Source organism: Callionymus lyra, chromosome 2 (genome assembly GCF_982586985.1).
Source record: "Callionymus lyra chromosome 2, fCalLyr1.hap1.1, whole genome shotgun sequence".
Lineage (NCBI taxonomy): Eukaryota > Metazoa > Chordata > Actinopteri > Syngnathiformes > Callionymidae > Callionymus > Callionymus lyra.
This window is the reverse complement of record NC_141819.1, coordinates 43,330,402-43,389,284: the sequence shown is the minus strand read 5'-3', so window position 1 is coordinate 43,389,284 and position 58,883 is coordinate 43,330,402. Positions and strand designations below refer to the sequence as shown.

The window sequence follows — 58,883 nt, the reverse complement described above, 5'->3', positions numbered from 1 at the left end:
GACTGTGACGTCTGTCACTTAGGCAGGGAGCAGAGTTGGTCTATAGTGGGGGACCCCAGTGGGCAGATTTGAGCCCCCTGAAACAGCGGGAGCGACTAAGACGCCGGCAGGGAACAAAGCAGAGACGATGGCTTAATTCTGCCTCCAGATTTACTGCCCCTCCTGCTCTGCACCTGCTCGGATCGTCTCCCGGGACTTTAGAGCGCTCCAGAAACCACAATAAAAAATGTGGATGTGTAGAGCGACCCCTACTCACAACTCTATTTAGATCTTTTAAACGTGAGATCAAAAGACACTGTGACAAACTTGTGCAGACCAGGGTGAAAGGAGTGATGGTCGTCTGTTGAGAAACAAAAAATTAATGTAAAAAATGTGGCCTCTATGAAAGCATGTGACAAGCTTGATGTATGCTGTGAAGTAACATGGTTGTTTTCAGATACGTGTGATCAGTTATTAGTCGTTTTGTGTGTCAGGCTCTTGTCCTTCAATGAGGTGACACTTCACAGACGTTGTCGCTCCAGATGTCAAACTGTCACTCGAGGCATCCGTCTTTTGTCACCTCTGGAAACATTCTAACTGACTTTGAAGGAGGAGGCGGTCGGACATGTGTAGGTTCTCTGCTGCTCCTCGCTCTCCTCGCTCTCCCCTGCTCTCTCATCGAGGCAGCGGTCAGGAACAGGCGGGTCTGTCAGCGGCGTGTCAGGAGATCTGCCCGGGGCCTCAGAAGAGCTGCCAAGTACAGTGGCTGGACGGCGGGGAACAAAAGGGCCTCAAAAAACACATCAGAAAGGTTTGGAACCTGGTAAAATGTGTTTAATAGCCCTGCCACTGAAGGACACTGCTGGTATGGAATGTGCGCGGAGGGTCGGCTGCCGGGGTTCTCAGCAATTACTCCGACTTGTTTTTGAGCTGCTACGAGGAGCTTCGGACTCTCATGAAAATAAGCAAGTAATACAAGCAAGACGCAAAGTCATGAAGCTTTAGAGGAACAAGAAGGATGTTTGTTCTCCGTTACCAAGTTCTTACTTTTCTCAATTGTTGTCTGGGCGACACACTGAGGCTTCTCTTGATGGAAAACAAGAGGGCAACAGTAAGTATATTTCATCATGACCTTTCATTATAAACATCAAGTTCAAACAGAAAAGCCTGACATTATTATACTTTTAATATGACAGGGTCTCAGCTGAGACAAAGAATGGAAGATCTGTCTCGCAAGTTCCAGGTCCATTCTGGGGCCTACCTTGAGTCTCTCCTTGATGGCGGATTTTCTATATCTAAAAGCAGAGTTGGAAACTCGTTTACATTAATGGTTCCTTAAAAAAAAAAAAAAAAAAAAAAGTATGAAGGGGAAATTATCATAAATTAGGCATTTAAAGAAAAATAATATCATGAAATGAATTAAAAATAAATCTCTAATGGAAGTCCAAAGGTCTGTCCAAGAGAGGGTCCAGACTCACAGAAGATGTTTTGTTGCATCTGAGAGCCACTAATCCTGATTTGTAGACTTTGTCTCTCATCGTCTTAATCATTCAATCTTTTTTTCATGTTCTTAGAACTCATTAAATCCTCTTGTAAAAATAGAATGTGTGTGTGAGTGAGAGGTCCGACAGTAGTAGAAAGGAAGAAGCTCTTGTTTCTCTCGTTGTCTTCTTCTCTCTCTCTTTGTAAAGAATTAAAAATATCATTGTGGACTCAACCCTGGTTCTTCCAAAAAACACGCCTGCATACAGAGGTGGAGACATAAAAGACACGTGACGGAAGCTACGGTAATGATTTTCAATGTGTCATAACTCATGGCTTCTCCTCATAAATTCCAGGTTTTATAGCAGCAGGTGAGTCTGTGTTCAGGTGTGAGGCGCCTGTGTTACCTGAAACCTTCTTGCTGCTCATGATAAGGATGAAGCTGCCAGAATACTTACAACTTGAGTCACAGGAAGTCACGCAGGTGTGTGGGTGTCTTATGAGTCCCACTTAGGCCACCAATGACGATAACTTTCTGTTTGCTGAGAGGGTCAAGGGTCAAGGGTAATTAGGTTGTTTGATTTAGTCCACTTTTATTTCCATCCATTCAAGTCACAAAGACTCACCTGTAGTCCATATAGTCCAACAGTGACTCAAGAGTATGGAGGAAGACTTTGGGTCGATGAGGTTGGGATCGTGCTAGACTAGTGTTAAAGTCAGATTTAGAGGGTAGAGATCAGAGAAGTTTCAAGGTCACGCTGGGTCAGAAAATGATTTTGTGTCCATTGTATCTATTTTTAACATGACTTGTTGTTAATCATTTATTTTTAAACTACCCTGGCTAGCTGGGACAAGGATCTGAGAGTGGATGAATGATGGGTATTTTTAGAGCACTGGTCTTTGTCAACAATGCTTGTTTACTAACGGTTCCTTCAGTTCCGGTCGCTCCTGCTGAAGCTCGCTCGTATATACTTAGGAAGTGTCGCCGGTGGCTTTTGGGAGTCGCGGTTCAGAAAGCAGAGTTTTACTGGACTTCTAAATGCAGCTGCATGAACTGCCTTCGGTGCAGTGGTGGGAATGTCCCGGACCAGATTCCAGCTTCAGGGACATTCCCACCACTGCACCGAAGGCAATTCCCGAAAGTGATTTATCCGTCTTACAAGATCTGACAGCCAAGAGACTGAAATGAAAGTTATTATCTTCTCTCAAATTATAAAGTGTTTATAATCATCAGTTGAACACCATGAACTGACTGACGAGGGACAGGTTTTGTTTGACGCAAGATGATGTAAAGTATGTAGCACAATAACAGCAACATATAATAATATACTTTATTATGACCATACATTTCTCGGGATCAATACAAAGCATTTTTCTGGTTCAGTTATGAAGCTTCACGTGGTTTGGTTCTCTCCAGAGGACGTAAGCAACCCCGGAGGTTACAAATATTTACATAAATAGAGATGAAGTGTAGGCGTAACGATTTCAGTTTTTATTTGATTTTTTTTTTACTCTAGTTTGTAAAGTTATATCCAACTTTATCTACTAAAAGGAAAGTCAAACAACAAACACCATTTTATTTACAGTTATTTACCCATTTTTCATGTAGCCACATATAGTCGCCGTTTTTTTTTCTTTTTTTATATCAAGAATCTGTATACAATTGCAATATTTAAAAAAATGGTTGTAGTATATATATACAATGATGTGAATGATGTAGTTATTTAGCTGTTAATGTTTATTTTAGGTTAAACATAATTAATTATCGTAAAATGAATGACTTTTTATAGATTATTGAACTAAGGAACAATATTTAAATTAATCATAGGTTATACTCTATAAATGGCACAGAGATACTAATTTAAAAAAAATGCATAAATGTTTTTTTTTTTAATAATTACCAATACAAAAGTAGCATCATGTACTAATTATGGAAACCACATTTTATTTATTTTTACAATTATGTAGCTTTTGGGTTTTAGTATACCGGTAGCTTCTAAGTTGTTATTACCTGTTACAAATACAAATAAGCGTCACCTGCTGACATTACATTAAAAAAATAATAATTTTGCTCCCAACAAAGTAACGTTTGGCTCTTAAATAATTTAAACATTTAAAAAATGAGACTATATGACTTTTGTTGTAAAGGAATAAGCCTCAAAAATATTGAATCATAAAGTGTAAATGGGAAACCATGAAGTCCTCTGGAGAGAAACCGAAGCAAAGCAGCCGCCGGTTTTGTGTACAAATGTTGTGACAAAGTAGATCCACAATAAAAAATTGTCTTTTTACACATAAATACTGAAAACAAAAGCCGGTGAGAGGTACCGCCTCATTTGGACCTCAGTAAAGCTCTTGACCATGCAACGTTCAGTACCTTTGAAACAACAAGTAATAAAAAAACACAGCTCAGTCCACCAGAGACAAGAACGGGCTCAAATATTTACAACAATTTTTGTCTGATTGGATCATATCTCGATCAAGTACCGATATTAGTCCAGCACAGTGTGATGCAACTCAACGGGACGAGAAAATAAAGTTTTTAAATATGCAAGAGAAACACACTCACACACATACATTTATATAATTGAATATATACGAGTGTATGCCATTGAAAATAATATACTCCCAGTACATTAAGTTATATACACTATTCATAAGAGATTAAATACTGATCTTTTTGAATCCCTGGAGAATATTAAGGTCACACTTAAGAGTGTTAGCTGTGGCTTTGCTTCAACAGCAGCAACTTATTTTTTCATTTAGTCAAAGTTATTATAAAGGTTTTTCCTTTCATCCAAGTAGTCAACATATCCCCGGCCTAGCTGTCCGTATTGAAGCTAAGCTAATGCCAAGCAGATGCTACGAAACGTTGAAGAAAGCACTTTAATATGACTTCTCAAAATGACTTGCTTGTATGTATTGTGTATCATTTTCAAACAGCATTTGGAAATAAACCTTTTTTTTTATCATAAGCATTCGATATGTTGCATGTTTAGCTAACATTACGTTTTTTTCTTCTCAATAAATACATTGCTTTTTTGCTAATATACAATAGGAATGCTAATAGTAAAGTACAAAAGTATTCACTTATTCCACTAAATAAACATTAACTTTTTAAATGTTGCATTAGGTACAACATCTGGATCATGAAATATGTTCATTGTTGTGTACTTTTTAAATAACATTATTTATATAACATCTCTTTAGAAATGTTAGGCAGTGTCGTAGCACCTTAGCTAACACAATGTTTGACTAATCCTTGAGTTAACTTAACTTTGATTAACTTAATATAAATACAAAACTATTCAGCGATTTACATGTAGCTAATGATGCTAGACTGTTTCCTTTATACCGAGGGTTGTTCTGGAGTTGTGTAGCATCAGTTCGGCACAGCTCGCACAAATCCTGCAGTCCCGCCACCTTCCATTATGATGCTAGCTAGAAGATGGCTGAAAGTCATCCTAACATTTGACACCCGGCTAATAAGTGCATTGACGTGGTTTGTTGAATCTCTGCTGCCTTTACCAGGAGTTACTTGTTGATTAAAAAACTTGTGGAGGAAAAAGGGCTAAAGTGAACAATTTGGTCGATTAATGGTTCACCTTGTTTTGTAGAAAAGTGCATGCTTATGTTTTGGAACTATTTAACTTAATAAATAGCAAAAAAAGGAGTAAAAAATAAAAAGGCTTATCAATGTGGCGACGTAATGGTGATTGAAAGATCTTCAATTCTCTTCATGATTAACGGATTTGGACTGAGGTGGTTCTGGTGGTTTTACAAGATTCAGAAGTTTCCGCGAGGACCTTCCACGCACCACCTTCACACAATTAAGGCACTGTTTTTAAACCCCTGGAGGGTTGATGGTTCTTCTCACAAGAAGAAGATAGACAGAACATGGATCAACATCGAGGGGAATGTCTGTGAGGAAAAGTTCTGATTCCACTGGTTCTACAGCAGCCGTCGGGTCAGTACCCGACATTGAGCTTGTTCTTGTTCAGTTCTCGCTCCAGGTTCCCGATGAGCGTGTCGATGCTCTCCTGCAGGTCCCGCAGGTTGACCCGGTTGCTCAACACCGGGCTGATGTCCTGGATCTTCACATAGGCCTGGTACGTGTGCTCTCTGGAGAGGGAGGGCGGTAGGATGTGCTCACAGACTGGCTCCTCGTCCTCCTCAATGGTGGGCCTGTCGCCCGAACTGTCGCTCTCCTCCTGCTTCTCCTCCTCTTGCACTTCTTCGTTCTGGTTCTGCTCCTCATCCGGGTCCTCCTCACCAGGCCTGAGCTCCGTCTGCGCGTCCTCCGAGGCGACGTCGTCGTAGTCCGCCTCCCCCGTCCTGGGCGGCAGCAGCATCTCACACGGGAAGTAGTTCTCGCCGCAGCCGCTCCAGTCGCCGGCGTACCGGTTGCTCGGACTGTCCAGACGACCCGGTTTGGGGCGCAGAACGCCCGCCATCTCTGCGTCTGTCAGGTTCAGCACCTGGGGGCGCTCTTTCCTGCGCCGGAGGGGGGGAGCGGAGAGAAGGTCCGAAGGCGGAAGAAGCGATGAGGCCACAGAAGTCCGAGCGTGAGGGTCCACCACTGGAGAGAGACCAGACGGGTCAGAACCCACTTACAGGGACAGAACATCACACGAGCAAATCATCCCTCCATCTATTTATTGTCCCCTATTTTCCTGAGCCTTCCATGTTCCTTTCATCTGATACACTCATAGTATATACCAGACCTGGGCAAAGTGCGGCCCGTGGGTAACATGCGGCCCTTTGAATGTATTTATGCGGCCCCCGTAATGTCAAAGTATGATCATGTAGGTTTATCATTCATTATTCATTTACATTTTAACACTTACTTTTTCCCTCCTTTCTTGTGTGTAATTTCTCGAGTATATGATAATCCCTCAAAACATTTTTTTAAATTAGATGAAGAAATGTTTTGAAAAAAACTCGCATTAACAAGAATAAAATTGCAGTTTATTAAGCTTAATAAATGTCACGGCCTAATGACAAATGTCCTTTTTTGAGAGATTTTCTCACCTTTCTTTTTGCTTGACGGCCCCTAACAACATTCACAGAATCTAATGTGGCCCTTGAAGAATTATAATTGCCCACCCCTGGTCTATACAGCAGCAGAGTAATCTAATTTGATTTATGTCTAAAAATTACCTCCAGAGATGAGGTCCTAAAACAGTTTGATTTCAGACGTGACTCACTCAGACGAGACAGGTGCTGAGGAGAGGACAGACGGGTGTGTGCGAGTCTGTGTGCGGTTACAAACTTTCATTCATATTTTCGCACTCCCGACAGCGGCAGATGTGTTGTTGCGTGTCTTAGGTGTCTGGAAACATCCCATAATCACCACGCCGTGTGAAGCAGCGAAGGTTAAAAACAGGAATGTCGCTAATGATAGTTTCTTGCGTCGACGAGCGAGCGACAAACAAAGCAGTGCAGAGAGACCGCAGAACTTTTTTAAATGAAAACGACGACGATTGGAAAGAAGATGTTGATGAAGATGTTACAACTATGAACAATTTTTATGAATCCAAAACATTTCCACAGTTTGAATTAAATTAAAAATAGTCAAAATACAATTACTTTATTCGGTACTTTTGGGTTTCCTAACGCTTTTAAATGTTTAACTAAAATTATTAATGTGTTTAAAAAAAATTAGTCAGTATTATAAACGTTTTTATTGGTTGGATTATAATTATGTTATATTAATATAATATAAAATGTAAAGCATTTCACAGCACAGCTATTTCCGGGCGACACTGATTTATTTATCTTAGAGGAGGACGACGTTGGGAATTTAGGAGAGTTCCCTCAACATCTGGACGTGGAACTTGTGTGTTTTTTGGAGGGTGATCTGCTCTGTGACAGGCTGAGGTGAGGAACTAGAAAGACGTGTCTTGTGTGTTTTAACATTCAACAGTGCTTAGACAATGGCACAGATGATTAAAATGTTAACAGTTTGTCATATCTATATAAATATATAAATAGTTTTTTTCAAGGGTTTCTCTGAGCCTCCAGATAATGTGCACTGTTGAGAGGTGAAAGGTCAGAGGTTACCTGGCCAGAGCTGCAGCAGGTAGTGCAGGACCTCTATGTGCTTCTTGAAGTGCAGCGCGCTGGCCAGCTCCTCTGAGTCGATGAAGACCCGGTTGGAGTGGCACGACGCCTCCTGGCGCTGACTGAGCAGCACCGGCCCGAAACACACCGCCAGGTTCTGACACGTCATCTTGTTCGCGTCCTGGTGTGACGCCACCAACTTCAGGTGGTCCAGCAGCATCCGTAGGGTCACCTGAGAAAACAAGCGAGACGGTGAGCCTGTTTGCCTTCTCAGTAAGACCAGGAAGAAGGGAGAGAACTCACCCGCTCCACCTCGGGCAGGTGGTCCAGCAGGCTGACGGTGTGTTCGGAGTCTGCCTGGTCGTTCTCGCAGCCCGCCGCGCCGATCCGCAGAGGCCTGGAGGCCATGGAGTCCAGCACTGCCTCGTACAGATGCTTAGTGATCAGAGGGTAGGGCAGCTCTCGTAGGTAGTCTTTGAGTACGCCTGTGGGGGAGGAGGAGACCAGTCACAATCTAGTCCACGACCTTGAGACGACGATGAAGACGACTCTCGCTATCGACTAACACTGTCGGCACAGCAGTGTTTCATCAGGAAACTTCCAGTCGACACCAGATTGGAGTCGACCAAGACTTGGCTGACTCTGAGTTCACACCTGTGACTCCGACCCCCCCTCGCCCAAAACCCCCTCACCGCCCGTCCCCGCTAAGTCCCTGAAATATTGCTGGCATGTCTTCTCATCAAAGGCTGAGTGGGAGAGGAGGGGGTGGAGGCTAAGGGGTGAAACCAGGAATAATGTTTTAAAAAGGCTTCTGGCGGTGAGCTGCTTCTTTGTTGCGTCTGAGTGTTGCTGGATCGGTTTACGGTGACGTCTGGAGGCGTCAGCCGTGTCGGTTCATACACACTCGCACGCAAAAGTTGTGTACCAGAATTCATCTGATACGTGGCGAGCGTCGGCGGAACAGTAAAGTGACGATGAAGGAGCATCAAAGCTCCTGATATCGTCTCCAGTTCCTATTTTTAAACGGCAGATCATAGCCAGCGTGAAACTGACACGACATAACACATCAGCTCGGCAGTGACATGCTTGCTGTTGCCATGGAAACTCAAGTTCTGCTGTCACTAGTTAGATCTGCAGTCTTTTATTTCAGTCTGATAATCTAATTATAGAATATAATGTCAAATGAGGCACATTTCTTTCAGGATCAACTTTAAAATTCTGGTTCTTACTTTCAGAGCTATTCATGGTCAGGCTCCTCCTTACATCACTGATCTGATCCAGCCTTACACCCCAGCTCGGTCTCTGAGGTCTGTGGATCAGAATCTACTTATGGTTCCACGCACACGGCTCAGGACCAGAGGAGAGAAATCTTTTCAGGCTGTTGCTCCTAAGCTTTGGAACAATCTTCCTCTCTCTTTGCGCTTGATGGAGTCTACTGACTCCTTTAAGAAACATCTTAAGACGTTTCTATTTGTTCAGGCTTTTCCTTGAATTTCTCGAACTCCTGTGTTGTTCTCGGTGTTGTCTTGATCTTTGAAGTATGTACTGTTTTGAGTATTGTTTTGATTGTTAAAGCGCTTTGTGACCCTGGTCTCGAAAAGCGCTATATAAATAAATATTACTTACTTACTTACTTACATTATAAATAGAAAATATTACATGAGCAATTACAAAAATGTACTTGACAGGACATTAAAAGAGACATAGAAGGCAAAAAATAAAATACATTTTTAGGAAAACGACATGCCCATGTGACTTTATATGCATTCACTACCAATAACTGTGTAATAATACAATTTATATATTTTTTTTAATCAAGTAAATGTAGATAAATGCAGATTTATATACTGTATATATAGTTACATTTTTACATATTTTAATACATAAATAAAGTATGTATAAAGGATGTAATATCTTAATAATAATAACAACATATACAATTATTCATGACCAGAAAATATTAAACGTAGTTCCATTTATTTCCTGAATTGATGAGACGTCACCGTCATGGAACCAGGCCATGTCGATGGTTCTGTTGCCGAAGTCAGATTAGGATTCTGAAAATAGAGCTCATGAGCCCCTCCGTCACAGCCTCCCACTGATATGTCTTCTATTTACAGTCAAGCATGATACCAGCTAATCCAGCGACTCGTCCTGGAGCACAAGTTAACACGCTCGCTCTGTAATCCCAGTAAGACCGCTCGGCTGCTTCACCAAGCCCGAGGGAGAGTGTTCTGCAAACCAGTATTGTCTCCATCAGCCGGTAAACTGGAGCAACTGAAGTGGGCTGTTTGTCAATGACGCCTCAATTCAGGCGATGACAGGACGTGAAATCCTTGCAGACGCAAGATGCAGGATTAGGAGGAGAGAAAGGATTCAGGATTGAGACTCAGATTAACTCTTAGTTAAGTCAACAGTATCAATTGCTCGAGTACAGTAGAAGGTTCTGCAGCAATGTGACCACAAACGACTTTGATATCAGGGCAGAAGTGATGAAAATCAAGACAGTTGCAGTAACAGGAGGGTCAGTTTAGCTTAGTCACAATAGCATCGGAAGTAACAATGAGACAGCGGGTACAGAAAGGTTCCTTCGAACACGAATAGTAGTTACAGTTGTGGCAGTACACAGTAACAACTGTAGAAGTTATAGTTGCACTAGTATCAGTCTACAAGTGACGTCCATTGTAATAGCTGCATAGTCTCCTAGCTCCTAATAAAATAGTAGTTAAACTAGTAACTATTGTTACAATAGAAGTAAAATAGTAGTAACACTAGTAACTGCTTTTACAATAGAAGTGACACTAGTATTAACACTAGTAACAGTTGTTGGATAAGAAGTAAAAGTCATAGTAACACAAGTAGAAGTTGTTAAAATAGAAGCAACAGCAGTAGTTCACCAGTAACAGCCGCTACAATGTAAGTAACAGTTGTAGTAACACCTGTAACAGTTGCAATAGAATATAACTTCTTAGTGACACTAATTACAATAAACGTAAGCAACTCCAGTAACGGTAAATTAAACAATAGAAAAACATTTTTCCTGGTGAGACACACACACAAAGTAATCAGTGTACCACACACGTTGAGCTGTTTTTTAACTTGATAACTGAGATCTTTGTTGTCGACGTCGACCCTGAGAGACGTGACGAAACAGACACAAACACACATTCCACCGATGGATCACAGCGTGTTCCAAAACAAGCCCAGTGTGTGTGCATCAGGTGAACGTGCACAGTGACAGCTCCAAGAGTGTACAGTTGAATTTAAACGACCCCACCGCTGACGCTCCTTCTGACCCACAACACCTCTCAACATGACCACAAACTTCCACACAACATTGTGTTGTCGATGATACATTCATAACACAACTTCCTTCCTGTTTACAGTCACATGCTGCCATAACTGGGAAGTGAACAACGACCAGTAATAGACACACACTGGTGGTGATGGATTCAAAGCGCTAACGTTATATTGTATTGTATATTGAATTATATTGTAGTAATGAACTCTAGTTTGTTTTGGCTCCAGAGCGCCTGTGAGGTGAAGAGGAGCGAGCCATTCTGGTAAATCATTAGCTGCTGAGAGTCACAGCTCATGTTGACTTGAGTGTGTGAGCCTCACACAGACACACACGAGGTCATGGCGTCTCCGGTGAACAGGTGTGCTTCCTCTGCAGGTGGCGGACTTGTTTTCCACACACACCGAGTGTCTGCTATGTTGCATCTCTGGCCACAATCCAGAAAGGATATTTATTTTTTCCTCCCCACACTGAGCAATAACACCCCGCAATCTGACCCGAATAAATCTTTACGACAGCCGTTTATGGAAGGCTGAGGAGATTCAAATCTTCAATAAACACAACTTGGGAGCTTCGTCTGCTGAGCTGGACAGTTTATTTTAGTAATCTTTCAGCCAATTTTAAGATTTGACGTCGCTAAGAATGATGAAGGTAATAACACTAACATAGCACTTAGAAGGCTAAGCTAGTTTCAAGCAATGTAAGGGTAATTTTAACAATTAAACCCTATGTAGTTTGAAAAAGAAAAAATGTTTCTAATAAGAACAGGGATTTTTAATCTAACTATCCGTGACTCTACGTTTGTTTAGCAAAAGAGCATCAAAGTCTAAGTTTTAGCATCAACAAATGTTTTCTAAACGGGGTTGTGTGAAATGTAGAAATGTAGGTTGAGTAGCTGTATTTCAAAGCTTAATCTCTTCTACTGCCCAAAAAACAACTATTTACAAAAGCTTGCTAAGGCTACCAGAGGTTTAAATCCCAATGTAGCTTAAAATTGACCTCAAATAATTCAGATGAGAAGTTCAAGTAACTCAAAGATAAAGTTAGTTATTTATGCGGAAATAATGGCCGACATAGAAGCAAAATGGCTGTAACACTTTGTAATGTGGCTAAAGTGTTCATGCTTTTACTTTGAAGGCTTCAGCAGGTTAGTGGTTGTCAACATTAAGAAAATGTTTATTCAACAAAGGTCCCAATACTTGATTGGAATTAGAAAAACTTGAACGTGATGTCATTGTAGTCAACAATGACTGAGTGACATCATCTTCTAATTGTTCATCGACTGGTAAAGGCTTTTGATTTCCTCCCAGCAAACACTACACGGCACACAATGCACTGGGGCACAACTTTACCTTTGACCTCTTGTTTAAACAAAGCAAGTGGTTGCTCCTCCTGTCAGCACTGCAGTCGACGCCTCGTCTGGAGAACAAACATGGGTTTGTTCTCACCCCCCTGCCCCCACCCACTGGCCTGCACGCCCCCACAGTACCAGGGGGGCCGGCCCAGATCAGTTTGTGAGTCGCTGACTTGTCCAGTGACACGGTAGAACTCACTCTGTGGTTCCCTGGTATTCAGCTCAAACCCTGGATGAGAACCATTTTCTTCTCCGTCATTCATCATCCTTGAGATCCCAAACTTTCCCCCAAATATTCCAACACCTTCTCAGGGAAAGTGGTTCCCCGGGCCGGAGCAGGGTTAAGCTAATCCACCACGCTTGAACCAAATACCATCTGTGTTTGTTCGGCAACAAAGGGTCCACTTGTTAATGACTTTCCATGTCTTCACTGGAGTACTGTGGAACGTTTGGGAAGGGGTTGCCAGAGATGGAAAAGACTGGTCAGATGAATGAAAGAGTACAAACTCGGATCAATACCGAGCAAAGAGCCCGGCCAGGAAATCTAGGCAGAAATTTTGTTCCACAGATCACGTTGGGAAGTTGTACCCAATGAAAACACGTACAGAACGCTTTTAGATTCCCATGTTTCGCTCACAGACTTGGTTATTTATGTGACTTGTTAAACTGAGTTGAGTTATTAAACACTCTAATTGTACCAGTATTCATCATAGAAACTAGCCTGTTAGCATAAATCATTTAAATTCCAAACATGCCAAGGTGCCAATGTCCCCACCGAGGCCAATGGAATCACTGAAGTCGCAACCCCCGCTTATTTCATGGCAGAAGTCATCCAGGGTCTTGAGAAACAGTCCCGAACAACCTTATCTCGGGGTACAACCCTTGAGCAAGAACAATCCACTGTACATCATCTTACAAAATCTCTATAGTAACAAGACATACTGTATAGTGTCAGAAATGTTGGTCCCGTCATGTCTAAAGGAGGCAATTGATGCTACAATAGTATTATTCATGAGGCAGGGGTCAGGTAGGGTTACAGTGGTAGACTAAAGGTGGTCTAGAATTCTAAAAGCCACCAACTCAGAACGAACCTTAATAAGAGGATCCAACCTCATGGCAGGTCCATGGTCCAAGTCCACAAATTAATTTTTGTTCCTCCACAAATCATATATTTTTGTTGCATTATTATTGCGTTATCATTGCAGGTCTATCCAACACCTTACCAGACTGGTCGTGTGAAGAGAGAAGGGAAGTTGTCACATGACTTGTAAAATCCGTTTTGCTAGTTGGGTACCACTGCGAGGACCAGAGCTAGAACTTCCTACACATTTGGGCCCCTTAACTGTGATATAATGAGCGTACCAGGACCTGTCAGCAGCCATTGTCTAGACCTGCACTAATATCATGACCGCCACCATCCATTAAATCAGCACTGACAGCCTATTTAATATTGACTTGAGTGGAAGAAACACCCCCCAAAAAAGAGGAAGACCGTGGAAACCCCAGTTCATTCAGGAGCCGCTGTTGGTTTTGGGGAGAGGCCCCACATAGGCGTCGTCCTATCATGTTGGCTTTGATCGCATGCGTTTGCACGGCAGGGCAAAGAACACAGTTAACAGTTGAGCGGGTTTGAAAAAAACGGGACAGAACCAGCGCGGGGTTGTTGGTTTTTGCTCTCTGCCTAAATTTGCTCTGCCTAGCGAGTTTGTGCGGCACATGGAGAGCCGGGGTGCGGGGGGGTTGTATAATCTGCAAATAACATCCAAGGGACATAATCACTGGTTTATTCTTTAAACATTTGGGGAAACGTTTGATTGACCCAGTTTGAGAAATATAATCCTGCCTTGTAATTAGGATTTACAATTAAACCCAGGACTGCGACTCGGGCTAATCTGTTGCCGCGAGGGGATTGACTGTCACACTGCTAATTTCAAAAAGGTAGTGAGAGGGATTACGCTCAGGTCAGAGGTCGATCCCAAGCTTGCAAAACATGCTCAGTGAGCGGCCGCACATTGTTTCACATAGACATAGACCCAAGATGAGGTGTCACACACAAAACTCATCAGCAGTGTTCACAACTGCATCGGCTGCAGACCATGATGAGCCTCCTCATCATTACAACCCCTGGTTATGAGAATAAATGCTTTTAAAAATATTCTTTTTCAGTAAAAATCTTTTTTTTCCCCTAATAAACAGATTTTTTAAATCAACATTTTGTCATTTATAACCTCGCAAATAAAATCCAAAATGTTGAATCCTCAATTATTTGTTAATCTCTTTCCTAATATTTGTAAAACACAGAGTGGATGTGCTACACAAAAAAGGGCGATAGAGTGGAATTGTGCGACAAGAGTAATTGTGCGAAAAGAGTGCGTGTGCGAAACAGAGCAAATATGCCACACAAGATTAAATGTGTGACACAAGAGTAAATGTGCGACACCAGAGTAAATGTGTGACAAGAGTAAATGTGCGAAACAAGAGTAAATTTGCGACAAAAGAGTAAATGTGCGACACAAGAGTAAATGTGCGTCAAAAGAGTAAATATGCGACAAAAGAGTAAATGTGAGACACTAGAGTAAATGTGCGAAACAAGAGTGAATGTGCGACACAAGAGTAAATGTGCGACATAAGAGTAAATGTGCGACACAAGAGTCAATGTGCGACAAAAGAGTAAATGTGCGACATAAGAGTAAATGTGCGACACAAGAGTACATTTGTGACACAAGATTAAATGTGAGACACCAGAGTAAATGTGTGACAAGAGTAAATGTGCGAAACAAGAGTAAATTTGCGACAAAAGAGTAAATGTGCGACACAAGAGTAAATGTGCGACAAAAGAGTAAATGTGCGACAAAAGAGTAAATGTGAGACACTAGAGTAAATGTGCGAAACAAGAGTGAATGTGCGACACAAGAGTAAATGTGCGACATAAGAGTAAATGTGCGACACAAGAGTCAATGTGTGACAAAAGAGTAAATGTGCGACATAAGAGTAAATGTGCGACACAAGAGTAAATGTGCGACACAAGAGTAAATGTGCGACAAAAGAGTAAATGTGCGACAAAAGAGTAAATGTGCGACACAAGAGTAAATGTGCGACAAAAGAGTAAATGTGCGACAAAAGAGTAAATGTGAGACACCAGAGTAAATGTGCGACACAAGAGTACATTTGTGACACAAGATTAAATGTGAGACACCAGAGTAAATGTGTGACAAGAGTAAATGTGCGAAACAAGAGTAAATTTGCGACAAAAGAGTAAATGTGCGACACAAGAGTAAATGTGCGACAAAAGAGTAAATGTGCGACACTAGAGTAAATGTGCGAAACAAGAGTGAATGTGCGACACAAGAGTAAATGTGCGACATAAGAGTAAATGTGCGACACAAGAGTCAATGTGCGACAAAAGAGTAAATGTGCGACATAAGAGTAAATGTGCGACACAAGAGTAAATGTGCGACACAAGAGTAAATGTGCGACAAAAGAGTAAATGTGCGACACAAGAGTAAATGTGCGACAAAAGAGTAAATGTGCGACAAAAGAGTAAATGTGAGACACCAGAGTAAATGTGTGACATAAGAGTAAATTTGCGACAAAAGAGTGAATGTGCGACAAAAGAGTAAATGTGAGACACCAGAGTAAATGTGTGACATAAGAGTAAATGTGAGACACCAGAGTAAATGTGTGACATAAGAGTAAATTTGCGACAAAAGAGTGAATGTGCGACACAAGAGTAAATGTGCGACATAAGAGTAAATGTGCGACACAAGAGTAAATGTGCGACACAAGAGTAAATGTGCGACAAAAGAGTAAATGTGCGACAAAAGAGTAAATGTGAGACACCAGAGTAAATGTGTGACACAAGAGTAAATGTGCGACACAAGAGTAAATTTGCGACAAAAGAGTAAATGTGAGACACCAGAGTCAATGTGCGACACAAGAGTAAATGTGCGACAAGAGTAAATGTGCGACAAGAGTAAATGTGCGAAACAAGAGTGAATGTGTGACACAAGATTAAATGTGCGACACAAGATTAAATGTGCGACACAAGAGTAAATGTGCGACACAAGAGTAAATGTGCAAAACATGCACATGTGTGAAACAGAAACGTGCAGACGCAGACAGCAGCAGAGTTTGACTGCACTGTGACCTGGAAGGGATGACAGAGAACAAGTATCAACCTGGATGCTAACGGAGAAAGAATGACCTGAATGTACAGTCGTGCATGTTGGTGTGTGTAAGCGCGCGTGTGTGTGGGCCCTTCCCTCGGGCAATGGCCTGTATTGGTATGGTGACTGCTGGAATGCTTTTACTACATACACACTTGCACACACACACTAGTTGGGGCTTGTTTATATGGTCACAGAAGTGTTTTCTCTCCTGCTGGATCAATAATGAACCACGTGAAGTGATCTGTCTAGCTCTTTAAATTCATCATCTATTACATGAGCTGTAAATGTGTTTCATCAGAGTGAACAGACTCGTCCTCTTGCTTTTATTCATCAGGGACATTTTCAACCAGTACAGTGGAAACACTTGAGTATAACTGTCCTGTTAAGAAGCAGGTGTGAATTCAGTCATGTTATTAGCACACAAATGTATGTTGACTGGTAACACAAAATCACTGTTTTAAGCTTCTTTTCTATAACAAGTGGCACTTACTTTGAGTATCAACAGTTTACACTGCACGCCTGCATCACTGTGGAACTAACATTGTCCTGATATATAGTTTTTTATTCGAGGTGTTTTCTTAAATGAATCGTTGAAATCTAAAAAAATTGAATTGAATTAAAATTGATTGGAATTAAATCAACTAAATCGTTTTTCACAAATTGACCTTTTAACCAAAAAAAATTAAAACTCATGTGTCTATAATTGTTTAAATGTGTGACACAACATATGTGCAACAAAAGCAGCAGAGTTTTGTCTCCTTCAGGAAACCCTAGAAGGTCAACCACTCTCAATTTCTAGACACGAATGAACCTCTGAAAGTGTTTTAGACTGTGAGAGGAAACTGGAGTGCACGGAGGAAACCCAAGCTAGTACAGGGAGAACAGGAAAACTCCTTGATTCAAAACAACAGTCAAATGTTTATCGAGCGTGTACCTGTGATGACGTTGACGTCGGGATAGGTGTTCTCGTCCAGCTCCACACCGTCACTGTCCCTCTCAAATGCCTCCCTCAGCTCCTTCTTCACAGCCGCAGAGCCACACAGGCGGTACAAGCCCACCACCTGCACACACACCACAACTAGGTCAGGCTCGGCCAGGTCTCGTGCACTGGCCAAAGACATCCACAGATTTACGACTTGATTGGCCCCGTTTTACGAGGCAGGGAGCTGGAAGAAAGCCAACGCTCGAGAAGCTGCACCTCCAAAGTTCAACCAGAGACTTTTGAAAAACGTGAGTAAGAGGACTTTGAAACTCTCACTTAGAGCTCTGGTTCACATGGAAGGTCACACAGAGGTGACACAGCAAGCGTAGAAGTGATTAATGACGACACACTCAGGTTCAATGTTCAGATGACAAACACAAGAGAAACAACAAATGCATTTTATAAAGATGACGGAATGACAAATATATTAAATATTAAAAAAACAACACTAAAATGCAAATAATCTGTCACCTAAACAAAGGTTTATATTTAATACAAAAACAAATTATTTACTTATTTATTATCATATTATTAAGTATCAAAACAACAATGACATAAATGTGTCTGTGTCTGAACTAAGCCAGATTTTCCCTTTTTGACCTTGTGACCCTGGTCTGGAAAAACGCTATATAAATACAAATTATTTACTTACTTATTTGTCGGCAAAGGCAACAAAGACAGAAAAAGTTTTTACAATTAATTCCTTATTATTAATTAATGTCTTTGTCTCATATCAAGGAAGGTTTAAAACAAAATCAGATTTTAAGCAAGTTACAGCCATTTAAAAGTCATAAGTCTTCCAACGTTTCTGGTGTTCCTTTATCCCTTAGCATCTTCTGCGTCATTTTTCGAAAACTGTAGCATGTTAAAGGGACAATAAAATAATTTGAAGTTAATTAGATCGAGTTTGCATTTTTCATTTCAAATATATTTTACGTTTTTTTATCTAAAGTTGGTTAATTATAATGTTCTAATCAAAAAAAATATTTAAACCAAAAAATGTATACCAAATACAAATAAATGTATAGGTTTAACCTAGAGAATTAACTATAAAATAAAAACCAATATTAAACACACCTCACATTGACTACAGCCACCCATACACCTGGCTTACTGGGACATGAAGGAAGCTACATGATGTCTGATTAATTTCTCTTGAGGATTTGGCTCCATTATTGAACATGATCTTGCTTTTGTGAAACTTTGCCTTGTGTCCTGAATGTGACCCAAAGAACCGTCGGTCCTCCCGACCTCTGACACCTGATATCTGAAACTGGGCACCAACATTCTCCTCTTGTTATGTCGGGATTAGGTCGCCGCAGACATAATTTCTCCTACATGTGTCTGTCTGGTATGTGGCCAAGCAGCCCGGTCGCCTCGGCAACGTGTTAAGTCAGTGGGCTGTGAATGGCGGGTCGGGTCGGCGCGAACACACGAGCGTTGCCGAGTTCTCCAGAACTCACACGAGAGGCCGAGTGGAGGACAGATTAGACCGGATTTGGCTTTGTGAGCGAGTAAACAGAAGTCAGCCGGTACAATGAACAACAAGTCCATTCACAAAAAAGAGAGTGGAGGAGACCAGGAACAGCTGTTAGCATGGAGTGCTAGTCGTGAGGCTGCCGGGCAACAGCGGGTCGCGACCCAGAACCCCAGAATATGTATAACACAATGATGCCAAGTCATTGAATTTACACCTCGACAGGAAACTAGGAAGTGAACTTGACAGTGACAAACTTTCATCATTTATCTTTATTATAATAAAAACCTCAATGGCACAGTAGCTACAATGTTTCATTAAAACTCATAATTCTGCTTAACATTTGTCCCAGAGACTATACATATTCATTTTCTGTAAAATACTGTAGCTATACTTTCTCTTCCTACCAAAAGGTCAAACAGCGACACAGGTCAATATGGGGGGCCTACATGTGATGTAAAGTCAAAAGGGTAACTTTAAATTAAGGATCCGAGAGCTCTTAATCTATATTAATATGGAGGAAGGGTCCAGGGTCAGGTCCATTGCATCCTTCAGTTTAGTATGTTGTTGAGTGGTTAGAGGGGGAGATTTAAATGGTAGCAAACGATAGACATGGTGACTAGCTTCATGGACTGTTTTAAAGACTGCCCAAACTTATACATAATAGAAGAATAGTGGGAATTTTCAGGGGTTTGACAGGGTTTAACTTCAGCAATATTTGTGGGAACATTAAAAAAATACATGAATCAACTTCCATTCAAACTGTTTTTTTCCAAACATTATTTATACAAATTTCCAGGAATAAAGATTTATGTCGGAAATGAAATGGGGGATAATTAGGGGTACAACATGTTTTGACAGCAGGTGTCCAGTCTTAAGACAGCACTGTGTATTCAGAGGACTTTTTGTCTGATGATTGTGGTGGTTTTTCCAAACGGGACACTTTTCCTCAAGATCAGCAGTCTGAGGGGAAAATCTGCCACAAACTGGTGTAACAACAATCCTTAACTGCAGGAGCAGAGAGACCTTGGAGAGCAAGAAAATCAGTTTGATCAGTTTTTTCCAAAAAAATAATGTTCACGTCCAAGTGTGAAATATAAAAACTGGTTAAAATAATCCAGCTTCCAACAACAGTAAAAATGGAGTGACTTGCTCAAGGACACTGTAACCACTGATAGAGGTGAGAACAGTTGTTTACTAAAGTGAGGAAGTCACATCTGCTTAACATTTAACTTCCAACAGACGAAGGTGTGTTTTAAAAAAGGCGTCACGATGACCACAGAAGTTCAGCTTTACTGCCATGTATGGAAAAATGTAGGTTACTTTGCCAGTAAAAAAATAAACACACAAACACAGCAGCCATCAACATAGACATTATCCACGGCTGTCAAACACCCACAATCAACTCAAGAGAAGCAGCAGCCCTAAGGTCATGTGACTCCATCAAAGATCCACGTAATGATTTGTAAAGATCTATCCGTGCTTCGCTGACACGGCTCCGTCGGATTCCTGCTGGATCTGGTGTCGGACCTCACCCCGTCCACCCGGGGCCATCCTGGCTGATACCCTGCTCCGAGGGAACTCTGGTAACAGAAGTCGAGGAGGAGCAGACGAAAACAGACTGATAGGAATCACGGATTAACAAAGCAGCCAAAATGACAAACACGAGAACCTGAGCGAGCAGACAGGAGGACGTCAGGTCGGAGCTGCAGGTGGCTCCCGGGAAAACACTCCAGTACAATAGCTCACGATAACTTTAACAATCGGAGCTCAATACTGTGAAGTTGACTTCTAGTCGAAATGATAAGAGAAATAATATTGGTCACCTTTTGTAAGCATGGCTTTTTTTACATGTAGTTCTTGCTGATGTTGTTAACATGTAAACATCTCGAACAAAACAGCGGAAAAACATTGGTCTGCTAAGGCTTAACGATACTTTTCATTTTGAAATACTTCATCCTTCATTCGTCTTGATATTCAAAACAAAGACACTGCATTTAATCCATAGGCTCCTCTTCAGCATTTCCCCAAATGCCGTAGTCTGTCGCTAATTTCCATCATCGATAAATCCAGATATTCTAATACTTTGTGTCTCTGGACACACAAAATAGCAAAATACATAATTTCTCCTGAGAAGAACTTTAGTTTGAGCTTATGCTTAAACTCAAACATGGTGGCTGAATATCACATGAGATTTAAGACTTTTAATTCATTTAAATGTATTCATTAAATCATCTTTTGTATCTGATATTATTCTTTCAAATATCCATCAATGCATCTATACTTACAGATTTTCTCGCCCCATTTGTATTGTCAATACTATTAGCATTTCTGCCTAATGATTTAATATATGATGCAAAACTTGATTTCTTAATAAACCTGACGTCCACCAACAGCAGCTCTTTTGTCTGTCTCCTTTGGAAAAATAAGCTTCGCTCTGACTAAATTGTTTTGGCCTTAGCCATGTTCATGTTAAAACATTATATTGGACTCTATTTCACTGTCAAGACTCCTATTCACTTTTTCAAACAAATAAACCAGATATGGATGATAAACACAGGGTTTCTTTAAATGTAGCCATTAGCTCATTGAGACCAACAAGCTATGATGTGTTCGCCGTAGCTGAGCTCTGGTTCTCTTAACAAAATGGACAAGCCAAACCTTCCAAGTCCAGCACTGAAAATGTAACATTTTCATAACTTGTCTCAGCACTCATAACTCACACCATGAACAAGTGAAGTGTGAGAACTTCATACTGTAAGATCATGTGACAGTAACACATGCATTGAGTGCTCTGACAAAATAGACAAGTGACAGGAGAGACAGGCTCCTCAGAGAGGCCCTAATGTTTGCCTAATGGCCCCGGGCACCCGCTGCCCCTGGCATGCCCCCCTACAGCGATCCATCCAGAACAATGGCTGCTGTCTCACTTCTAATTAGAAAGAAGGGGCTCGTCTCCACAACCGCCACGCAACTCCAAAAATGTGGATCACATGACCTGGTGTAAAACTCCACTCTTGCTGCTTTCTATGTACGGCGCAGTCGCCCCGGGACAAAGGTGACATCATCGCTTTCAGTTTTTCAACTCTGCTCGTACGACCAGCCTCTCTGTTGACCCGGCGGCATCACGGTGGGCACAGAACTCAAAAGGGTTTTCTCCGGATAAAAGCTGATTTCTCCGGACATTATATAATGGCATTCTAGCGAGCTCCTATTCAGTTCATGGAGGTTACGAAGGCTTTTATCTGCTGCCCGGTGTGCTGATGTGTCATCTGTTGTGCTGGGTTAAGCACACACAACTGATGAGACTGGTGGAAATACATCACATGAATTCAGGAGAGAAGCTGAAAATCTGCATTCAAAGCATGTGGAGAGTCAACCAAAGTTTGAGTCAAATATTGGCTTGTTTAGTTTGAAGTATATGAACGTTTTAACATTCATTTTAAACAACCTTAAGATAGCTATTACACCATAAATAATTATTTTTCTATGTTAATTTGGGAGATTTCAATATGAAAAAGTCACTTATACATTTGACAAGAAAACTTTTTTATTTAAGAGGAACTAGTTTCAATAAAATACAAATAAATGTAATAATAAAAGTATAATGTAACAAAATAACGTATAAATATGAATAAATATTCTTGAATTTAGGAAAGGGAAAATTTAAAAAATGTTTAACCTGGGAAACAAAAAAACAAAACAAAAAAAAATCATTTTTTTAATGATGAATTGAGTGTTGAAGTATAAAATAAAGGTAACAAAAATCCCATTTGGAGCAGCTGGTCTTACCTGACAGCCTCTCTTCTCGATCTCGGTGATGCACTTGCTGATGAGCAGTGGAACCATCAGTCCGCTCTCCTCGCGCTCCACCACCCTCCACGCCTCCACGCCGAACACCTGAGGCTCCCGGTCGCCGCCCGGCCCGCCGTCCAGCGAGTTCTGCCACTGCTCCATCAGGCTCAGCTTGACGTAGATCAGCCCTCGCGGCTCCAGCTTCACCGCCAGCTGGTGCGAGCGGGTGACGCGGAAGAGTGCCGGCAGGACCACCGTGCCGTGGCAGCACACCTTGTTCTTTCTTGGCGTGGGCTCCCAGCTGAAGACCACCAGCTTCAGATGCTGGGCGTTCTCCAGCTCGATGTTAAAGGTGTGGTCCATGTCCAAAAAGGCGGTCCGACATGTGAGCAAAGCGGTCCGCGCTTTGTTAACGGAGTCAACTTGGATGGCGCAGTAGATGTTCCGGGAGTCGACCCGTGGCGGTTTGAGATCCTCAGCTCCGTAAAAGTGGAGGCTCATGAGTCCGGAGATGTACTGGCTGCACTTGGGTTGATCCCCGAAGCTGTAGTGCCGGAAAGCGTCAATGTCCAACTCTGTGCTGTTCAGCTTGGAGGCATCCATCTCTTTCGCTCGTTTGGGGTCCGAGGACCCGTGTTTGCCAGATTTGGCTACCAGCTCCGGCGAGTCCCCGTCGCTGAGGTAGCCGCCTTTACACGCCGACTTGGAGCTGCCATTGTTCTTCTTCTTGCTGAAGCTGTGCTGAGTGGACACGCTGCTGTCCAGGTGGTACCGCGAGATGACGTTCCGGCTCGCCTGGCCGCCCCCGGACGACGGTAACCTCTGAGGTCCTGAGGTTTGGGGAACGGGGCCGGTCCCAGTGGATCTAAGAGGGTTAGTTCTGGGTTCCGGGTGACTGCTGCTGCTGTGAGTCCCCTTCACGCTGAGCTTTCGGCTCAGTTCCGGCAGCTTCTTCATCTTCATGGAGATCTTCCTCACCGTGCGCGGCGACTTGATCTTGTCGGGGAAAGACCAGTTGATGGAGCTGCTCTTCTTTGCCGGATTTGGGCTGGAGGGAGGCGAGAAGCCGACCATGTTGGGAAGGTCAGGAACTTCTGGAACCGATAGAAGAACACAGTTTAGATCATTGAAGCTCATATTTGATTAAAGTTCATGTACTTGATATTGAGCGGTCGAGATAGCAGCTTAGGCAGACCAAAGACTTCAACACCCAAAAGAATTAAAGTTCATGTCAACTGATATAGTGCACGTAAATCTGTTTCAAATAGTTGTTAGTTTTCTAACTAATGGGGAGGAAATGAAAGAATTTGAGACCGGTTTCACCAAAAATCTTTGCTCACGCTGGTTCCACAAGGTGATAGTTTGAAAACGCCTGGAGGAGACAGACAGGAAAGAGGAGACGGAGTCCTCGTGTAACATATCTTTTAAGCCAAATCAACAGTTTTGAAAAGTAGCGCTTGCTAGCAGCTGGTTCCCATCAAACCCAGTAATCTGCAGAGAGACTTCCGACGACAAAACTTAGCACAAGGATTCTCTTGATGATTTTGAAAAAGGCCCGATAACACAGATAGAGAAGTGAAGGTCACTCGCAGAAGAAAGACAGAATGCAGGCTTCAGGCCGCAACTCCGGTTTCTCATTATTCAAGTTGAAGGATATCACTCTGGGCTGTGGGCCGCTCTGGTGTGGCTGAGACCTCAGAGCGAAGGAGTGATAGTCAATGTTTAGTCTAAGAGCTGCTGATGTGGCCATCTTTAGGACCAGCTGCTTCTTACGATGCTGGAGTTTAACTTTGCTTTGTTTCATCAACTCTGAAGTCTAAATAATAAATAATAATAAATAGAAACGAAATAAAAAATCTGATATAACAAAGATATATTATAAAAATTTAAGTATTTGACAACTAGTACAGAACAGAAAAAAAGATAATTGCTGGAAAAGGATGAACTATCCAAATAAAATGAAATATTCGAGAAAAAAAACACAATTCTAATTCTTAATACGTTGATGTATTCATCCATCTAGCTTGTAGCTGGGTCAACTTAACTCATGTAGAAGAGAAGCGGTTATACTTGGAGACTCTCCTGAGTCACTGAGGTAGAGTTCTACCTGAACGTATCCCTGATCTTCAGTCAGGCCTAATAAAGAAATACCTCGACGATGGGTTTTGACTGACGTTACAGGAGATTGAAATCTCATACATCTCAGGATGGTGTGTCGAGTGAACGAGCCGACAGATGTTCCTCTGTGTGTTGGACCGATATCAGCTTGTTAATGAAAAAGACTGCTCCTGTCTCGGACAGAAAGTAAAAAAAACAATCTTTTTCCATCAGTAAGGAGGATGAGGAGGTGCGTCAGCAGGGAGGAGAGGGTAAGACGGGGGGCAGGAGCCGGACAGGGTGTAGCCAACAGATGGTGAACAAAGACGCCCCTTGTCCTGGCGCATGAGCACTGGACGTGGCACTGGAAGGACGCGTGGAGCGTCTGCTGAATGTACAAATGAACACGACTGTTCTCTCGCATTCCTCACCAAACCATGTTTAACCCACTTTCCCCCCCGCACCACCGGCCCTTCCCTGTCACTCTTACAGCCAATAATGGACACACAGGCGCCCTGAGGAGGGAGAAACTGGTAGGAGGTCCGCAAAGGTGTAAAATCACAACACGAGGTGGAAAGGCACAAAGAGAGTCTTTCTTTCACGGACATAAGCGGAATGATCGAGTCTGGACAACTTAGACTTTCTTGAACATTCTAATTATACCTGTCCTATTCCAAGAGTTTTTGATGCTGCAGCAGACAACATAAAAAACAAAAACATCTACCCCACCTTCAAGCTCTTCCATCAGGTATTAGAAGGTATAAAAGAAGGTTCTTATACCTAATAAATTGTTTCATTTTATCATAATCAGCAACAAAAACCTAATTCAAACATAACACATATAATCTGAATAATGTAGAAAGTCAAATTTGTCTGTGTTTTAGCCTGCAATGATCCACAGTTATTGTAGCGTAATCCTCAGGTCTGGAATGTTGGTTAAAAAGAGGTTACACCATTGATACAAGCGATACTTCTGGACATTTAACCAGGCTGGAAATTGCATCTTCTAATTTGCTCTCATGGCTTTTTTAATTTAGAAAGACAAGTAAAATTCAGAAAATTAAACCAACAAAAGCTTTTAGGTTTTAAAAAAAAGGTTTTAAATTGATGTATTTTGAAAGAGAAAACTCAACAAGAAGAATGAAAGTCACTGTAATGATAAATCCTCTGAAGAGTTCCATACGTACAAATAACATAGTGAACTCTGTGATCCACAATTTTGACCTAACAATATTTAAGACCTGAAGATTGTCTTTTGGATCTTGACACCACATTGTGTTTAGTATGACACACAGTAACAGCCATTAATGTGACATTATTGGACCTGTCTGAACATCAAGATAAAAACTGCTCTAGTGTACCTGCAGCTTTGTTAACACTGGCTGTGTTGTTAATGACACACACATATAGCTGTGACCTCTGTGACCTTTCCCCTTGTGGCAGCAGCCTCTGGGGTAACATGACACTTGATTGAATGAGATTCAGGGGCGAAGGTTTGACACCGTAACCCTCCAGGGCAGTGTTTAGGGGGTCAGAGGCTAAAAGGTCCACATTCCGATCTGCGACACCTGAGCTGCCCACACTGTGTCCAATCCTGGCACTCAAATGTCCTCATGCACTCAAGCTGAATTACAGTAACACAAAGAGGGAGTGTTTTAATATAGAGGCAACAAGAACACACAAACACACTCACACTTGTACCCTCGCTGACACTCAAGCCGACCTCAGACAGTAACACTTCCTAACAAAGCTCAGGAATTTACGAGGAGATCTTTCCACAATGCTGGCACCAGACAGGTGCAGGAGGAAGGTGTGTGTGTGTGTCTGTGTGTGGGGCAAGACAGGGTCATAATATCAAACACTGTATTGTTCAAATGAATCGCACATTGTGAGAGTCAAAGAGCCAAATGAAACCAAAGTCAAAATGTAAATAATATCATGATTGTTAGATGACAGACTAGTGTGTGTGTGTGTGTGTGTGTGTGTGTGTGTGTGTGTGTGTGTGTGTGTGTGTGTGTGTGTGTGTGTACGTGTTAGCTCACTTTTGCAGTATTTGCTGCATTTTAAAAAGTGTGTGTTGATGAATTAACATTTTTTCAAAACTGTTGTAATATTAACTGTAGATGAAATAACAAAAATAATCAAATCCACTGTTGTTTTGCTCACTATGGTGGTGGTGTCCGACTGCAGACTGTGGTCTTGACCCACTTGTGACCCTGGATTCATTCACTGGTGTAGAAAGTCCAGCCTTCACTTCACTTCCTTTGTTCTCTAATGGCATGAAGGACCTAGTCAGGTACTGACCACTGCACTTCTGATTTTATTATTCAAGTGTGATGTTCATTTGGTTAATATGTAATTATCAATAATGTATTATTCAAACTACTGAACAGTGAATTTCTTAATTTGTTTTATGTTTTGATAAATCATTAACTTTTATTTACTTAATCTTTATATTCAGAATTAAGTCCTCAGGGTTAGGATTTAAAAATGGCAATTTTGATGCACCAAAACTTCTCTTTGCTCTCCCAAGAAATGGTTGCTGAAGCAAACAAACAACGTGCAGAGCAGTATCAGCAATGATCATTCAAACATGATTTAAAACGATTAAAACACGACATGTTGTAGATAGATAGATAGATAGTTAGAACTTCATTGATCCCTTAGGAGGTCTCCTTCGGGAAATATTTTTTCCAATTAGCACACAGCAATACAGACGATATGCAACAACCAACACTTGATTCCTCCTCCTAAATCACTGGGCTGCTCGGGGGCTCTGGCACTCACCCAGTTACGAAACCCCTTCTAATATATCCAAGCATGCAGGACTCTAGTTAGCACAACACGGGCCCCCTGCCAGTGCTGCCCTGATGTAGACCTGCTGCAGAATGCGCCATCACGGCATTCCTGCGCCGCTCACACAGCGCTGATTCATGACGGCCTGCAACTCTTGAACGATGAATCAACGAAAGTTAATTCAGTTACTACTTTTATATTTTCATTGTAATACATCACTGACACGGTGGTTACGACAGTTTAAGAAGCTACCACAAGAGTGAGTCGAGTCACTCACATGGAGTCCTCCTGCCATCGTTGCGTCATGAGCATTAGCCTGACAGAACGCTACACCATTATCGTGTATGGCTGCCAAACTAAATACGAGGCATTGACAAGAGGTGAACAAATCTCAGTTGCTGCTAAAAAAAATGGAGTAGGGAGGAAAACTAGCGTCTAATTTTAGTTCTGGTGGGAACAGATGATTTCAAATGCAGTTCAAGACTATGGTTCACCACCAGTGAATTTGAAAAGAGATGTGTAAAGATCTAAGAACCCAATTTTTGATGGACGATTAATTCGATTACGGGTTTTTTTCAAGAAATAGTTCGAAATAATGAAAGTGTAAAAGACCTTAAGCGAAACCGGATAGTTCATCAGAAGGCACATGTGACATTTAGAATCTGGAACAGAAGTACATAGAAATGTTGTGTTGATCCTGAATTGCTGTAATATTTACTTGTTGGAGATGTGTCGTAAATACATATATTAAAGTGGAGTTGTGTGTTAAGTAAACGCTGCACTGAGCTCCTCTCGAAGACCACAAACGTCGGCAAAAGACAAAGTAGCATTTCATGAAAAAACTATCAAAAACGTAGGTGGTTTTAAGTATGGCACTGTGATAATGTTACATTATATTCCACTGAATATTCTGCCTGGCATAGACTATTAAGGAGCTACCGAATTTCTCCGTCTATCGCTACTGCCAGTTAAAACTACCTTCTCTGTCACTTGAATACAATAGAAACTATAATAAAAAAGATTTTTGGTATTAGTAATAAATAGAAATACAGTTTACATTAGGTGTAATTTCACGTTTTATAAAAATGGTTTGAACTTTCAGAAGTTGCAGTGCATGATGGGAAAAGTAAATTTTACCAGCAAGCCATTGTAAAATAATGCGGCTCAGCATATGTGGTCCCACTACAAGAGCTGGTTTAGTTCTTTAAATTGACAATCAAGATAGTTTGACAGCAGCTGACTTTGTTCCACTATGTCTGCTGTGATGTGATATCATGACCTAAATATAGAAGCACACATCATGTCCAAGGTCTGAATATCTATGTTATCATGACCTGTGTATCAAAGTACATTCAGTACCATGACTAGAACATATGGTACGAATACCATGCATCATAGCAACATGTGTCATGAGCTTTGTACTTAAGTACATTCTTTTCACCGTTTTCTAGCCTTATATTTCGCTTTAAAAGCCCAGTCAGTAAAATCAAGTATTTAATGTAAATTTATCATGTATAATTGAAATCTTTCATACAGATGCCAGATTTGCTTCCGACTGCCGCAGACGAACCGCGACAAATATGTGACCCCAACTTCACATCCACTTCCCAAAACTCTGGAATGTTTTCTGGTTTGTGAAAGTGTTGTTTCTGTGACTTGTTGACTTCCTCCAGGACACACCACAGCGGCGTCCTCGGCCAAGATTAGATTCCAAGCTTGAACTCCGCAGCCTGAGCTCTCATGTAACTTTAGAAGCCGGGGCCAATCCTGCCAGTGTGACCAAAACAACGCCCCAAAAATAGCTGTGATCCCATCCTGAGCGCAGGCCAAATCAGATTCCCCAGTGAAGAGAACAAGAGGTTGACAACATGGAGCTCGTCGCCCCGAAGTCCATCAATCATTATTCTCCACACAAACATGCCATTCAGATGGACAAAGGTCCATCAACGGGCAGCACACGAGGAGTCTTGAAGATTTCCGTTGCGGCCAAAAGAACCAGCCAGCCGAGCAGAGGCAGCTATAGTCATCTGCGTCCGCACAGCTCCATTAATTCATCAGCCACGCTCATTCACGCTCCATCAATGAATGGCCTGTCGTTTGTTTTCATGCTGCAAATATGAACTTTCTGGAAATAGTCAAATGAACAATGTGACTTTGCTTCTACTTTCAGCACACAAGGTCAAAGGACTTGAGTGTCAAAAGCCTTTTCACCACTCTTTTGGGTTGATTAACGACCATAAAGCACTTCATGGTTTCAATAATTAGGCAGGCCAGCGAGGATCTTGTCATTCAGCAGTCGCTTGAATTCACACTCCATCTCTGTGTGTCCACATTCCATAGTTTGACCGCAACATTCTTCAACATTTTTTTAAAGTGCAGCTGCAGGATACAAGAATAGTCAAATAACAACATTATTGAAAAGATTAAATTAAATTAGGTTTTGATACCCTCACATAATGACAACTTGTTAATGTGTGGATCAGATTAATTAGTCAATGGTTAGCTAGTGTTCTTTTGCACTCAAAATGTATTTATTTATTTTTCCTGTAAGAAAACAGAGTGGAAATTTACCATAGCCTAAAAATGTAATCAATATTTGATCTATTTGTACATTTGTTAGAATTGATCTTATAAAATTGGTATCGAAAAATGGATCAGGAACTGGTGTTGAAGTAAAGGTATCAGTACAGGCATTATACATTTACGTAGGATTCCCAGCCCTTTGTATGTCAAGACCTCCAAAATACAAAGTAGTGATAGGAGTCTAGAACTAAGAAACTTAAATTAAACCAATTAAGTTAAACGACGTGGAAGAGTTCTTTCATTAAACCTGAGTGAGTCTGATTAACAGCTATTTTTAATTTGACAAAAACATTAAAAAGGCTTACGTGTGAACCTAAAGTGAAATTACATCTAAAGACAGATGATTTGTTATAAAAATGACGACCAACAAGCCAGAACTCCTCAATCTACCTCCCATGTGGAAACAGGAAAACCTCTAATTTATTTCAAACTTCCTCATCAGCTATCTGGTAAAGCCTCATCTGATGATGTTTGGGTTTATTGAGGATCACTGAAAGGAGAGAGAAGCCGTTGTTCTTTTTTTCCACTGTGGCTCCACCCTCCCCCAACAAGACGTGGACTAGAGCACTCCAGACTGTCACTGTGAACCCAGCGAGGAGAGCCTCAAGATCTTTTCTTCCATGTTAAAAAATAAACTTTTGTATCTTTCTTGGAGCCATAGAATTGAACTCTCAACTCTAGGTTTTGTGACACACACCCGGCTTTTCAAACTGGTGTGAGATGAATATATTATCCATTGTTTTATTTTTGATACTCTTGAATTTAATCAGCAGGAAAGAGACAACGCTCAAGGTTGACTGTCTCGTACAAGTCACCACCAGTTAGTGGATCAGGATTTCCTTTAGATAGTTACATGATGAAATAAGACCTTAGATCCATTTCTTTAAAGCTGTGACACATGTGACCCCTTTACTGTATTTGTTTGCTTATTTTGTTTTTATGTTGGTTAGGTCAAACTAAAACAATGATGGCCTTGTAGAAATGTGTAACTATTTATGTGACTTATCTTATTTCTCAATGCTGGTTAAATTAAGAATGAGATAAAATAACTTGAGGATGTTGGCGCACAAATAAATATAATAAAAGTTAAAATAAATTCATTTTTAACTAAAAACTGTGTACAAAGTAAAACTATATACAATACAATACGTTTTCTTAATGTTGACGCATAAATCGACTGTCAAATATCTATCACAACAGTCGATTTTTTTCAAGTAGTCTTTGTTAGCACACTGATGCACCTCGTGTATAGTCGTTAGCAGTCGGCAAAATCCAAGTGAGACATATTTTAGACAGAAGTGAAAGTGTGGCTACAGTTTGAGCACTCTATCATGTCATCGTTGACAGAAACCGCGGCTCTCGAACAAAGTCGGATGAGGACCAGCTCTTGCTTTCATGTCTCTGACCACAGACGATCCTGACTGCTACACAACACAGACACGACAGCGTGAGCATCCACCATCACACGGTGGTTTCCTCTTTGATAACCCACGGCCTGCTGCTTCATTTGTGCAAGTCGAGTCTGGGATGGCGTCGCCAAACCCACAGGAATCGACTGCAAAGTCAACAAGCACCAGAGAGGGCGGCAGTTCCGGAGCAGAGAGGAACAAAACACAGACACACAGCAGCTCCCAGTCAAAGCTCCAGTCAACCCACAGAATCACAGGACTGCTCCCCATCAACAGACTCTCAGTACTGCATGGAAAATAAGCGTCTCCCTCTTGCTAACCATTTGAAGATCCTAAAATTATTCCTTGAAATGTTCCTACAAAACTAAAACTAGTAAAAGAAAAAAGAGCACATTCTGCGTCTGCGTGTTATGTTTGACCGAAGGTTCACCTTCCCTTACTCCTTGTGCATCAAAGATTTGGATTATCATGTCTAATTGATAAATGACAGGATTACTGAGAGGTCAGAGGGAACTGGAAGAACCCGCTGTCATTGAAAAGCACAAATGAGGATATAGTGTAAATAGCATATGAAAATAGTGCCCTTTTCTTCTGAGCTGATTTTCTTTGTTCTTTAATGTGGAATTTGCTTTTCTGGTTCTCCTGGATTTTTTTTTATTCAGCGATATTGAATATACATATAATATACAAATGTAATCCAAAATTCTGACACATCACTGATTGTTTATTTAAATAATAATTCCAAGTATATATTTCTTTTTTTTTTGGAGTATTTATGGTCTCTCAGGATAAATATTTAATGATAAAAAAGTGCCTTTATATGACATATACACTTATTCCATTATTTATCCAGTTATCTTTTTATTTGAATTTTCATAAAATGTGTATTAAATTGATTATTTAAAAAAAAAACTTAATCACAACATTTTCCCATTATATTTTATTGATTTAACCAACTACGGTTTCCTTTTGTACTACCGTTGTTTATTCCACCTTTTCTATCGGATTAAGGTTCAACTACTCCCCCCAACAGTTACAGTATATAATCTGTCCAGAACGACAACTGGTAAATCAAAGTAAGGTCATTTTAACTGTAAAAAATATGCACAATTGATTCACAAACATACTGCTGCCTCAGCAAAAAGCTGTTTTTTGTTAACTGTAATAACTTAATGTGACATGTCCCTCTTTGCGGTGGAAAACTAGTTCTGTCTACCTTTTGTTTCTTAAGATACATATGAATCTAAAACAATGAAAAATAAGATGAAAAATTAAAAATGCAACACAGCAGATCTTCAACAGAATGCAAGACTCTTGCTAAACTGCTGAGCAAGCATCTCTCACCCTCCTTTGTGGCTTCTCTCCTGCTATCTCAGCTTTGAGCAAATTCATCAAGACCACAAGAAGTAGGAGAAAGAAATAGCTTCGATGTAATAAGCACTGTGTGTCACCATTAGTGCTGCTCTTGGGCCAGAGCACCAATCAACCAGGTTTAATCCTAATACGACGAGGAAAGTCAGCGGAGAGAGTTTTTAAGACACGCGATGCAGACAGAGCCAGCAGTTCGAAGGTGCTGAGTCAGCAAGGATCAGTCAGCTCCTCAGCCTCCCGGCAAAATTATTGACGGAGGAAAGGGCAAGAACCAATAAACAGATGGACAGATACAGTTTCTTGAGAAACTGATGAAAGTGAGCTATCGAAAAGCGCTATATAAATAAATATTACTTACTTACTTACTTACTTACTTACTATCAAGATTTTCTTGCCGGCCTTCCTGGTTACTTGGGAATTTAATTAAAAATTAACCTGTGGCTTTAACCTGTGGCCACATGAATTGTGTATACTTGGTTCAAAATGAATGACTATTTCAAGGTGGATTAGAACGCAGAAATATGTATATATATATATATATATATATTTTAAATGTTCATAGATTCGAGAAATTATTTTCATTCAACTTACATTCAGGGAAAATGTAACTACTTTGTTTTCCCCAATATCCTCATTTTACCTCTTAAATTGTTTTAATCTTCAATGTTTCCTACTTATTTTGGATGCACAGCTGCGTCTCTTTTTGGCTGAGCTAAATGAGGACCTTTTAGCTGTTTTTTCTTTGCGAACCACGTTTAATATCTTACATATTCTTTGAATCAAAACAGATGAGGTGCTATACGTATCCTTTACTGACTTTTCACCCCCCTACATACCAATAAGCTTGAATGTCCCTTAGATTATTACACTCATCAGCCTTATCACGAAACAATATGTTGGAAAAAAGCTTGAGTCTAGATAACTGAAAAACTTTTTTTCCATCAGCGCAAGAGTTAGTGCGAACACAAAACCCCCACAGTAAGAGTTCCTTCCCTCACTTAACTCGACAACAGAAGACTGTTGCGTGCCACGGGAGGGTCTTCAAGACTTGTAATTATAGGCTCAGCTCAAGATGTGCCAATTGGTCCAAAAAACTACTGTCTCCACATCACAGAGAACAAAAAGTCGGAAGTCGGAAAAAACAGTCGGGCTTATGAAGACATGGCAGCCGTGTGCTGGCTGTCATCAGCTAGAACAACAACTGCAAACTACCAATACAGAAAAGCTGAAAAGGATTGAAAAATCTGATCTTCCAAGAAATACAGTCACATGTAGTCCTCTTCAGGATTTCTTTGAAGGAATTCCTCTTGTCTAGTGTCTGACTGAGTTTAACTAATGAGGGACTGATCTAGGTGCACCGCCAGCTTTCAGGCTTTTAACAGACGATCGAGTTACTTTGTTGGCAAGATGTTTACGCCTACAGCCACTGTAGTTTCCACTTTACTGAGGACTTGACAAACGGCTAGAGTTAGCACCTCCCGCCTGGTACTATTTCAAAAATGTCAAATATCAATTTTCTCAACCTCATGTTTACTATCTTATTTGATTAGCCTTGTAAAGGTTAATTTGTGGGCTTATGTTTAAACATAACCGGCAGAGTTTTACACTCTCTATTGACACAGACAAATGACAACAGTCATGGTATTTCCATTTACTGGTCCATGTGTTTCCAACCTGTGGCCCACTTTGTGACCCCTTGCAAATTGTCTATTCATTCTGATTTTAGAAAGTTCTGCCCCTTTTTTCTGGAAATTACCAGAGATGAACCCACTTGGTGGAAACACAGCACTAGAGAGAAATATGGTTCAGGTACTTTGTACCCTAATGTCACCGGTTCCGACATAAACAATGGTAACAAGTTGAATAAAGTAAAGCAAACTTCAGTGCTTGATTTCAGGGCCTCATATTACAGATTCTGTCTCTTGGAGGGAAATTTTACTCAATCAAAATTGTGACATTCCTTTATTTACCTGTAGCCAGAAAATGCGGATTATGAACTTTGTGAAACACGCATAAAATGGTTGGGAAAACTACCCCTTGAGGAACCAGCAGAAGTTTCTGTCGTTCCACACCAGGAAAACCTGGTAGTCTGTCTGGTGAGGTGTAATCCAGGAGTAGCTTTGGGTTCTAAAACCTGTGAATTCTGGTGTGAGTGAAGTTGACCTCAAAGTGCATTGATCTTTCCATAGAGGAGCTGAAAATCAACTCCTGCCACATGACCCGACCTCAGCTACTCAGTGGACTTAAAACCTTCATTTTGAATCATCATAGAGGTTCAAACTTCAACCCTTGCTTGAAGTCTGGATAACACATTAAGAGCAGCTGACATCTTTCACTTTCTCCAGACGATGTCACATGGTTTGGACGATTACATAAAAAAACAACTTGAAGGATTTATGCTGCGTCACCGTCAGCATGGGTCCGGTGGTGTAATTAGTGACGACAGCATTAGTCCGGCTTAATTCTGACTTATTGACACAGTGTGCTATGTACAGCTACGGCAGCTCCATTTAGACTGGTCAGATCTAGACAGGAGTAAACATCTTACCTGTGGATCTGTTCATCAGTAGTCCCAGTTCCTCCTGAGCTTTGCACGCAAGCGTCCGTCTGTGCAGACTAGGAGTGTCTGTGGAATGTGCCGCATTCCCCTGATTCCCGTTTTCTGAAACCATGTTGAGACTCTCTCCCGGTAACTCTGACCCGGCCTCGCTGCTGTTCTCCAGAGTCCTCCCACAGTGACCGGCATCCACTCCGACTTTACTGGGCCTCCTCTGAGGATCAACTCGGGTCGGAACCAAGAGGCTGATTGAGGGTCGAAGGGACGTGTCTTGTTCGTCGTCTTCTGGGATCGGGTTGTACCAGATTTCTCCTTCATCATCTGCGTCATTCTCCTCAGCTGGATCCATGTTCGTAGGGTGAGGGAAGACCTTGGTCTGTCCCATGTTGACCTGATGAAAGAACCAGAGACACATGAGCAAATGTAACCAACGTAGATAAAACAAAGTGCTATTTATAAGACGACGACTTGATCAACATCATCACAGGCACTCCCATGATGTGCATGATTCAGCCATTCTTCATTAAAAAAATGTTTTTGGTTCTGTATCTCATAAACATCCCTGTGCAACAACAGATACCTTAGCTAGTTATCTAGATGTTCAGGTTGAAACTATTTCTCATTAAACATCATGAATCTTGGCCACAGCAATGTAAACAAAGAAATGTAAAACAAACAGTAGTAACATTATGGCTTACCTGTAGAAGGTGCTGACGGGCCGACCTGAAAGACCCTCCACCAGAGGATCTGAAGTGCTCTGGTGAAGGACTGGCGGACGGAGGGGGGTTCTGGCAGCTCTCTTCCTCGGCCCCCGGTGTACCCTGTTGCTCTTCTTTCGTGCACTGGTTCCTGCCCAGCGAGCTCTGCTGAAGCCAGTTGCGCTTCTTGGAGACGGTGATTGTGTTGAGGTGCGGTCGCCATGTCTGGAGCTCATCGGGACGGCCGGACTCACGGGTTTGGAAGTTCTCAATGAAGGCTGGAGTGGTTTGAGGGAGAAAATGGGAGTTACAACCTGAGGACTTGAGCGAGAGACGAAACATCTGTGTGAAGAAACCACATAGACTAGACATACACTAGACTGACATTTTAACTAAACTTTACTTTTCATTTTGAATGGCTGTTTAAGATGTTTTTTACAGTACAGTGAAACATGTAGTAAAATGTTTCTTTTTTGTGTAAGAATGGACATTGATGGACATTTTAAGCCATAAAGTAAAAGTAATTAAATTACTAAAAGGTGTGACATGAGATAAATGCATACCTTTTAATTTACTTATGACTTGTTGTTCAGTTGTAAACACAACTAACAAAAAAAGCAGCTTATCGTAGCAAACAAACACTTGTCTACTCTCTGTGAGCGTACCAGACACACTCCATCTGAGATATTCATATACGTTTGAGATGTGATTGTTTCAAGTAGAATGAGGTACTAAGTCCTGCTCCAACATGAAACAAGGTGCAGGCCAAAGACTGTTTTGAACAGTCGAGTCTCTTACATACTCTGATGACGAATGCTTCTCTTCTTCACCCGAACATGTTTCCATGCAAGTCTCCTCCACCAATCTTTCACTTAACAGATATCATGATTAGCTAAATATAATGTAGGCTCTCCAAACACCTCTCCTGGTGCTCTGCCAGGTCACTCCGAAATAAACCACCAAACAAACCCATCTTTTATCAAACATGTTCCTTCTCATGATCGATGGCAGCTCCTTATAAGCCGAGAGAGAACACAACACACTCTTCAGAGACTGAAACAGTAATCCCTTTAATAGTTGAGACCGTCAGTCAGACCTCTTGAGCTGAGATTATTAAAACGTGTCAAGAGGAACTGATGCATGAACAACACAATAAGGATGTTGTAAATACAAAAAGAAGAGGAGTCAGTGTGTATACAATAATAGGATATCCTGGTGTTTCCATATCCAACATTCTTTGTCCAAAGCTCTCTCATCTGAAAAAAAACAAACTCAGCGCTCCCACTTATTCGACGTTGTTGTGTGTTCAAATTTTTGTATAGTTTTGTTATTCCCATCCGGGAGCTTGTAGTTTTACATTTAAAGAAGGAACGCTGCTTATTTTATCATGGCAGTGATCACTGCTCACTCATAAGTTTCATTTTCACTCTGACATCACAGAGCAATGTCATTAAATACAATAGTTGTGGGTTGTGTTGTTGGATGTTCAGTCAGCAGCTACAGTCATGAGTTTGAATAACATGAGTCGGCAAAGTGTTGCATTAGGCCGGATTACAGATCAGTAGCTTTAACTTCTCCTGGAGACGGAAGGAGATGGATAGAATGTTCTTTGTGCTGATAGTTTGATGGTCCTGTAACTTTTGAGGAAGCCACTCTTGTGTTCAAACTGAGAGCCGAATGTTCCAAAATAATAAGCAACAAGGCTGAGGGAAGCATGCTAGCACGAGACTGGTGATGCGTGCAGTTGTTGTCAGCATGCCATCGTCTTTAAGGGGTCTTTCATAACTGGAAGAGGAAGCGTGTCCTGACAAGAAGAGCATTCCAGACCGCAGCTTTAGATTTACAGCCTCTGTCTCCTCCGTGCGACCAACACCTCGCAGTCATCTGCTTTACCTCAGGACCAAAGAATGTCGGCCATTTTTACTGCGATATTATATCGACCGATTTCTCAAAGCTCCAGATTAACATTCCGCTTGGTCGGATTAGTTTAAATGTAGGTGGAGAAAGTCGGTTTCACAGAGTGAGTGTTCTTTGTGGGAGATCAATATATTCAAACTAAATCAAGGCCCGGGGCTGCTACACTTGTTGACAAGCCAACATTGTAAAAGCTTTTATCAATGCTACATTGTGGGCCCCATAAAGAGGTTATATTTCCATCTGTAATGTCTTCATGATACTTTTTACGTTTAAGAACAAATTTTAATATATTCCAAAAATGTTGAATACGGTAAAAATAACCGAACTTTCAATTGCATGACTTCTAAGGGCTGCTGCTCGTGTGTGCTAGCCCATTCAGAATTAGCAAAAAAGGTAATTACTCTGGAAGTAAGTTATTAAAGGAAGTAAAAAGGAAAAAAAACAACCTCCCCTTGGATAACGACAAAGACAGGTCACTTCAATGTGCTCCGCCCCTAAACGATGTCATTCGAAAAAGTCCAGTTAGATGGCATCGCACTTCTACCTTGGAAATCAGCAAAATCTATAGACAACAATAAAAAAAGTAAATATGTTTCAATAATATATCTAAAATAAATAATACATGTTAAAGGTTTTTGACTTTTCTTGTTAAATATAATTTTGATAGTCTACGTTACAGCAGTAAATAATACAATTTCAAGTTTTACAAGGTTTCTTAGCCTTAATGACAACATAGTGTAAAAGTCATTATTTTCTAATGTTGCTTTTTCTTTGTGAAAAAGTGTAATGACAAGTTGACAAACTAGTTTATAGTGTCACTCAGAGGGTCGGAGTTCCCGTCTACTACACAAGCAATACAACGACTAGTGAGCATTCAGTGTCTACTCGCTCTGTGCTGTCAACACACAGAATGGAATATTGTAGTCATTCTAAAAGCAGTAAATTAATTCCTGGAGGCACACAAAAGTAAAAAAGTATAAAGAACTGAATACTAAGAATTGTGCAACCCTCAAATGATTCTAAAACTGGAATGGCATCGGTGCAAAATAGCCGGAATATTCTCTTTTGTCTGTAATTCAGCGTGAGAGACCAGTGACCTATCAACTTGAATCACAATCCACTGAGAAGAAGAAGCCCTGTCAATTACCATTACCATAACAGAGCCCGACTTGCTGTGCCAGGGCGCGGCGAGGACGATGTGTTCGGGGCATGGAAATGACAATACCCTGACCTGGAGATAACAGAGGGCCGCGGCATGATAATGAAAAGGGCACATGTCTGAGTGACAGGGTGAAAAAGAAGCGTTGTTGGTGCACACTTTGGGAGGAGTTCTGTGGGTTTGTCTGAGGTGCAGAGGAGGAATGCAGACTTATAAAGAAACGACCTGAAGGTGCCGGCGTGGACCTGTGCCATGTGACAGTAAACCCTAGCCCCAATTATATTCTTGATCTAGATCTCCTGAGTGGGTCTTTTGCTGCGAGCAAACACTTGAGCCACTTTCCCATAGGCTTTTCTTTTATATCCTGAATTCCCTTTTCTTAGAGAAGGCTCTTCTTTTGAGAAGTGCAAAACACACACTAGCTAGTTTGCTGCAGTGTACAGACAACACTTTGTCGTGTACACAGAGTTTCCTCCCCTCCACCCCCTTTTTTAGAGGGAATCTTTTGCAGTGTGCCATACATTCCTGTTGACACCTTTTCATATGTTAATCAGATTCAGCGAGGATATTTCATCTGGGATCGTCCAAGGTGGCATCACATGTCAACACTTGTATTGCACTTGGGCAACCTGGCATCACACCTAATACCACTTCCTTCTAAAAATGTTGGCTTATGAGCTCTTGTTTGAGTTATGATAACTTCGCTTTAGGGCTGAATTCATCATCTTAAAACCACACAAGGTTAGCAGATAGCTACAGAGTTCCACAAGTTCCACAACCCGATCTACTTTTAGACACCCTATCCTGCCATCTAACTGCTAAGTAAGACAGTTGTTGGCACGCTGTGAAAACCAAACAGCAACCAGGCAGGACTGAACAACAATCCAGAGGGGGATTCATGTCACCCACGCAAGTTTCTTTGGAAGTAAGCAGGAATAAAAATACCTGTATTTTTACCTGGAAAGATGTTTGAAGAAAGCCAAGAAAAAGAAAAAGGGCGGGATGATCATTAGAATTGTTTTCACTCAAGTCATTTAAAAACAAGTTTTGCGGCCAAATGTTTTTTAAGCTGTTTTTTCCAAGTTATTTACTACTGTATTAATATCCTTTTTTACTTGCTATCTTCATTTTCCTTTTTTTCAAATTTTATCCCTTATTATCGCTTGACTTTTTTTTCTTTTAGTTTACTTCCGCGCCGTTGTCCTTACTAGAACATTTTGATTAAGTGTTTATTGCGAGGTTGACAACATTTTTCCGCATTTCCCATTTTGGCTTTTGAAAAGTTCATAGAGTTGGCTTTTTTCCCCAAGGTCAATTAAAAAAAAAATTAATTACAGATTATGCAAAGATGAGGTTTTCTTTTTTGGGGGGGTTGACTTTTCTCTTCCTTTTTGATCAGAAACTATGTACTCGTTTCTATCTTACATTAGACTCAATATCACTCAACCTTTTGAACACATATTTCCATAACTTCTGAATGATCTGAGCATTGAGAATAAAATAGCTAATTCTCCACATATCAGAATGAGCCCAATACAAACATCAAACAAGTATTTTTGAGACTAGGTCAGTGCTAGGAAAAACTTTGATTTACCAAACTGTTCCTTGGTCAGTATATATACAAGTTGTTACCCTGGTTTCATTTGTTTTACCAGCTTTTACCAATTTCCCTTTTATTTGAACCTTTTTGTTTCCAAATTTGTATTTATTAACTTCTTTTTAACTTAACAGCCTATTAAACTCTCATTTAGCTTGGGTGGCACTGCTTTTCAACATTACCATGGTTCACTCTAAACCCAGAGTTTCGCCAAGCTGGAATCACACCCACAACCATCTTGTTGTAATGCCTTAACACCATAAGCAGAACTAACAGCACACTCTGCTCAGTTGTGTTTTAATGTTTCCTAAACAGAAACACACAACGCTGTGGGTCCTGAAATGCCGAGTCTATTTTTAAGTAGCAATAAAAAGCACAAGCAGGATTTAATGAACAATCATCTCACAAAGTTTTGGCTTCTGGCATCAAGAAATTGCTCTTCAATTCCAGGTTAATTACCGAGAACATGTGCAGGAGACATAGCAGACACCTTTATTACCACTTAACTCTTCTGTTTCCAGTCATGGTAAAGTCTACACTAACAACAGGTTAAAAGTAGGATTGGCATCCTAAACAATCAATACACTCTCCTTTTAACATGCAAGTTACCATGGAGATGTCCTAAGCAAACAACTGAGGAGGACGGCAACATGACCCCCCGTCCCCCCACAAACACACTCTAACGCACCTCGACCAGAGATTGCTTTGGATTCCTCTGGCCGCAGCTGTGGAAAAGTCCAGCAGGGAGAGAGGTGATAAAGACACCTAAAACTAATACCAGGAATAGTTGCGCATGTATTTCAGCTAAGTGAAAGGGACGGCAGCTGGAGTTCTAGACTGCACAGATCACACTCCCGTCAACAACACATGGCAGGTTGTCTGTTTGCTCTGGAGGAGCAGAAGAGTGTGGCCACAAACTTGCTCAGGGGCACCAAGTTGCGCCAGCGCATACCAAAGTAGAAATTGAAAACACTTTTGCAAAGCAGACAAGTCATGTGTTTCACAGCAAAACAAATCTCACTTGAACCGGAGTGTACTTGTTGTTACAGTGTATTTATTTGATTTATTAATAATTATGTTCTAAATATGATATTGAAGGTGATCTTAATAGTAAATTCTTCCTTCAGGCTTTGGCTTTATATATACTGTATATCCCATGAAGATATTTTATTTGCTAACCCATGACAGACAACTGTTGACCATGAAGCCAGTTCTTACAACAACTCTACCTTTGTTGGTCACAAAACAACTCGTAAAAGATTTCCTTTTTCAGAGAATGCAGAAATAAGCGTTATTGTACTGCATTTATATGATATATATAATTAACATTTATTTTTAAATATAATTGATATGACAAATATTCACATAGAAACATTGAAAGCGCAATAACTTTTTGGAAGAAGCTCACACAACTAACTAGAATAGGTTAACCAAGAAGTTAACAAGGGGAGGCTAAAGGAAAAGTGTCAAACGTAAGGACTGGGGGCCAGAAAAGGCCTGCCAGATCGTTGTATTGGGCCAACAAGAGCTAGAGATGTCTCTGATTGAATACACAAACAGGAAATCCTATTAAATGAACTATCACACAGAAACTTCAGAACAAAAATGCAGAAAGAAGGGGGCTTGAATGAAGTTGTAAGAGGGTGTCTTGTTTATACTTCAAGTGTGAAGAGAATGTGTATTATTTAAACTCATATTTCCTGTAACAGGAAGGCCTGCAACATTAAATATGTAAAAACAATAGCATGGTATAAGACTATAAACAGGATTGTAGCGCTCATGGTCTAAAGATCCAGGTGATAATCCTGAAAGTGTTATCATCGGTTCCTTGTCCTGTTATCAACACTTGATCTGTTTATTACTTTTTGTCTATTGCTTTATAGACACACAGAGGAATGTTAGAAAAACACAACCTTCTTCAGGACAACAAGTCCTTAGGGTTCCTAACACTTGTAAGTTACAACTGAACAAGAACTGGATGTTAAATTAGTAATTATTAATTAATTAGTGGACAGCCATGACAACCATGACTGAACTGTGCGATGAAGAATTGAAAATAAAAAACAAACATAACTTTAAATGAAAAGTATTTGAGATCCAGATTAAATAAAAATAAAAACTTATTTTGATCAAAAGTGGGGAGCAACATTTACATAATACCTCATGGTATATTTCTCTTGGTTAAGATTGTAACTCCAGAAACTACAATGAGGAGAAAAGCTTTTCAGAATATAAAATATATAATGTTCTACTCTGACATTAAATTATTATATTAATTCAGATAAAGACGCATCACAGCCAGTGTCTGAGCTCTAGAACGTAATGTGGTTTCTTGACACAGATGTTTGTATGTTTGCAGCATAAAAATCGGAGGACAATCACATGACATTCACACATAATCCCGCCACCAACACCACGAAAAAAACAGAGATGTGAGTTAGTTGTTATTGACTGTAAGTGATCGGACCTACGACTGGATGTGTTGATTATTCAGGGTTAAAATGCACCTAAATTAGTCTGAAGAACAGATCCCGCCACCGATGAGAGAACCGTAAAAGAAAGCAAAGAGGTCTGCGGGGCCCTTTTGCTTTGCATCCTGAAGAGAGGACCAGTGCAGGGTGGACCTCTGCCAGACGGAGAGATGCTATGAGTGGAGGAGGATGACAGGAATCACAGGTGGGTGAGAGTCCCCTGATTGAGAAGATCCGCCGGAGTCGAGGCCCCTCGGTGCGGCCCTCCTACCTGGCTGCTGCGGCTGCCGGGGTGACTTCGCCTTGACCCCCGGGGTCGGCACCAGAGGCCTGGCCCCGACCAAGCTGCTCACAGGTCGCTCCGGGTTAAGACTCCCCGCACGGATCGACGAAGACCCTTCGATGCGTTGCTTCATCTCCGACGACAACAGGCGGCCCTTGTGCATCCACTCCTGCATCTTGTTGACAGTGACTCCGTGAGCACCGAGCGCCCGGAAGCTACGGAGCTCCTGCTTGTTGCCGCCGCTCTGCTGCGTCGGGCCCTCTGCGTTGCTGTCTGAAGAACCCGAGAGGCTGTTGACGGAGCCGCTGCTCTCGTGGAGGGGCCCTCGTACCTCATCATCTGCACTGTTATGCTTCTCACTGCTGGTGTTGCTGGACACGAGGACTGCCGGGTCTGACTGCTCAACATTATAAAGCCCAGTTTCTCCCTCATCTGCACCTTTGATACTAACTAAAGGTCTGTTGAGATACTTGGTGGCCCCGTCGCTGGCGGAGCGATGCAACAGTGGCCCCAGCTTCTCTCCCGACAGCTCCACCATACTCTTACTCCTCAGCTTGGCCCGAAGCCCCGATTCGAAGGTGTCACCGAGGCAAAGCAACAGTGACTCGGTGTCCGACACCTGCTGAGGACTGTGGTCGCCCCCAGACGACCAGGAGTCGCTGTCCATGTTTTTGGCCGACGACCTTGAACATAAGCTATCTCTGGAGTGGCTGCTGCAGGACGACTGCTGCTCAGTTAAAGCCCCACTGATCTGCTGCTGCACATCCAGGTTGATATCATTCATAGCGTGGATCAGCAGGTAATAAGCTTCTTTCAGCTGGTTCCTGAGCCTGTCTGTCTCCTGGCTGCCCTCACTCTGCTGCACCCCCGTCCTCTCTTCTCCCTTCATCGCCTCGTAGAACGGCAGGATTTCATTGTCGTAGTAGTCGTCCTCCTCGCTGTCTAAGGGGTACCTGACGGCAGGTGTGCTGGGACCCAGCGAGGTCACGTTAACGTCGCATATTTCGAGCTCGGTGGGGAAGAAGGTGGGACTCTGGAGACTACCTGCTCGGACCTCCTCGTCTAGTCCGTAGCTGCCAATGTTCCTTATCAAAGAGTTCTCCTCCACGTGTGACGCGCACGCAGGGATCTCCAGGGTCCGCTTGTTGAAGGTCCAGTTGTGCACTTTAACAGAGATGTGTCTAGTGTGGCCCCTGATGATGACATCAGCGTCAGAGATGGTCACTAGACCCTCTGAGGGCTTCTCATGCGGTGGCTCTAAATTGTCCCCGAACCCGATCGAGTCCCCGAGACTGCAGTGAGGAGCCGCGAGGAAGCGTCTCCTCGGGACCCGCGGTACCGCGTCCGCGCACACGGCGCCCTGCTCGACCCGCAGCCCGCCCCCGCCCTCCTGCTGACCGGACTCCCGGAGCAGCAGGACCGCGCCAGCCTCCAAACTATTGTCGTACGTACTCATTCTCTCCGCGGTGCAGTCCAGCGCCGCGATCAAGAGCGTCTGGTCCCGCTGCAAAACTTTCTCTTTACCTTCTCGACCCTCAGAGTCCAGTCCACCGACGAGCGTCGCTCCTTTCTTGGATCGCTTCCCCCGGAGTTTCGCTAGTAAAGTCCTCCGCAGAGGATCAGCCATTCCTCTCCTTTTCCCCCCCAGGTTAGTTCCTGTCGGTGGCTCTTCAGCACGCGGGCTCCAGAGGGCAGGAGCGCACTGGGTTCACGTCGCTCGCCGCGGTCAAAGCTCGCCGGGCGGACGCGCTCCTCTCCATTCTCCGCTGTCAACTCACTCTGCTGCAGCTCTCGCTGGGTTCTCGCCTCTGCGCCAGATCCTCTCTCTCCTCTGCTGCACTCCGATCACACACACTTCACCCACTTCCACACACACACACTTCAGCTCCCTTTAGCGCTCCGTCTTTCTACTTCATCGCTCTCTGGCGCCTCCAGCAGTCCGTACACGTAACCGCAGTTTTGACATCGCTAGTCTGGAGACACAATACATCAAAATCAGAAACTATTACTGCCAGAGTTGTAAAAAACAAACAGGATTTTTGTTATTTCAGTACAGAATAAGATAACGCACAAAATAAACTATATAAAAACATAACTAAGCATTGCTTAGTTCAGCCATTCTGCGGTGCCTATCAACATTGATAGTATCAAATAACCATTAAAAAAGTATTAACTGCTTACAATCAGGTGACGTTTTCCCGTTTTTTATTTGTAGTTACTTTAGTATTATAGTCTAGTCCGCAGTGTGTTCCTTGAATGTTTCCGGATGTGCCTGTGATGAACTCATCTGGCCAAGGTTTGGCTACAGCAATTCTCCCAGCCTTATTTAATCTTGAAAAGTTATTATTTATTTCTAGTTCTATCCAAATTATCATTTGATAGAGCTCTTCGTTTTATGACATACATTTTTATTTTACTACTCTGTATTCATTACCGTAATGAATAATGATGGATTTACAATATCATGAAATAATAACACCTGTTGGTATTCTTAGTTACAACCAATACATATATTCAGTCATTTAATATAAATATGTGATGGATATATATAAACTTGCACAAAAGCCACACAAGTTTTTTTTTTAGATCTTCATTTTTATTGAATTAATCGACTTTTTTGTTTTATATGACGTATAGTTATAATTAATATCTATTGTATATGTACAATTGGAACAATCGTCCTCTCTCTTTGCGCTTGATGGAGTCTACTGACTCTTTCAAGAAACATCTTAAGACGTTTTTATTTGTTCAGGCTTTTCGTGGTTTTCTGGAACTCCTGTGTTGTTCTCAGTGTTATCTTGACCTTTAAAGTATATATACTGAATATTGTTTTAATTGTTTAAGCGCTTTGTGACCCTGGTCTGGAGAAGCGCTATATAAATAAAAATTACTTACTTACTTACAATTGAAATATTATATTTAAAATAAAATCAGAGACAACAATAAACTATGTCAGAATATCTAACACAATGAATTAATAGGAAAATCTTTGCAGTAAAAAAATCTTTTTTAAACTATTAAAAGATATGTGAAGTTTCTAAAATGTATATACAGTATATATACACACATGTGCTTCGTTTCCTTTTTGGATTATCTCTTAAACATCAATGTAGCCTTTAGCAGAAAATAATATTTTTAGTTATCGCAGTGTTCAAAAAAATGATAACATTGAGTTTAGCAAAGCTTTCACTTGACATCTTGGACAAAGAATCATGGTTTTAAAAGAAAATAATAACCCATCACTGCCACCCTTTATAGCTCCGGGCAGGATGTCTTCATGAATCAGAGCAAGTCAACGTCTGCACCAGCAGCCCTGAAGCTCCCCCCCTCAATAGATGCATCAGTGGCAATATTGGACTGACTCTTTTATCTGAAGTGTATCTTGAGTAATCCTCTTCTTCTCTGACCCGACTTCTAACCCCTGTCCCTGCCCCGAGCAGGAACCCGGAGTGCAAGAGAGACAGCGAGGGAGCAGAGAGTGAAGGCATGAAACACGCTTCACTTAAGGCTTAAGACGTTTGTTTGCTGTTGCTTTCGCTTGGAATGTTGGGGAGGAGGAGCTGATGAAAAGTGGCAGGAGGTGTAAAACACACCAACAAAAGGGCCTGCTCTAGCATTGCGTTGAATAACATGTACTACTAGCTAATAATTGGAACTAGCCGAAAAAAAAAAAGGTTTATTCTAGAAAAAAAAGATTAAAGGCAAGGTTTATACGATTGACAAGTGTTCAGTTAGAAAAAATGCCCTTGTGATATCCGAGGGTCAAGGTGACCCCAAGGCCCGAAAACAAATGTGTTTTGTTCAGCTTGACCCAGAGATAACACAAGAGATACCACAAACGCTTTTTTTTTCTGGGTCACCTTGACCCTGAGATAACACAAGGGTTAAAGAAATGTGAGCGGAACAACGGAAGGATGTCTACAAACTGGTATTCATCTGAACTTACTCTACCCCTTTCTGAATATGCTTTTAATTTGTCTTCCTTCTTCACTCTTCAGGCTAGAATCCAATCTGCAACCTACTTTATGAGAAGTACTGCCTCGTTCTTGAGCTAATGGTTGAACCTGTCAGAAGGAGAAAGCTGAGCTACAGGCTGGAGCACACACAGGTGGATCAGGACTGTCTCTAGAATCTGTTCTAAGAACCACATGAGACCTCACATTCAGAAAGGAGCAGATGGCCTTTAAATAGCAACAGGCAACAAACCTTTCTTCAAATATAACTTTTCCAGGACTATAAAATGCAGTTAAGTCTCTGTTTACTCTGTACTTTTCCTCTACCACGGGAGGGGCTGTTTAAAGGTCTCCTCTGAATTCTGTCCCTGTAATATTAGAAATACCTGCAGCACACACACACACAGAGGCAAACACATAAACTCATTCACTGCCACTATTTTCAAAGCCTCTGATGACTGAGGGCATTTATTGTCAGGACCATTCATCCAAGGGGCCCCAGCATCCCACATCTTGCCCCTCCACCGCCACTAAAACATGATAAGCATCTGTTATTGCTCTGCAGGAGCCGTGTAGGCCCTGACGCCTCGGCCTGCCTCTGCGACTAGACCCTGTCTGGGCATTTATTTACAGGTCAAAACCTGCATACTGTGTGTGAAGGAGGCAGCAGGACGGGGGAGGAGTGATAGCGCCGAGACTGGATGTACTTAGAAGACGACACAGACCTGCCACAGTTTGGCTGCAGGGTTGCTGTCACGTCTTATTTGACTAATACTGACAATTATTGCAATTTTCATACTAGTCTGGCATGCCTGAAAATGAGATCTGACCTAATGATTGTGTGTCTCAGTGTTCTTCAGGAAGTGCAAGGATTGATTGACAAGCCGGCTACACGTTCTCTGGGATGCATCGTGTGGCTCTATCACTGGTGTGGGGCCACATTATATGCCGTCAAACCAAATTAAAGAGGTGAAAAATATAAGCCTTCATTTGTTTGGAAATGTCACTGGACAAGATAATAATATGTTGAATAATCTCATGACATCATACAAAACATGTTTTTACCATTTTATGGTATATTACAGATTTAAAATGTCTTATATATGTGTAATATGTGTGAATGTGAAAGAAAATCACTTTTAAAAAAAGTTTAATTTAAAGGAGAAGAAATACTGAAAAGAGGAAAATATGTCCTAAAAACAAAGATCTTTGACCGTTGTATTTAGAATTGTGTATTGAATTATAGAGTTAATAAGAAAGAAAATACTGTAAAATAGATTTACAAAAATCAGTTTTGTACTTTTAGTCTGACCCCACAAGGTCTGCATTAGTACAGTCCAAAAGGAGAAACAAAGTTGAAGGTTGAAGCTAACATGATGTACATAATAATAAATATATATAATCTGAAAGAAACATCATCCCCAGCTCTTGAGTGGTTTAAAGATATGGTTTAGGTAACTCTCACATTTAGAGTATTCAGCTTTAGTGGTTTGGTTGTTCTGTGGCTGAAAGTTTCAGTCCAGCTGGATGTTCTCAGAACAGATGGAGGGATGTGTTTTCTTTGAAAAGACTCTGGAAAATATGTTTTTCTTTGGTCAAGATAAATGCCAGAACACACCAATCCCCTCTCCAACACCATCCAACATACGACATGACTGGTACCAACCTATGCTTCTTCTTTAGGAGACCTTTCTTAAGTTGAGGAGGGCCAGAATGAACTCTACTCAATTCAGTTCTGTGGGTCATTTAAGTTGCATTTTCACTGATGTTAATCTCTATGTAAAATGTGATGAATATAACAGTGGTCTTCACTCCTTCAGCCAGCTGTGATCACGTCTGTTTCAGTTTCAGTTTCAGTTTATTTTATTTCAAAGGACAATGTGCAGTTACATTAAAAAGATGGCTGCACCAGATTTAGCACACTGCTACTTTCCATCTTTTTTTCCCCATCTGTTTATACAACAAGTTGCTCGGAGTTGGAGACTTTAGGAGTGGATGACACGCAGTGACAAAAACCTTGATTCTTGAAAGCAGAGTGGGTGAGGTTATGGTAAATAAGATTTAATCTCCAGAAAGTTAAGTTTTTCAGTGGGCGGTGCTTAAGTACATTTTGTAATGTAAATATTTCAATGAAGAGAGTTTTGTACAAACAGACACATACTGATGAGTACAATAGGGGTCGAAGAGAAACACAGACTAACATGTAGTTGCCCTTTAACTACCAGCACTTGGAATGGACAATACATATGTAATACCACAAAACAATTTGATTTGAAATATCAAACTGATTAATATAATTTAAACTACCATTTTCTTTAACTTACCCTCCAGGCACCACGCTTCACCTCCCTTAGTCCCTGATGCGCTACCCAAAGATGCTTCCTCCAACGAAACATGTAATGAACATGATAGCAAAAGAAAATAGTTTTTTATTTGCCCCCTGACAGCAAACAAACCAGAAACTGTTGCAAAATGTGCACCTCCATTAACCAGGGGCCCAGCCCATCATCAGCACTATTCACTATGAAAAAAACACGTACGGTAACAGTATCAGAATAAAACCTATACATTTTTATAAGGATCAATTAAATATACTGTTGAGTTTTATTAGTTTAAATCAATGTTGAGAAGAGACAGTAGATGGATGGGAAAGGGATGGCCTGACCCAGGTTTGGAAGGTGGGCCAGAATTGTAGATGGATTGTGGATTTTATGAGCTAATCTGGACAGAGGGGAGGCATGTGTAGGAGAACTCAAGTAGGTGGATAGATGGAGGGATAAACTTTATCGATCCCTCTATATCGTTGCCAGTGTCAACAACTTTTTTGTGTTAGTAGAGGATATGTTGAATCAAGCTTCTACATTCCCTCCACATTTATTGCTGCCCGATCAATATCTACAAGTCTCCTGGACAAAGTTAAAGAAATACGGAAGTACTATTCTTCATCCGGCCCCTCCAGCCCTTCCTCTTCACCGCGGCCCTTTGTGACCCAGAGGCAGAACATCTGCTTAGCTGCCGGCTTTTCAGCAGACTAGGCTGAAGGGTACCCCGAAACTCAGGGCGTGTGACGGTCTGACAAGGCTTATGAATGTGGGTGCGCACTCGAGGGTATGTTAGGATACGGGACCCCGCAGCTGTTGGGTCTCCCCTCCTGATGGCCGCCCATTGTTCAGGGGCGCTGTGTCCTCAGGTCTCCTGCTCTGTCCCGGTCGCTTTATGGGCCTTTGACTCTTTTCTCAGCCGCACCGCAACTAAATTTACGTCTCTGGACACACAAGCTTCCTGCGAGTGTAAATCAGACGGGATGATCGCTGTCAGAGCGGCGCTGTCGCAGGTCCCACAATCACATTATTCTCAGCACCATTCAGCCGTAGTTTAATCTTTTCCCCAAATCTAAAAAGAACTTTGTACATCAGCTCCCACCATCGGTCACAGATGTTCTCCACACCAAAATAAACCGGTGAACGGATGCCTGTCATCAACACAGCAAGAACGTGTAATAAAATATATGGGTTTTGAACATTCATAAACTGGACCTCTTTTTTCTTTTTTAGAAAGACATTTGAACATTAAGCTGAAATTTCCATTAGCTGTCATTTTTGGAATTTTTAATGCTCCTCTTTAAACCACCATGTAAATGCTTCGTCAGAAAAATTATCCAACTAACTGCTCCTCTTGGAATTTATTACTTATTTTACTCGCTTTCCCAAAATTGGTCTGCATATTTAAAAAACCTGAACCACATATTCCACTGTAAATGTATTCCAAGGACAGAAACCAACAATTAGTCGAGCTCAAAGACCACAGAACAGATCACACCGACATACGACATCATTCCAAATAGAGAGCATCATCAGTCACACAACATTTAGCTCGACTCTCTCCCATCTTCTCCTCTGATACTTCCTTCTCCACCCATCTTAGGAGAAGCACCGGGACACGACATAGAAACATCTATTTGGATGTATTGAAATAGAATTTAAATTACTATTTATGAAATTATTTATTTGTCCGCACTAGAAGAAAAAGAGGTCCAAATTGTGACGAAGAGTTTTTCAAATGAGAAATTTAAATATATAAATTCAATCTTCAGTCAATCTACCAGATACTGGCTTTCGTATGGAAGATTGTATGAGTTGCAGCATCATTACACAGCTGCATATAAACCAGAGCTTCTCTTCTGGACACAAAACCAAATTTCCCTCTTGCTTCTGCTCCACTGTGCTGAATCAGGGTCCGGGTCTGTAATCATCCTCCTGATGCAGCTGCTTCTCTGGATATTTACAGATGTCATTGGGGTGGAAGTGGTGCGCCAACATCAGGGGGCTTCTGTGGAAATATGCAGCAGCAGCGGTTTTGTTCCACACACTCACAGAAAATGAGTGTATTATATGTCCGTCAGATGAGGAGGGAAGAAACCGCTCAATGTTCAAAGAAGAAAAATGTAGTGAAGATGTTTATGTAACTGTTGGAGCTTTGGTTGAGCCACAAGCCTCTTGTTTTTTTTATTTGCTTAAGAGACACATGGTTTCAGAGAGAAGTTCTCTTCACATTAACATACATTTTGCTCTGCCTTGATTGACGGATTTAGTTTAAAACAATAATTTGTGTTTGACCACCATTTCCCTCATTTACTTACAGTAGACTGGAGTTATTCCATGTTACTATGGGTGATAGGTAAAGGAAACCTTGGACATGTTACCAGTCCATAGACAGACAACCATTTCTTACTCACTTACACTGGACACTTTAAAGTCTCTGTATGTATTGGGGTTGTGAGAGGAAAACAGGAGGAAACATAGTTAGGTGCGGCAGAAGCTTACACTCCAGAAAAGACAAAAGCTGGCACGGAGAAAAAAAAGAGAATTCCGAGTCATAAAAATGTAAGTAAGTAAGTTATATTTGTAGAGCGCTTTCTAGACCAGGGTCACAAAGAGCTTAAACAATCAAAACAATACCCTATAAAATATATACTTAAAATATCAAGACAACACAGGAGTGATTGAGAAAAATCCAGCACAAATAAAAACGTCTTAAGATGTTTCTTGAAGGAGTCAGTAGATCCATCAAACACAGAGGGAGAGGAAGATCGTTCAGAAACTTAGGAGCAACAGCCTGGAAGGATTTCTCTCCTCTGGACCGTGTGCGAGGAACCGTCGTTAGATTCTGATCCACAGACTATTTGACTTAAGCATTGTATAAAGGGTACAGTACAAATAAATCAGCTTTATATGGTTAAATGAGTAATTAAACTTGATATTTATCTCAGCTAATTCAATAAAGTTATCTCCAAGTCAGAAACAAAAACAAATCTGAGAAAAAGAAAATGTAAAAGTCAATTGAAAAATACAAAATAAAACCTTCTGAATAAATGGTCAATTAATGAAGTGTAAGAAAAAAGGGAGATGTCAAATGAGATGCAATAAAATGTCATAAGAGTCTGAACTGCTGTCGGCTCGTGACAAAATTCAAAAAGATGTTGGCGACTGTGTGAAAGTGTCATTAGCTGGACACCAGCAGACGCAAGGAGCTGATTTAGGAACGCTGGCTGAATGCTCAATGGCTATCATGAGGTCTTGCCCCCCAGTAAACATGTCACTGTTGACTCGCGGTCCGACACAATGGGTGCCTTTGAAATTTTAACTCCTTGGATTTATTGATCAGCTTTGAGATGCTAAAAGAGGTCGCAAGGAAAATAAATTAGGCTTACTGATTTTATTCATATTTTCTTATCAAATATTTTAACTTGTTTTGTCTTGTCTATGAATAAGAGTTTAATTTAATGTCATTTTAAGAAACAATCAATCATTGAGAATAAAGGACAATATGCTCAAATAATTTTGGTAATGGTATTATAGTCTGTTTACAATGAATTTATACTAGAAAGTCACAAGATTTCTTTTGAAAGGGTCTTTTTGTACATTCATTTAAAGCAGTAGGTAGTTTGGGTACCTTAAGATTTTGTACTTGCATATTTTCATAAAACTTGTGATGACACATCAACTTAAAACTAGTTGAATACCGTATTGAGTATTGTTTTGATTGTTTAAGCACTTTGTGACTCTGGTCTGGAAAAGCGCTCTACAAATATAATATATTATAACGCATATCATATTTCATTATCCACAATCGGATTCATTACCTCATCGGTATCATCCTTCATTCAGCCAATGGAAGTCTGGAAATAGAAAATTCATGCAACTGCTGCAAACTGGGACATGGCAACTCTTGCAACGTTTAGCGAGTGCTCATGGGAAATTTGGTTTACTTAAAATCGCCTAGAATCGCTTTAATAATGTGATTTATTTTTTTTTGCTTTTGTGTTTTATCATTCTATTTCAATTTTATTCATTTATACTTACTAAGAGAACATGTTTTACCCAAGATTGTTGTCAAAGTTTAAATGACCAAGTACTCATTTCATTATTTATAGATATATTTTTTTGAATCTAACATTATTTATTTACTTTGTGAATACTCCTATGAAACAGGTCGTGTAATGGTTTCCCTGGTCTCTGTGGACTTCTGGTGATTTTCCATTAATATGTGATAGTCATCATTCTGCTACTGCTTAGGACCAGCGAGCTGCTCTCGACATGGCCGGGCACATACCTGGAGCAGGAATTTTATCAGAAGCATATTTACCGCCATTCCGTGTCAAACCATGATGACAGATAGCGGAGGAATTCCTCAGATCCGAGAACTCTTCCCAAGTGTAAAAATCTTTCTTCTTTGTCTTTCTTGCAAAAGAGGGTTAAGGTAGGACTCATCAAAAGACATTTGCAGAGGTTGGTCTTTACAAGAAGATGCGGTGATCATAAAGAGTGAAAGGAAAGCTTTATAAGACAACAGTAGCAGTGGTCGATGCTGTGGTGGTTTGTCCAGCAACATTCGTTCCTCAGGGACCATGAGGGGCCTGCAAGCCAGTTTCTCATCTGGTTAAACCAATTTCCCCATTTGAAAGAACATATAATGTGTGCCTATATAGAACTGTTGTTGGTCATTTGGGTCACCAAGTGCTCTCGGACTATCTTGCAGCTTCGAAACCGTCTCTAAACCAGGGCCCCAGTTTAAAGAAGCAGGTTGATTTATTGAGGTTGTCAGTATGAGTAACTTGTAATGTCAAGATCAGAACCGAGTCCAACAGAAGCCTATGTGGAAAATTGAATACCAAGTTTATACCATCATGGCTTTGATGGTCAGGAGAGACGGTATCGGAGGAAAAATCTTGAAAATGAAAAGATCACAAAAAGGCGAGGAGGAAGACAACCAATGGGGGTTGTGTATGTGGTGAATGGTGACGTGAAGAGGAAAGGACTATCGATCATCATTCATTCATTCAAGAAGGGTTAATGTGGAAGGGTGATACAGCAGGCATTTAAAAGCCCACGAATGAGATACGGCTTTATGTTGAAACATTCATCAATGGCTCCATCTAGTGTCAGAAAAGAGGAACAGCAGCGACTTTACCAATTGCAATGTTTAATTATCACAACGGTTCCATTTCAAGTTTACCGAAATAACGAAACACTAGTGGGTTCAGGAGGCGTAGAGATTATATAGTATAATACAATTGCAACCACAAATACACAACAAAAAAAACTGCAGGTTCACTTGTACAGGTTGATTCAAATGGTATAGTTGCAGGATCTTTAAAAATCAATTTATTAACCTAAAAACCACTACTGAAGATGAACACTAAACTAAATAAAGTTCAAACTAGCATGGGATCTATTTTATTTATCAATCAAATATAGGGTTTACATGGTGTATCAAATAAATTGTGTATACAACAACTGAAAGACAGCAAAATAAATCAAATATAAAATCCTGCTTTTTACTTGTGATCTACAGAAACCAGCAACAAACAAAGGTCAGTTTCTTTGATTCGTCTCCACACAGATGGAAAACTGACTTGTGCTTTCAGTGACGTAACAACGACAATATTTGGTGAATGATTTAAAATCAATGTTACCGACAGTCTGGTGTTTAGTCTGCCTTTTGTCGAAGGATTCGCTTTTCCTCCTCCACGAAATTCTTGTCGGAAGTAGCTTGTCCTAAATCCCTCTTCCGCTTCTCCTTCTGCTGGAACGTCTCCACACGACGCTTCTTGCACGACATGTCAGACTCCTTTTTGGCCTCCTCCTCTGACCAGTTTGAAGCCAAAAAAAATGGAGAAGGGGAGGTTTGGGCAGAGAAAGAGGGCAGGGGGGTGATGGCAGTAGGTGCAGGATGGAGAGAATTTGGGTTGTATTTGGGGGTGACAGTGGACAGTTAATCATTATTAAGTTAATTATTTATGAGTAAGAACACATCAGAATCAGAAACTTTGAATCCAAAAACGTTTAATTCGTTGATAATAACGTAATCAGATTTTTTAAACATATCCATCTTAATAATACAACATTATTTGAGATTATGAGAGAGTCTGAAAATCTAAAAGTATTTTTCTACAGTCCATGTTATAGACCCGTTTAAGGTTAAATAAAACTGTATTACTTTTTACAAGTTATTTTTTCAATATGTTGAAAAAGCTTATTAAAAATAACAAAGTTGACCCACATGTACATTTATTAATAGTCAGCGATATACTACCTTTATATTAATTATAACACTTGAATACATATATCATACCAAGCTAGAATATTTTTTAATTTCTGTGTACAATGTTGAGAGAAACTAACCTGAGTCCAACAGCTTCTGCTCCTCCTCTGGTAGAAACTTGGCTTTGCCAGCTCGACCAGGTGCATCGTCACCGTTGTCCTCGTACACACTGGACCACTTTATAGCCATGTCCTGTCCAGGAGGAGGTCCTTTTTTCTTGACCGGTTCTGCAGTGTAGGTCTGTGGCGGGGGCACTGCGTTAGTCAGCCATGGTGTGAACTCCCTGGGAGCCTGGAAGAAAAAAGTTGCATGATGCTGTGATAAGGTTGTTTGCTGTGATGCTGGAAATTAAGAGGCCCTAGTCTCCACTTATATTGTATTGGTTTTCTTAATCAAACAACACTTTTCTGACAATGTATTATATTTATTGGCCTTCTTAAAGATTTTGATGTAAAATAATCCACATGACTGGTCAATGAGACATGCACATCAAGCATCATTTATTGCAGCCAGGGTGCTGCAGAGCAGTAACCCTTTCTACCCCTTGTTTCAAGAGTTGTTTAGAACATTATACACTTTGCAGCTAAATGTGGACAAAACTGAAACTCTGGTGATTGCTCCTGATGATAAGGTTCCAGGGTTGAGTCAGTACTTGGGTGACTTAGGTCAGTCTGTCAAACTGAGCCTGGGAAACCTGGGTGTTGTATTTGATAAAAACATGTCTCTTGTTCAACACTGCAGAAAACTGACCAGAAACTGTTTCCTTCAACTGAGAAAAATCTCTAAACTTGGTAAAATGTTCTGTTGTGTTATCAGTTTTATCTTGATCTTTAAAGTATATACTTTATTGAATATTGTTTTGATTGTTTAGGCGCTTTGTGACCCTGGTTTGGAAAAGCACTTTACAAATAAAAATTACTTACTCACTTACTTACATTAAGGTCTTGAAGTGTTTATTTGAGTTGAAGGGACCAGTTATGCATTTCATGTGGAGCAGCAGTACTTCCACAACTCGACTAGTATAAACCGATCACTGTGACTTCTTTCAATTTAGAGCAACTATTATGACATCAATACATCACTTTTTATACTCAAATGTAAATGTAAACATAAGCAAGGTTCTAAACGTAAATGTATAATTATGATGCATTAAATGTTTTTAGTTACTGCTTATGATATCTATATATTAGTGCCAATTTATTTATGTTTTTATATCAAAGGAGAGTCGCAGTAAGAGTGAGGGGAGTTTCCTAGGAACTTGTTGATAGGTTATAATTTCATTTATTTAAGAAAGAAAACATTGATGATCCTACTCTTCTTTTGCACTTATAATGCCGGTATGTTTAATTGCGAATTGCAGTGTTTTTGGAACAGGTGAAAGCTAGAAAGACCACCTGTCAGTAACTACATGGACATATTTCGTGCATCATAATGGAGTTTAAGAAGTAACGGGTCGTAACAAACGGATCAAACATGTACCTCTTCGGGGGCTTTAACCGCCAGACGATCCCAGTCGATCTGCTTGTTGAGCGGATTGTAAAGAAAGGCAGGTTTGGCCACAGTGTTGAAGAGCTCCTCGGGTTTGGGGAGAGAAGCAGCAACGGCCGTTCGTTTGGTGCCGGAGCTCTCAGGAGACTCTCGTCTCTGCGCGGCTTCGGTCGCGGGTTTTGGGCTCGTTTTTTTCGGGATCCCCGCCTCCCCGTCCGAGTCGCTGCTATCACTTAAATCATCGTAGCTCGAGAAAAAACCCAGAGAGCCAGCCTTAGCTTCTTCTGCCATAATTTTAAATGGACGGTTTTTTTTCTACTAAAGAGGATTACGGAAGGTATTTCACCTAATAGACGCTCATTCGAACTGTAATTTACACTCCATTTTGAATCCACCTCCAAAACAGTCGTAAAGCTTTGTCGGGTCGTAAAACACACTCCCGTAAAAAGCACTGTCGCAAAGCATGGTCGTAAAAATGAGCATATGCGTTGAAAAACATTTAAATTGTTATGTTAGAGTTCTTTTGATTTATATATCTATTTCCAAATATTGCACCATACACTGTAACAAAAAAAATGTTAAAACGGGAAAAAAAATAGAAAAATGTTTTTTCTTAAAAAACAAAATATATGGATCACACTAAATCAGTTTGAGCGGCTTTTCACGATCTTAAAATGCCCTTAGATAAAGTTAATGGGATATGGCATACATTTTGCACATGCGTATCTTTGTCGCTAGAGGGCTGTATAGTCCCAAAAATAAGATTACCGAAAAAGATCTTTAAAAATGTAAATATGATAGTGTATTAAAACATGTTTTTAAAATGTCTTGATTGGGCTCTTAAGAAGTTGCCTTCTCTTTAGTATTTCTCTGATTATGCACAATTCAAAATGTTTAGGAATTAAAAATACCTCAATCATCAGAATAAAAATCAGGTTATGATAATGGTTTACAGTCTTTTAAAACGAATTAAATCGTGTGTAAATAAAATAAAGTGTAAATAAATAATGATAAAACTACTTCAAAACTATTTATTCAAATATAAGGTTTACACTTTACTGACTTAATTAGAATGATGAGCATGTTTAAGTTTTGGTCATGATTGAATCAAAAAACATTTTTAATGTTTACAATTTAATTATCTCATATTTCAATTCAATTGAATTCAAATCTAAGTGAAAACATTAACGATTTATCACTTATGCAAAGTATGTTATTTGTTATGTGTCTGTTGGCAAAATACCCTTAACAGATTTTATTGAAATTACAGTACATTTTATGAATTATAATGTCCAGGAAAA

The 58,883-nt window shown here is 40.9% G+C and overlaps 2 protein-coding genes across 2 annotated transcripts; both read right to left on the bottom strand.

The window, feature by feature from the left end:
- Positions 1–2,773: 2,773 nt before the first annotated feature.
- On the bottom strand, positions 2,774–45,382 carry syde2 (synapse defective 1, Rho GTPase, homolog 2 (C. elegans)). Its single transcript, XM_087785378.1, has 8 exons — positions 43,526–45,382; positions 36,111–36,388; positions 35,404–35,803; positions 22,597–23,693; positions 17,280–17,406; positions 7,828–8,009; positions 7,525–7,756; positions 2,774–6,040 (listed from the first exon to the last, which is right to left on the bottom strand). Exons 1-8 carry the CDS (start codon positions 45,162–45,164, stop codon positions 5,430–5,432), a joined length of 4,566 nt encoding a protein of 1,521 aa, XP_087641504.1. The 5' UTR covers positions 45,165–45,382; the 3' UTR covers positions 2,774–5,429.
- Positions 45,383–54,955: 9,573 nt separating this feature from the next.
- c2h1orf52 (chromosome 2 C1orf52 homolog) lies at positions 54,956–57,989 on the bottom strand. The gene is made up of 3 exons (XM_087783118.1): positions 57,574–57,989; positions 56,175–56,385; positions 54,956–55,637 (listed from the first exon to the last, which is right to left on the bottom strand). The coding sequence occupies exons 1-3, from the start codon at positions 57,871–57,873 to the stop codon at positions 55,480–55,482; spliced, it is 669 nt and encodes a 222-aa protein (XP_087639244.1). The 5' UTR covers positions 57,874–57,989; the 3' UTR covers positions 54,956–55,479.
- Between the last annotated feature and the right edge of the window lie 894 nt (positions 57,990–58,883).

Excerpts from the sequence above, each read along its gene's own strand:
- c2h1orf52 (XM_087783118.1), bottom strand. The coding sequence starts at position 57,873 with ATGGCAGAAGAAGCTAAGGCTGGCTCTCTGGGTTTTTTCTCGAGCTAC. Across the intron at positions 56,386-57,573 it reads CGGTTAAAGCCCCCGAAGAG|GCTCCCAGGGAGTTCACACC; the intron begins GTACATGTTTGA and ends TTTTTCTTCCAG. Across the intron at positions 55,638-56,174 it reads GCAGAAGCTGTTGGACTCAG|AGGAGGAGGCCAAAAAGGAG; the intron begins GTTAGTTTCTCT and ends CAAACTGGTCAG.
- syde2 (XM_087785378.1), bottom strand. The coding sequence starts at position 45,164 with ATGGCTGATCCTCTGCGGAGGACTTTACTAGCGAAACTCCGGGGGAAG. Across the intron at positions 35,804-36,110 it reads CCCGTCAGCACCTTCTACAG|GTCAACATGGGACAGACCAA; the intron begins GTAAGCCATAAT and ends TTCTTTCATCAG. Across the intron at positions 17,407-22,596 it reads TCGAGAAGAGAGGCTGTCAG|GTGGTGGGCTTGTACCGCCT; the intron begins GTAAGACCAGCT and ends GTGTGTGTGCAG.